The sequence below is a fragment of the Gymnoscopelus braueri genome (genome assembly GCF_963280865.1).
Source record: "Gymnoscopelus braueri genome assembly, chromosome: 19".
NCBI lineage: Eukaryota > Metazoa > Chordata > Actinopteri > Myctophiformes > Myctophidae > Gymnoscopelus > Gymnoscopelus braueri.
Genome location: NC_137621.1, coordinates 41,051,860 through 41,123,948, shown reverse-complemented (window position 1 = coordinate 41,123,948; position 72,089 = coordinate 41,051,860). Strand labels below are relative to the sequence as shown.

The 72,089-nt window shown below is 41.7% G+C and overlaps 4 protein-coding genes across 4 annotated transcripts; 3 read left to right on the top strand and 1 right to left on the bottom strand.

Moving 5' to 3' along the window:
- Positions 1–12,891: 12,891 nt before the first annotated feature.
- Positions 12,892–40,029, bottom strand: nol10 (nucleolar protein 10). The gene is made up of 21 exons (XM_080414930.1): positions 39,870–40,029; positions 39,221–39,266; positions 39,028–39,126; positions 36,375–36,452; positions 35,836–35,873; positions 35,318–35,454; positions 34,254–34,319; positions 32,835–32,895; positions 32,241–32,326; positions 31,435–31,513; positions 31,170–31,319; positions 30,536–30,602; positions 28,374–28,426; positions 22,667–22,793; positions 21,406–21,485; positions 21,094–21,192; positions 19,581–19,673; positions 17,752–17,928; positions 16,929–17,236; positions 15,841–15,943; positions 12,892–14,795 (listed from the first exon to the last, which is right to left on the bottom strand). Exons 1-21 carry the CDS (start codon positions 39,933–39,935, stop codon positions 14,538–14,540), a joined length of 2,271 nt encoding a protein of 756 aa, XP_080271056.1. The 5' UTR covers positions 39,936–40,029; the 3' UTR covers positions 12,892–14,537.
- Positions 40,030–42,598: 2,569 nt separating this feature from the next.
- atp6v1c2 (ATPase H+ transporting V1 subunit C2) lies at positions 42,599–57,601 on the top strand (the record flags this gene model as incomplete). Its single annotated transcript, XM_080414581.1, has 12 exons — positions 42,599–42,727; positions 43,441–43,508; positions 45,037–45,122; positions 47,382–47,476; positions 49,151–49,242; positions 49,385–49,480; positions 51,753–51,821; positions 52,944–53,036; positions 53,128–53,215; positions 54,899–54,996; positions 55,605–55,734; positions 57,506–57,601. 12 exons carry the CDS (start codon positions 42,599–42,601, stop codon positions 57,599–57,601), a joined length of 1,140 nt encoding a protein of 379 aa, XP_080270707.1.
- Positions 57,602–61,916: 4,315 nt separating this feature from the next.
- LOC308074804 (voltage-gated potassium channel regulatory subunit KCNF1-like) lies at positions 61,917–64,790 on the top strand (the record flags this gene model as incomplete). Its single annotated transcript, XM_080414303.1, has 2 exons — positions 61,917–62,546; positions 63,990–64,790. 2 exons carry the CDS (start codon positions 61,917–61,919, stop codon positions 64,788–64,790), a joined length of 1,431 nt encoding a protein of 476 aa, XP_080270429.1.
- Positions 64,791–68,011: 3,221 nt separating this feature from the next.
- Positions 68,012–69,764, top strand: LOC308074387 (asparagine synthetase [glutamine-hydrolyzing]-like; the record flags this gene model as incomplete). The annotated part of the gene is given in 2 exon segments (XM_080413825.1): positions 68,012–68,428; positions 68,431–69,764. Coding segments are annotated over 2 exon segments (1,662 nt in total). The 5' UTR covers positions 68,012–68,100.
- Between the last annotated feature and the right edge of the window lie 2,325 nt (positions 69,765–72,089).

Sequence of the window (72,089 nt, the reverse complement as noted above, 5' to 3'; positions counted from 1 at the left end):
ACAAGTTAGCAGGAAAGCAGGGCAACCATGCAAAAAGAAGTAAAATGTGAAATCAGGAGAGCTAAAGAGATTTACAACCTTTTATTCAAACACCTAAGAGGACAGTCAAACTCATGCCAAGCTGTGCCTTGTTGGGGTTTTTTTTTCCATCAGCTTTCAACACCATTCAAGCCCAGATTTTAGTGAATAAACTCTCTACTTTGATGTTTACTCTAGTCGGTGGTGGAAAAAGTACTGACATTTTTTACTTAAGTAAAAGTATAAATACCACAATGTAGAAGTACTCTGTTACAATTAAAGGTCTGTGTTAAAAATGTTACTTGAGTAAAAGTACACAAGTATTGGCTTCAAAATATACTTAAAGTACCAAAAGTAAAAGTACTAAAATGTTTGAAAATAGCAGATCTACAAGCTCACAACGCGTTGTGATGCGACGCGTTGTGAGCTTGTAGATCAGCTATTTTCAAATAGCCTATGTATAAAATAGGGCTAAAATGGTTAATGTATGTTTTATAATATAATAATGTATATGTATATGTATATGTAATATGTAGAGTAACTAGTAACTAAAGTTTTAAAATAATTGTAGTGGAGTAAAAGTACAATATTTGCCTCTGAGATGTAGTGGAGTAGAAGTAAAAGTATTGCAAATTGGAAATACTCGAGTAAAGTAAAAAGTAACTCAAAATTGTACTTAAGTACAGTACTTAAGTACATGTACTTAGTTACTTTCCACCACTGACTCTAGTATGGCTGGTTGGATCAACCACATCCTCTCCAACAGAAACCAGAGGGTGAGGGTGAATAAGTGCATGTCAGGGGAGCTCAGTTCAGCTACATGTTCACCTGAGGGCTTTGTTCCCCTCACCGCTGATTTATATTCCGTATACAAATTACTTTCGGAGCCAGTTTGAGAACTGACATTTCCTGAAATTTGCGGATGACCCAGTTATATTCCGTCTCCTCCACGATCATGGGGGTCTCCACTGTCAGTATGTGGGTCACATTATATAATGTTAACACTACAACAGCTAAGTAAGTAAGTAAGTAAGTATTTACAATGCAGACATTTAGCACATGCTCTTCTGTCATTTCTGTCAGTCCACTGCCATATTTCTATTTTTTTTTAGCTGTGTTCTCTTTTAACTGTGTTTTTTTTTACCTAGGATTTTAACTTTTTGTAACTGATAGTTTTTTATTCTTATTGCATTTTTTCCCATTGAAGTACTGTATTTTATATGTTTATCATGCTTCTTTTTTATTGACAATCTGTATCAATGTATTGCACTGGAGCGGTTGAACAAAACGAATTTCCTTCGGGATTACTAAAGTATCTATCTATCTATCTATCTATCTATCTATCTATCTATCTATCTATCTATCTGTCTATCTATCTACTCATGGCCCTGTGGTTGATTATTTCTTAAAATAGTGAACAAAATGATCATTCCTCCAGCTCAGTGTGTCAAAGACTAAATACACATGCATCCTCCTCCCACTCAGAGCACCATCATTGATTGAAAAGTAACTAGTAACTAAAGTTTTCAAATAATTGTAGTGGAGTAAAAGTACAAGATTTGCCTCTGAGATGTAGTGGAGTAGAAGTAAAAGTATTGGAAATTGGAAATACTGAAGTAAAGTACAAATACCTCAAAATTGTACTTAAGTAGCCTACAGTACTTGAGTAAATGTACTTACTTTACACCACTGCCGCAGAATAATAATTATTATATTCACTTTCAAAACTGCCCTAAAGAATCACCTTCAGGAGGCTGCAATTCCAAATTGGCCCCTGTCAAAGTCTTAACCTACCCCCCCCCCCCTCCTCCTGAAACTGTCTATTGTACATATTTCTTGTTTTTCATGCCACTAACCTGTAAACTGATTGTATGACGTTTTGCATAGTAGTGTATATTTGTATGTCTTCTTAAATGTCATCATGATTTGAGTGCACAGGGATCTCATTTTAAATAAGCCAAGTGCTTTTATGAGCGATCAAGTTTAGAGGACCATGTATTGTGAATTGTACTTCCATGTACTTTTACCATGTCTTTCTAAATAAAGTATTCAATCAATCAATCAATCAATCAATCAATAAAAGGAGGGAGCTTGCCCATCATGAGTAGATAGGCCGAGTTGTAGGATGATGTTCATGTTGTTGCGTCGACACGGAGGAGAAAGGTCAACGACAGATGAAATAGTGGAAGGAAAGTAGGAGGTTTCAGAATCAGTACGGGAAGGAATCAAGGGAGGGAGGGAAGAGAGGAAAGCACAGAAGATGAGAGAGGAGGGATTTATAGACCGTGGGTTCCGTCGATTAGTGTCAGTTTGAGATTGGGTAGGTTTAGATGGGAGAGTGGAGAGAGATGGTGAAGGTTACAAAGTGATGGTCAGAGAGATGAAGAGGATCAGCAGAGAGTTTAGAGGGAAAGCAGGCTCTAAATAGTCAGGGGATATTAAAAAAATCTTGGAATAAATTCCTTACCCAAAAAAATCTTCACCAATGTGTTTGTTAAGGTGTCTAGTAACACATCTCACAAAGACTGAAATTCAGTCCCCCTAGGAGAATTTTTGACAGCTCCTTAAAGTTGGGGTACCCACCATAACCTTGGTTTAAAAAAAATCAAAAAGAAAAATCAAAATTTAATTCTGTTTTAAGTAGCATGTGAGGTGTCAAACTAGGGTGTTTTTATGATTCTGAATCCATTGCAAGCATTTGTTTTGCACCAAAACCACTCCTTGGGCTAAAAACGGCCCAATCTCAATGGGCTTTTTACACAAAAAGTATACCTGGAAAAGGATGGCTATGGCCGTTTTTAGCCATCCGTTAGTTTTAGTTACTAGACACCTTTACAAACACATTGGCGAAGATTTTTTTTGGTAAGGAATTTATTCCAAGATTGGAAAATATTCTGCTAATATCCCCTGACTATAAAGCAGTGTTGGGGTATGTGTACCCCTTGGGGTACGTTTAGGAGGTAGTACAGGGGGTACTTGAGAGAAAGTGAAACATTTTAAATCTGTAAAGTTGTTAAACCGGCTGATCTGTAATGTGTTAAACCAAGTTAAATCAAAACCCTGACTAGCACAACTGTTATTGAATAGAAAGCATTTGCCATTATGCTGTTTTATTTATAGCCTATGTTCCGCTGATAAGAGCAATGGTCACCGAAATATGGCCATTTGAAGTGTTAAACACTGCTAACACTGCTGGCGAGCAGTGATGCAGTTGCAGCACCCAGGTCCACTGTCATACCTGTGCGACCTTGCGTTCGGGAGGGGGGCGGGGCTTCAGCAATTACAGCCCGTTCCGTAAGACCACCTACCAATATTGAAGCCTTTAGCATACTGGGAACTGTAGTTATGGGTGTTTAAACACCAGCCAATAGGAACACAGAGGGGCTGGGGCTTAAGCAATTACAGCCTGTCCCTATTGGCCGTCTAAGAGCACCTACTAAGTTTGGGGCGTTTAGCATGCTGGGAACTGGAGTTATGGCTGTTTAAACCCCAGCCAATAGGAACACAGAGGGGGCAGAGCAATGGTGTGACTATTCTGATGGCAGACCCCTGACCAGTGTTGGTGCCAAGTTTGGTGTGGACCGAAGCAACGGTGCGCCTCGCAGGTCCCATGTTACATTTGTGACGCCGTCCATCCCCCGTCGGTCGGTTGACCCTCTAGGCAATTTTAATATAGGATATTAACATCTGCAGTGGACTTAATGAACTGTTAAGAACTGTCAGGATGCACTTATTGCAACTCTTTCACTCCATTTCTTATTTTTAATGTTATATTCTTCAAATGGTGAGCTATCATTCATTCATACTAATGATACTATAGCATCATACTAGCGTTTTTCTTGCCGTTTTCTAAGGAAAATGCTAGAGTCGGGTCAAGGGGCTTACTTGGATTCACAGGTCAGGGAAAGGGGGTAGCATTGAAGAAGCCAAAAAGGTTTGAGAACCACTGCTCTCTAGAGAACACCAGGTCCAAATCCAACACATTATCTGCTCTATGAGTAGGAGGAGGAGATAAGGCGAGGTTCAATGAAGACAGAAATTAAGTAACATGAAGATACTTGTCTGCGGGTAGAAAAGCCACAAACGACCTGACCTTAATATTTCCAGACTACAGCTTCTTATGGGATCAGAAAAACTTAAAATGTATCTGCCTGGCTTTAAAGTTTAGAGCCACCGAGGCAGATGGTGGCTTTGCCTCGTGCTCGTGACTTCTCGCCTTTTTGTCACGTCATGCCAGAGTCAGACAGCGTAACACTGAATGGCTACGGCAGGCCGAGCCCCCGCACGAGCTTGTTGACACAGTGTGACAACTTAATCAACTTAGCACTCCTCAATGACGTCACGACTTCCACCTAGACAGCTGGGCAGACTTAAAGCCACGGCTCTATAGAATCACTGATCCTAGACCATCTTGTTAAAATACACAGCAAAATCCGGAGTGTTAATTCAACGGTGACCCAAATGGACTCCGTTCACTGTGATGCTCTTGCTTTCTTTTTTTTCCACACAAAGCAAGAGCATCAATCTTGTCTCTATAAGGAGTTATTTTTGATTCACATACACATTTGATGTACATATTGTTGTGCCCACAGGAGACGTGCACATGTGGGCCACATGTGGATAATAGCGTAGCCTTTCAGAGAATGCCTATGTGCTTCAGTAAACCAGAAGCCAGCAAGGAGCTAAATGACAAGAACAGGAGCTTCTGGAAACGACGCAGACACAAGGAAAAGTGAGTGGGTTTCTGGTGATTGTAGGTCATTCCCAGTGCTGTGGTGTCTGGTTCCCTACCACAAGAAAAAGGGAGGGAGTGAATTGAGGGTTTAGTCTTTTTGGGTCTGTGCTGACCTCACTCAACCACAAAAGGAGACAGTGAATGGCTTTTTAAAACAAAAGACCTTTGCAGCACATGGTTCCTTTTTTTTGTATACAACATTTACACAACTCTGTTATAAGTTGTAAGAAGAAATGCCATATGAGTCAACACATTTACAAGAAGTTACAAGTTGCTTTTTTCCCCATTTGAGGTAATCTAGAGTCTAGATTGTGACTTTTAAATGTGATCATTGTGCGTGGATGTCTAGATTCTAGAAATCCACACACAAGGATCACATTTAAAAGTCACATTTCGCTTTGGTAGAATATTTACATCTTTCAGTGCATGTACGTCTGAAGTACTTCCACAAAACCCAAACAGTAAAATTGTCAGCTCTTCAGACACATATTTAAAACCACATTCTCACTTTGATCTTAAGTCCCACACTTTTGATCTGGTCTATAAATCACACTTCTAACCCGATTAGTCACAGATAATATTTCATTCTATATCTTGGATGTCACTTTTCATGGCATTTGCATTGGTGGAAGCAGAACCCTGACTTACGTATTTCAAGTTGTATGCCTACAGTTGCTAATAAAGCAAATGTAATCAACATAATGCAATCGTATGGAGATTTATTTTACCTGCAAGTGTATGGCAATTATGCAACATTAAGACTAAAACTAATGTGATTCTTAGCAACTTACATTCTATGTCCATTCACTGCGGTAAATGAGGTGAAGATACAGCATTATTTCAGTGATTTAAGCTCACAAACCCTAGCATCCCTATTATGGGCATGTCATCATTCTGCAAAAAGAGGCGAACATTTGGCAAAAATGGCAGATACAGATATTTTCACAGAAGATATTTAGTATAGAGGGGTTACTGTCGGTATCGGCTGAGAATGAGGGTGTCTATCCCGTTTACAATGCACTACTAGACCCCTGGGAGATGGATTGCTGAGGTAGAGCCCAACACCTACCATCAGGTCCCAGTACTTAACACACACCTCAGTTACCCAAGCCGTGCTACTCATACGCTGGCGGTGCCCGGGATCAAACCCAGAACCGTGTGGTCCAAATCCCAGCATCCGTATTCTGGGGAAAACCTTCGCAGGAAAATAGCAGATCGACAAGCTCGCGACGTTGTGAGCTTGTCGATCGGCTATTTTCAGCAATCTAATGTAGAGTGAAAACAGAAAAGTCACTATAGTATAGAGCCCAGAGGGACTCCGCTCAACAAAGTATGGGGTTGAAGTGGTTAATAAATTGAAAGGCGGTTCGGTTGCATATTTGTGGGCCAGTCTGTGCCAAATAATGAGAGAGAGAGATAGAATGAAGTGTCAGTGTGAAGCGATCCCTGTAATCCACATAGTTTCCTGTGGGGTCACACCAGGACATGAGAATCAGTTTGCCTCTCTACGTTGCCCAGAGGTAAGAACAGAGCTGCAAAATCCCTATTCACAGTATTCCAATACCCCACATATCCACTATCACACTTTAAAGCTGTCTGTCTGGGGAAGCCAAAAAGAAAAGGCCACATTCACAACAACCACAATGGAAAAAGCTGTCATTTGCATGTTTCAAGGGGCAACAGACCAGTGTTGCTCCGCTAAACACCGGCTTAACTTATGAGTCTCCTGATCAGTCACATTGTCATCTACCTCTGGCTGAGCATAATCATGTACATCGGTGGTTCCCAAATGGTGTGCCGAGGCTCCCTTGGGATTTTATGAGAATCAAACATTATTATTGCATATACAACAATACAAAACGTTATGAATGATCTTTTAATTCACTATATCAGTACTTTGTGTAAACTAATCTCCCTATTACACAGGCAAATTCCATGGCATTAAAAAATTGTCATTCTACAAGCTTATACGTGTCATGATGCGATGCGTTGTGAGCTTGTAGATCGGCTATTGTTGTTATGAATACAAGGTGTGCCTAAAGTGCCGTGACATTTTTAGCTTGCCCTTTTGTAAGCCACAAACACAAACACAAATAGTTTGAAAACCACAGAAACAGCAACCACTTTGGAGTGGAGATTGCACAAACTGCATTTCCACAAACCCAAAGCCTGAGGGACAGCTGAGTGCACAATGACCTTCACGGCCTTTCTTTTCGAGACTATATTTGGAAAAAGAAATGTCATAAACCCAGGTCCAACTTTTGCATAAATCAAGTTGAAATGATGCAGCGTGCATCTGCCCATGAAAACCAGACACCACTGAGAATCCCATTTGGAGGTCAGCGTGCTCTTGACATCAGAGCGCTGGCCCTCGAGTGCATGAGAAGGGAGTCGTTTAATCCCACTCTCTGCTGACTCATCATTTCGTCTTATTTCAAGGTTGATTTGCCCAGAGTTAGTTAGCTCAACAGTGTGGCGAGCAAGACGGCAAAAAAATGCGAGGTATTTTCCAGTGGGACCATCTTTTGTGATTTTTCTGTGGTGGCCTGATGCTTGGTGGGAAAAAACATGCCTGCATCAGCACATTTCACGCCTTTCATCCTCGTGCAGAAAAACCGAAGAGGAGGATCACAGATTATTTTCTCTGCCGCGTTGCAATCCAACGCTGACAAAAGTGGGACAAGTGGAGGCACTGGACTGGAGGTTAATTTCACCTCGATGTGAACAGAGAGTGTCTACAGTGTGCCTCATTGCAGGTCACGTTTGAACACACAGAAACATCAGACATTTGCTCGTTCATATTGAATTCACACTTGAAGAGCAAAGTGAAGAAAATAGATCAACTGCATATCTCAATCCGACTGAACCTCCCAGACAAAACTACAAACTTTTTCAATAGGAAAGTGTGCAATTCCAAAAGCTACCATCCGTACAGTAACGGGTGGCAGCTTTGGGTTATGTCCTACATATGGGATTCAAACTTGGGTCTCTGGCATTAGACCAAATTTCCACCGCTCTCTCAAGAGGCAATGCCCGCTTGTCCAGGGAAAATATGTCACGTATGAGCTTCAGGCAGTACTACTTATTGTCAACCAGTTGGTGTCCCAACACAGGGTCTATATTGGTTAAAATAACGTTGTATTCAGTAAAATAAGTTACAGTTTGTGGCTTTAATAAAAAAGGACATCTGGCCAACTAACCACCTCCTTCCTAATGGGAGGAGGTTTCTTTTTTTTCTCCTCCTTAGCTTAGATTTCTTAGTTTAAAGTGTTGGCTCTGGATGTTACGGATGGGGAAATCATGGCCTCGGATATAGGATGCTGTGTGTACAACGGTCGCCAGTTGTTTCCTCTCATATGGAGTGGTTTTGTTATCACGAAGGTGACCACACGATCTACAGCCCTGTTAAGGAGTGAGTCATGGCTTCCCAAGTGACCGAGCTCTGAGCGTTTCAGCTGCTGTTAAGAAGTGGAATATCTGATTGCATGACTTGAACAGACAATCTGCACGTTACATCTGCAGACAAATACAAAAAGTGACAGACAGAGCAACACTGTCAACACACATCGGTTGGGCCGATATATATTTGCCATTATTTGACGTTTGACGACATTGCTATCGGCAAATATGCAAGCCGATGTGTCCCGTTTTCTTTCAACCTGGTGTCCCTAATTTGTGCGTGCTATTATATGCTAAATTATTTTGAAAACTTTACAATTATATTAAAAAAAATCTGAATAGGGTTTAATTGGTTAAATAAAACAAAGTTTTTTTTATTTGTTATCTATCAAAAAGTTTGGAATTGACTATAACATTGGTAAGTGGGACTCTCCAAAAATCGGGGTCAGGCTCGGAAAAAGCCCCAAGAAGAAACCCTTGATGGGCAAGAGGCAAAAAAGAAACCTCGGAAAGGAAGGGTCACAACAGAGGGGTCCCCCTTCTAGGGCAGAGAGCCTCAACTCTCTTGACTATATCGTTCTTTCACAATGCCAAGCTGGGTTGAGACTCTGTGAAGAAAAGAGGCCCTTAATGGGTGAATATGTGTGTTATCCCTTTCCAAGAAATCCCCCTTCTCTGTCTCCCCCTCCCTCCCTAGCCACCCCTAACCCCCTCTCCTCCCCTGTCTCTGTCCCCCCCCTCACGTCTACAAAACGGAGATTTTTCTCAACTCATCCTCGCGTCACCAGAGCAGCCGCTGACGTTTCGTGTGGCCGTTAGTGCAGCTACTCCATTCAACTGTGAGGCTAAATGGATTACTGTCTGTCATGACATTGTCTGACCCACTGCACTGATGCACAATGAATACTAAGCAGTGTACTGTACGTAGCTCTGTTTCCGAGTCAAGTTACTCCCACATGAGCAATATTTCCAGCAGGAGCTGCAGGGGAATTGTTTGAGAAGTGGCGGTAGCATGCCTGCCACTGACTGTGCGACTGTTGGTGAAGGTTATGTCATGATGCGTTAAAACCTGATGGCTCTCCATTATATCCTTCTTCCATGAACCTTGTAGTTTAGCTTGGGAATGAGGTCAGGGCTATACAGTTCAACTTTGTGTTCATCTGTATATTATCTATACATTCATGAAACATCTGTGTGTGTGTGTGTGTGTGTGCGTGTGCGTGTGTGTGTGTGTGCGTGTGCGTGTGTGTGTGTCGGCTTTAACTCAGGCACCCTCCGACCATTGACTGGCGTGTGTTGCAGATAACCGTGGGTGTGCAGTGCAAAGTGGAAATTCGGTCAGACCAACGATTGTCCAGAACCAGAAAACCACAAACGTCTGTATTTGTCTGTCCACAGGTCTGTGGAGGAGGAGGATGCATCGAATCTCTGTTTCTGTGGGTGGGGTCTCTATCTGTCTGTCCGTCTGTGGGTCCGTGTGTCTCCCATTTATGCCCATCTACGTCATCAATACAACATCAGCCGTTTCTGACAGGATCAGGGATCCCCACACGTCCACACTCCTTCTGACATCGGTCATGTGGTAGCGGGTACCGCACTGGGTACTCTGACAATGGGTACAACAGGTACTCTGGCAACAAGTACAACAAACACACACACAGCCTTGAGCGGAAACAATAAAAGAAAAACCTATTAGACAAAGTAACAGCTGAATGAACCAAATTCTCCAACCAATGAATGTGATGTTTCTTCCTGTTGCTGTGTGCTGCCTGTGTTACGGGCTTTGATTTCACAAGAAGTGGGCAAACCAATTATGTCATTCAGGTCACAGGATTTAACCACATGAACCCTAGAGCGTCCCTATTCTGGGCATGTCATGATAGGCGAACATTCACCGAAAATAGCCAATCTACAAAGGTCACAGCTTGTAGACTGGCGCCCGCCAAGCGAAGTAAATCGTCTTTAAGAGGTTAAAAGCATCACTTCTTACTTCTTATATAATAATAATAATAATTAGATTAGACTTATTTCATCCCGTGGGGGAAATAACGTTTTCAGATTCATCCAGCTGAGTGTGCTGCCCATGGCAGTTAGGGGTTAAGTGTCTTGCACAGGGACACCTCGACACATTGCCGGACACTACCTATTCAGCTATGGTCGTCCGTTACGTAAATCACATACTTTTATTCCCACTCCAGCCAAGAGAAAATGCTATGGAAATATCCAAGGAAAGGATTTGGGAGATTAGCTGACTCCGATAACCCTGCATTCGACACCAGCACCTATTCCCACACAGTACACCAACATGGAAATTTACCAAAATTACCTTGTGGGAATAGGGCTTTACTTAGAGAATACAGGCCAGATATAATTATTCTTATGTAATCTAGAACTAGAATCTTCAGCATTCAATGTGGTCGTCTGGCCTCCAAGGAATACTGAATAGCAATCACTTTCTTTTTGTACCATTCCCTTTTGTATCCTTGTTTTTGTTTGTATGTTCGGAAGTCACAAATTTAGCTGGCCTACTTCCTGGTTCTAAATGGTGAGTAACTGGAAATGGTGGCACAACAAGGAAGTAAAAAGAGTTTCAGTTTCAGTTTGGCTGTAGGCTAGCATATCATTACAAAGACATCCACAGTATCAGACGTTTAGGCAAAAGAATGGCCACTTGTGTGACACAATGTGTTAAACGAGGTGAATCTACCTGACACCTTTAACCTTTATACCTATTCACCCAAAACAAAAACAGCAGAATTTTTGTCCAACCCCAAGCAGGAGCTTAAGAAGAATACGGCTGAATTTCAACTCAATTAAATTAATTTAGTCAAAAAAGGATAAGAAAGGAAATAGCTGGAGCACAGAGTTCATCTTAAAAACGTATATGCATCGAGTCTGAAGAGGACACTGTGCTGTTGAAACGACAGTCTGTCTGAGAGCACCATCCCTCATCTTTACAATAAGTTTTAGTGCGTGAAGTAATAACGTACAATATGAGCTTTTATTACATTTGAGTTATTTTAATGAATCACTATTGCATTATGAGCCGTTATTACATTATGAATGGCTACATATACAAACAACCAAACACAAATTTGTGCTGGAGAATTATTGCATTCAAACAGTGTCTGCCGTGTCTGTGGTCCAATGGTTTTCAAACATTTTCATGTCGAAGGCCCCCAAAAATGTATATGTATTAGGCTGTGGATTTATGCCAGGCACCCCCATAAGAGAAGATTTTTACAATGTGGCGCCTAAGAGACGAGTCATACAGAACAGCGTTCTATACGTATTTCCCCCACAAATTTAGTACAGAATTCTACAACAAAAAATACAATAATAGTGATGTTCTTGTGTTTGACGTACATGGGCCAGACATGTCGATCAAACAGACCAGGCGGGTCTGGGACCGTGTAGTTTCTTGAGTTTCTCTACAAGCTCACGATGTATGGAATTCAAACGATTGAAATGCATACATTTCAGACACTGAACGCCCAACCTACTGTTCAGGAACCTGGCTGGCCCTGTATTCTGACTGCTCTGGTAGTGTGTGTAAGAAAGAGTGTGTGTGTTCCATAGAAAAAAACACTGTGAGCTAATGAGCAACATGGGGCTAATTAAAAGGAAAGAAAAACACCACGCAGAAACCCAAATTATGGCATACAAAAATATAAAGTATTCATAGCCAGTTTTAAAGATACCGAATATGTAACCACTTAAGCCCTATTTATTTATACTACATCATACGACCATGTGGCACAAAAATAGCTCATCATATAACATGCTCATAGTGTGTCACATTGAGCTTGTAGAGCTGCTATTTTTGAACGTTTTTTAAAGCCTTTGAAAATGTTTGACATTCTTGGAATATTTAGAAAATGTAATTACAACTTATCTCATAATTGGGTTTATTATTCTTATGTAAGCTGACCAGTCATCTTCAGTCAGTACCGCTATTCTTAGCTGGTTGATAAAACAAACGGTCTGTGGTGAGAGCGCATGGCGGTTTGAAAAGAGAGGCCGACGCCAGGGCCAGCATGCTGAGAGGGGTGAAATGGACCTCCCTCACATTTGAAAAGAACCAATGCTGGTTAAGGAGACGTTCACTGGGGGTGGGGGGGGGGTGGTAGGGAAACCCACCCAGGCACTGCAGTTCCAAGAACTGAGAGGGAAAAAAGCCCTCTCCCTCTGAAGAAAAGAGTAGTACACTGCAATTTAACCCCAGTGTGTAAAAATGGTACCAAATGCACCAAACATCATGGGGTGCCAATCTCAGGGTTAAATTGACACTCTGGAACTTTGTGTGTGAAACGATGCAAGTCAAGCACACCATGACCTGCCCGAGTATGTAAAGAATGCCATAAACATAATGAAAATAAAACACTTTACTTTGATATCCTTGGCAGTAAAGAAAAAAAAGATGCGTGACGCATTCAAGAGGCGTCACGTCTAATCTCATAACTTTAAGCCGATTGGTAGATATAGAAACGTTAACTAATATGCAGCTTTTTATATAAGCAGATTTTTTTTTATTAATACCTTAAAAGGACATGGTGTCAAATATGTCACCATGTTATAAGAAATGTGAGAAAACAAATTAGTGTTCACTCATATCACTTTCTTCTATAGTTTAATGTTACCGCCATCTGCTAAACATTCAATTAGGAAGTAACTGACTGCATTTCCTGTACCTAAAAGTAAACAATACCTTAAAGCATATGACAATAAAAACAAACAACAGAGTTGTACCAAATACAAATTTATAGTTATCCTGTTAAGACAGAACAATGTACAATACTAACAAAGACAAAAGTTGAACAATTAAAATAAAATGGAAAGAGTTAGGGAATTAGTCACATACGTGCAAATGTATTTGCATGTGTATGCACAGTGTGTACCATAATTCAACCTTTGCTTGTAATCTTCTAGCCTGGATTGAGCGAAAAGAAGTGATATCTAGAGGTATCAGGGTTCTTTCTCTTCTTTTACTCATTAAAGAACATCATCTTTATTGTGGGGCGAGTGTACAGTCAAGAGATTACAGATGGGATTGACCTTGTTCAACTTTCTCTCAGGGAAGATGTCATTGAGATTAGGGCTGCAACCATCTATACTTTCTTAGCGATTATTCCTTCGATCACCTTTTCAATTAATCGAAAACAGCAGATCTACAAGCTCGCAACATGTTGAAGCGTTTTGAGTTTCTTTTCACAATACTTTCACTATATATTAGATTTTTTTTTTTTACTTTTAGCCTATAATGACATGCCCAACATATTGATCGATTAGTTAAGTATCGATTTTTAATAAATTTGCGATTGATAATTTTTTATAATCGATTAGTTCGATTAAATGTTGCACCCTAATTGCGATATAATATGGTCGTTTGGTGGAAGGGGATCATGTCCTTAAATTTGTCCAGCTCCTCTCATACGGAGCAATATGGGCCATGGAGTCTTTAGCAATGCACTAGTATTAGCCTCTCAGTTCATCCATACACAGAATACAAATACAGGCGTGTGTGTGTGTGTGTTTTTTACCGAAATAGACTGCATGGAGTTGCAAGAAAATATACAGACTGATATGTTACTTCCTATCTTCTCAGTTCTTCATATCTCTGCTTACTTGGCAGCGACACAAAGTCATTTAAAAACAAGACTTGTCTAATAAAGGTGTGGCCTCCATGTGGATCTCAGTCTACTTGTGGACTGTCTGTGACGTCAGTCAACTGTACAGTATCTGTACATTATGTTTAAGTCCATATACTGTATGGGCAAAGTTTCAGCTCGTCTCGACCGCCATTGACTAGCATTATGAAAGCAAAATGAAAGCCAAAAATATGAAACGTGTTTTTCACAAAAGACATTTGGCACACAAATACAGACGGTTAGCTTCCTACAGAGCCAAGCCGTAAAAATATATTTTGTTTTACAACCGCGCATCATTGAGACACAAAACCCTTTTTTTCTTTACAGAGAGCAGTCGCGTACGCAGCCAAGCCCACCCAGGACGCGGTCCGTCGGGTCGTCTTGACCACTGCCGGTCCTGCGGGAGAGACGCCTTCGGCTGAACCATAAAGACGGGCTTTGCAGCTTGAGGCTTTAACCTCACGTGGCTCACACTTCTCATTACCCTGGTTTTGTTCAGACAGACAGTGGGTGGGTGGGTGGGTGTCGGGGGTGGTTTAGTTCAGTGAGTGTCAAAGTGGGGCCCAGGGACCCTCAGGGTTCCTTGAGGGGGGCGGGGGGGGGTCCATATTGACCCTTGCAGAGTGCAACGAATGGACCATTTCATTTGCACACTCTAAGAGTTATGGGGGGATCCTTGAAATTGAAGAGTTCGACAACCACTGGTTTAGTTCAGTTTCACAGTCGTCCGGTGCTCCTCAGTAGCGACCCCTCCCTCTGCCACCTCCTCCTCTTCCTCCTCCACCTCCTCTTCCTCCTCCTCCTCTTCCCCCTCCTCCTCCTCCTCCTCTTCCCCCTCCTCCTCCTCTTCCCCCTCCTCCTCTTCCCCCCCAGCCTCCCTGACCTCTCCCGCGACCTCCCCGGCTGCTGCTGAGGTGTCCGGCCGAGCGCCTCAGCTTTCTCCTCTCCTCGTGGTGCGCTTGCTCCGCCTGCTGCTGCCGCTGCTGCTGCTCCGACTGAGGAGGAGTAGCAAACGTCACGTTACTATACGTAGGCCTCTGGCACAATCATTTGCTAGGGATGAGGCAATTCATCGGAAATGTATATCGAAAACCGATATTTAGAACCAATAACCGACTTGACACATTCAATCTGCTATTTTTTGAAAAATTTTGATAATCTTTGCAAATCTTTAAATATATAATTTTTAAAGCGAACAGTTGTAAAATATTTTGTTCCAGGGACCCCCTCCCCCCAGAAGCAAAGATTTTAGTTACAAATGTTCGCTTTAAAGAATATATATTCAAAGACTTGCACACATTTTCAAGATTTTTCTAAAATAGCAGATCTACAAGCTCATAGCCAGGGAGCTTGTAGATCTGCACATTTTTGAATAGCAAAAGAAATCTAAAATGACACAGATGCGTCCCCGGACTGAATGGGTTAATCTTGCTCATGTAGCTTTAATCGATTAATCGAGAACCAGTTTTTTTTTAATATACATATTTTGTATTCCTCATATACAAAAAGGTAGAGAAGTTTGCGCTCCAAACTCGAGGCTTACTAGGGCTGAAGACAGGTGCGAGAGGCCAGCATGAAAGTCCATAAACAACAAAAAGGCTTGCACACAGACACATTAACATTGAGGCTCTTCGGATGCAAAAATATAGTCTTTATAAAAGTGCAGAAAGTGACAATAAAATGAAAGTGGACGTTTCGTTTCTCAGACCATCATCATCAACACATGATGAAATCTCTTGTGTGTACATTTATAGACAGATTGTGGTATGGACGCCATCGACTTAAGATAGAATGATCTTTAAAATAATATTGGTCTAGACAGTGTGTTAATTTTGACACTGATAAGAGTTGAACACTCAGTATTTTGGGGGTGTACCAGCTTCACGAAGCGGCTTCGCTAGACGGTATTCAGAGGAGTAATGCGGAACGTTTGACAGGAGAGAAAGGGGCGATGGAGCGAGGTGGACATTTTCCAGAGAATTTGGAAATCAAGACGACAAAATCAAAATGTAAAACAAAAAACACACGGGAAGAACTCACCTTTCTGAGGGTGAAAGTGAGCTGCTTGCTGCCTATAGCAGTGTCCGCCGTGTTGCTGGTTCCGGAGTGCTGCTCCATCTGCAGACGCTCCTCCAGAGAAGCCCTGACAAACACAACATACTCCTTAGACCCAATACAGCACGGTGCTCATGCACAAACCCCTTGAAAGAGAGAGTCATCATGACACTCTTTGAACTCTGTATCACGCAGCAACACCCATGATGAGGATTCAGTGACATCATTGTACAATTTGATTCAATGAGGAGACTATTTTGGACCATCAGTTCTTAATCATTGGAGCAACTACATTGAAGAAATGTCGCTCTATCATGACAAAGTAACAACAACGCAAACCTTGACCAAAGTGGCATTGTGCTTCACGTGCCGTGGGGTTTTTGGTTTATTTTAGGGCTGCAACCATTGGTTATTAATTCATTCCTTTATTAACCCATTTAGAACCGAGGCAGATTTTAACCACTTCATACGTTGTTGAGCGGAGTCTCTCAGGGCTCTATACAAGTGCCATTTTTGTTTTCGCTCTACATTAAATATCGTTTGCAGAAAATAGCCGATCGACAAGCTCACAACCCGTCCCAGAATATGGAATGCTGGGGTTTAAGTGGTTAAAAACGCCTTCTAAAACAGCTTTCTGAAAAACATAATAATAAAAGGGGGAACATTTTTATACTGCTACAATTAATGTAGCAACATCTATAATGACACAGATCAATGGCTACATTTCTATAATCTTTTTAAATAATCGATTACCCCATTGAACCGAGTGCCACGCTATGAGCTTGTAGATCTGCTATTTTTTGAAAAAAATCGTGAAAATGTGTGCAAACCTTTGAATATAGCCTATATTTTTTTAAGTATTTGTAAAATATTTTGTTCCAGGGATCCCCAGTAGCAAAGATTTGAGTTACAAATGTTCGCTTTAAAAATATATATACAAGCTCATAGCGTGGCACGCTATATCTGCTATTTTTGAATAGCCAAATAAATCTAAAAACGACAGAGATGTGTTCCCCGGATTGAACGGGGTTAAGTTCGATTTAAACCTTCAACGCCCTTCGTTTCTCTCTTACTTCTGTAGCTTCTGCTTGCGGGCCACGTCGGCAAAGCTGCGGAACTCCTCGCCGGCCTTGATCTGGTAGAAGCGCGGCTCGCTGGCCGCCTTGCCCTGAGGCGCCGCCGAGGAGGCGCCACCTCCTCCGGCGGGGCCCAGCAGGACGGTGTCGCGGTCCGCCTTCCTCTGCTGCTGCCGCCGGTCGTAGTCCTCCTGCCGCAGCTGCCGGCGCTGCTCGCGCACCTCGTCCACCCAGGCCTTGTCGTCGTCCGAGCTCTCCTCCTCGGAGCTGGCTCGCCCCTCCGGCTCCTCCTCCTCTTCAGCGGCCTGGACAATTTTTTTTTTGTTAATATGATTTGTTTTTCGATTTTTTTTAAACAAAGTGTTTTGTTAAAAAGTGTTAATATTATTAGTTTTTCTAATGTTTTAAACAAAGTGTTTTGTTAAAAAGTGTTAATATTATTAGTTTTTCTAATGTTTTAAACAAAGTGTTTTGTTAAAAAGTGTTAATATTATTAGTTTTTCTAATGTTTTAAACAAAGTGTTTTGTTAAAAAGTGTTAATAATTATTGCTATAGAGTAGTGCTTCTCAACAGGGGCGGTGCAGCCCTCCCCAAGGGCGTTCAGAGAACATTGAGGGGCGCTGGAAGCAATGTATTTGAAAGGGGGGCACTGAGGTGAGGTTGGGGGCTTAAGGGACCTGGATATTGGATGGGGCAAAATACATCAATTTGGGGGTCCTTGACACAAAAACGTTTGAGAACTACTGGTTTGTAGAACCGGCCTCAAGCCTTAATGAGTTAAGACAATAATTAAAAGATAAAAAAAGTGCTTTCGTTCACCTTCTGTGCGTCGTCAGCCTGCTGGGCGAGCAGTCGTAGCTTCTTCCTTCTCTTGTCGCCCACCTTGGACACGATGGGGTTGAGGAGGCGGAACTCCTCGCTCTGCTGGTCCACCTGGTAGTCGGGGTTCTCGAACATCATGTGGAAACGGTCGTCGCCCAGGATGCTGGGGACAGCCTGTGGGGTGAGAGTGTGGTTTTTTTCGTAAATGAACGCCCTACTTGATCCTACCACGGCGTCACACACAACCATCAAAAGTAGCGGATCTACAAACGCGGCACGAAGCAACGCGTTTTGAGCTACTTTTGCTATTTTTGAATTTGAATCCGGAAAAGTAACAGTTTTGGACATATGACGTTGCCACCCAACAGAGACGAAATCTACCATTTTAGCTTTGGCAGATAATGGTGTAGTGGTAAATCGATTTGTTGATATAGAAAACAAAAATATACATTTGGGAAAAAAAACTCAAGTATTCAATTAATCCAAAGAGTTATCGATAGAATTAATAGATAGTTGCAGCCCAAATTAGTTAACCCATTAAGACCGGGAACACATCTGTGTGTCATTCTAAACATTTCTTTGGCTATTCAAAAATAGCAGATCTACTACGAGCTTGTAAATCTGCTATTTTTGAAAAATCGTGAAAATGTGTGCAAATCTTGGGGGGTCCCTGGAACAAAATATTTTGAGATGGGGTCCGCGGCCAAATACATATCATTTTGGGTGGTCCTTGACGTGAAAAAGTTTGGGAAACACTGATATTATAGCAACATACATTTTTTTTTCTCGTTTAGAAGACATTTGTAGAATCCCCCAGAAGCAAAGATTTGAGTTTAAAATGTTTGCTTTAAAAAAATACATATTCAAAGATCTGCACACATTTTCACGATCTTTCAAAAATAGCAGATATACAAGCTCATAGCACGGGCTGTATAGCTTGTATATCTGCTATTTGTGAATAGCCAAAGACATCTAAAATGACACAGATGCGTTCCCGGTATTAATGGGTTAAGCTGTCAGGTATATACAGTAGATTGATAAGATCACGATAATGAAAATAAAGTTTTGTTTGCAATAAAAGCTCACACAGCATCACAACGAGACATGTTGTTGAGCTCGTAGATCGCCCTTTTATAAGCATATAAAAGTATAAATCAGCCTTAAGTGGTTACGTTGCATGCAAAGTTTGCAAACGGCTTCACAATCAATAACAGGGTAAACCTAAAAACACACTAAAGGATGCAGTAGTAAAATAACTGCACACTGGATCAACATTTTTCTAAAGAAGTCCTTTTTGAAGTCTCTACAGTCTACACGCAGCTGCTGACTTCTGACATGCATTATTATTATTTTTTATTCTTCCTTCCCAAAAAAGGGTCCCATTTTTGGGTCCCTTTCAATCTTCTAACCGCCTCAGTTAAAAAATAATCTTTTTATGGAGGGGTAGTACCCACTCTCTCTAAATAGAAGCCTCTTTGAACACACTGTTGGCCCGTACGGCCAATGCGCCGTCACGTCTTGGGCCGCGAAATGAAGCCACAGGCGCACATATATATTTTTTTATAACTGAATAAATCGATTAGTTCCATTTTACCTGTTGCAACTGTACGTCACTGGTTATCTGCTATTTTTCAAGTTTTTAAAAATTTTATCTTGAAAGTATGGATGTTCTTTGAATAATTCAGTTTTTTGTTTTACACTTCTGTTCTGGGGGTCCCTGGCAAAACTCTTTTCAGATGGGGGTCCACGGCACTGATACATATCGATTTGGGGGTACTCGACAAGAAAAGGTTGGAGAACCATTGCTCTACAATACGTGTTCGTACCTTGCCCTTCTTCTTCCTTTGGGCCAACTCGGCTTCGGCGTCTCCCTGCTCCATCAGCTTGAGGGCCAGTTCCTTGTTCACCTTAGGCAGCGCCTGTGTCAGTCAGGGGAAAAGATTGAGTTTGGACAATGCAGGGTTCATTTTGACAGCACATATTGATTTAGTTTCAGTCACAGTCTTTTGAATAAAATTCCATTTACTTTTAGTCATATATTGGTCATATATTGGTCAAATATTTCTAAAGTTGATTTAGTCGGCTAAAATGTAGTTTGGCAGGCCTTGATGGGGTCATAATACTTGATGTATACTTAGTTGTGTGCCGAAGCCGATCTACAACGTGTTTGTAGATCCGCTATTTTCGGAGCGTGACACGCACACAGCCAAACATAGAATGACTTGCCTTAGTTCTACTGGATCTTTTGTACACTAGTCCCGCCCTAACATTTTAGTCCAGTTTTTATTCGTTGACAAAATTGTCAGTATATTCAGTCACAGTTTTAATCATTATAGGTTTTTATTTCGTTTTCGTCAGTGAAAAGGGTAGTCGACGACCATCTCTCGTCATAGTTTTAGTCGACAGAATTAACACTGGGACAATGCACATGTTGGAAAGCTAGTCTCCACCACCATCAACATACATGGCTCGTCTTATTGAGAAGAAAATAAATCGCTAACCCAGCATGAAAACTGTTTTGACATCACACACACACACAACAAAAAGATTGTAACTTTTCCCCCTCAAAAATTGCAGACCTACAAGCTTGTAGATAGGCTATTTTCACTATGTATATATATATGACACAATCGAATGACAAAGTATAAATCAGACTTAAGTGCTTGAGAACTAATGCAAATTAATTATTGCATGAAGAACTAATAAATATTCATTAGTATGTGTCACCATCCCTCTTGAAAAAAGTCATGGGATCCTAGAGATAGGAACAACGGTTATCTCACTCAGTTTGATAGATTCTTGAACTCCTCATGAGCTAACATGATTCGACTAAACGCTAAACAATGAATCAATGAACATGCTATCTTCTTCTCATATTGTATTACTTGCTGGCATTCTTTTCCATTTCTCAACTACATTGTCAGTGTAACAGTAGGTTAACGGGAATGGAAAGGGTGGGGACACCCACCCTTTCCATTCATCATAGATTATGTCACAATCAAAAGAGCACAGTTACATAATGTTTGATAGAAGCAGATTTTCAAGTAGGGAGATAGGGTTTCAAAGAGCTTGGGTACATTCGTAGTGTACAATTTGGTGTTTTGGGGTATATTTAGATTTAGATGAAAGAAAACTTGATTTTCACTCAACTTTGACAGTAAATATAAATGGACTGAGATAGATATAACAGCTAGGGCAGGGCAATGTCACTTCAAGGATGATTATTTCAAACGTTTTCCTCGATTACAATGAATTAATTAAGAAAATTGTGAAAATAATTGAAAAAAAAAATGTGTTCTTATAATAACAGTACAAGACATTTTCCTCATTATCTCTCACCTTAATCTGAACTCTGTGGGCTCTGGACTCTTCGATCTTCTGACGGATCTTATCTTTGCGGTATTCCTCGTATGCAAAAGGATTTGCCATGGTTTTGACCTGCAGCCAAACAAAACAGCACCGTCAAAGACAGATGTTCTTTTCAAATGACTCCCCAGCAGTTAGTGCCAACAACACTGAACTCTTTTTAATTCATTGAGAAATGTATGATATAGTTAATACTATAATTCATTAAGAAATGTATGATACAGTTAATACTATAATTCATTGAAAAATGTATAATACTAGATGAAAGGGAGTGGAGTGTCACACCTTGTGGTATAATCTCATGTCCATGAAGAAGCCATGCATGTAGGCTCTCAGCAGAGATGAACCCACCAGGTGAGTCAAACCTGATGACAAACGATAAACCCAAAAGAAAGCAATCAAAAAGACAGGATAAAAAAAATATATATACACTGTACTGTATGATATTGTCTTCATTGATACTTGACCTCAGTGATTCTTACATCATTTAATAACTTTATACTTAACATGAATAGTCGAAATAGCCGATCTACAAGCTCAAAACGCATCTGCCATTTCCACTATTGTTGAACATTTTTTAAAATATATGAAACATTTTCAAAAATGGAAATGATTATGACAATAAATGCAAAAAAGAATTGCAATTATCTGAAATAATTGTGACTAGGCCATTATGTAATAATTGTGACAGGCCTAGTTGCATGCAGGGTTTGCGTGTATTTTGTGAGGACAAAAAAAGAAAAAAGAAAGGACCCAGAGAAAAGTAGCGTGAGGTGAGATAAAGAGGTCATGGGAGCGCGCTCTTCCATAAAAGCATGTCAGTGTGTGTGTGTGTTGTAACTGGAAGGAGAGCCCTCGTGTTACCCGGGGAATCTCGACTCTTATCCACACCCGTGCGTTACATAACAGGGGCCACAGCGCACACACACACACACACACAGCTGCTGTAAACCGACTCCCTCCCCCCCGTTCCCCTGCCGCGCACCTCCTCCGCTTTTATTCCCCGCCAGCCAACCGCCTCTCTCCTCGTCATTTGATCTCTTTACTGCTGAGACTGCATTCCCATGTTCATTCAACCCTTGTACTGTTCACACACCCCCCCCCCCCCCCCCCCCCCCACCATCTCCCTCCCCTTACCTAAAACCTCTCAAAACCTTCCCCGGGTCTCTACTTAGGGCCGTCTAGCCGCCTGCGCTAACCCCAGAGGCGGCAAAAAAAAACAAAAAACTTTAAGACCGACCCCTGTTCATTCATTCTTTCCCGGCCAAAAGGGGGAGAAAAAAAGAAAAAAAAACTTGAAAGGTCGAGCCGCGACCGCACGGCGTGGTCGGCCCGGAGAAGTCAAAGCCAAAATCAGGCTCCCACCGCGCGAGCCAGGTTTCAAGTCTCCCTTTCTGTACTATGATCCTCCTTCTATCCGTTACCGCTGTCTGCTTAAATAAAAGACGAGATGGATGGACCGCCAGGCCGGGGCACTGCCTCGGAAAGACAAGGCAGTTTGTTGGCTGCGGGGGACTGCGCGGCGCTTTGAGACGCGGTGCCTCACCCAGGTTTTCCAGGTCCCTGCGCGTGACAAACTTGTAGTCGTCGTAGACTGTGCTCTCCGGGTTCTCCTCCAACTCCTCCGTCAGGTTGTCTAGGAAGGAGCACCATCGAGGAGCAGGGCCAAGGGCCTAGAAACATAGAAACACACACACACACACACACACACACACAAAACAAACAACTCAGTGTGAGTCCTGGCTGGCTCAGATTTCCAGTGTAATTATGTAATCTGTCTGCCCCCGTCATGTTACAGAAAATGCTCCTTCCCCGCAGCCAACATGAGGGAAGTGAAACACGGTATTCCCAGACATCCATACAGCCGGTAACAATGGGATGGATAATCTAATGTAATGTTACGAGATAATGTTGATGTAAACTGTGCTAACAGCAACACGGATGAATTTCACTCCAGTGTCCTGATCCTATCTTCGGCGTTAAGGGCTTGCCGTTCTGTGAAAGCCAAGTTCCCACGGGCGTCGGGCGGCCTTTACAAAGCCTTAAAGGGGAGGGAGCGCCCGATCCAGGATCAGGATGGTGGTCTCATTTCTGATGATGTGGCAGGTGAAACTGGGTCAGAAGTCAGGCTCTTGAGTTGCTCCCCACATAACAGTGGGGGGCATTGTATCCAAAAAAAGATGGGGAATTCTTAGAATGTCTGGATTTTTCGTTTCTCGAAAAGTCCCGAAAAAGGCCCCGCCTCTGTACGTTATTGTCGACAGGCTCGGACACCGAGAGCTCTGTTGGCCGTTCCCGCCCCTGGAAAACCCACAGAGATCGCCTCTGAACACAGTTGGTATACAGTAAGAATGAGGCACTGAATGCTAGTCCGCCAGCACACAATCCTCATGTTAGTTTGAGAAGGAGAGGACTTCTGCTGGAAAACTACACGTCTACTGATAACCCCATTATCAACAGAATTTTTTTTGGGGGGGGATAGATTTCCTAGTTAATCATTGATGACACACATTACTGCACAGTGTACAAACATTGGTGTACTTCGGTTTAGTTGATTTCTCCCATCTTGCACTGTGCTCCCTATAATTTATTACCCAACACCTTTTAAAATCAACCGTTTTCACACCTGACTTTTTATTGTGTTGAAGTTATGTTTTAAACTGTAAAGGCCCTTACACACCGGGAGCACTTATGGGTCCATTTGGTTCCATTTGCACACTCTTAAGAGTTACACACCCAAAAGGGACCATTTGGGACCATTTGGGACCCCCCCCCCCCCAAGGAACCATGAGGGTACCTAGACCACACTTTGAGACCCACTGGTGTAGTGTTTCCAGTGAGCCAACGTGCACAATATCAGCAGCCTGACTCTGTTTGACCAGAATGGAACAGAGCCTTCGTTAGTATCATTGGTAGGACCTGTGCATAGAACCTATAATTTTTCACGAAACAAGCTCGAAATTTCACTGTGAATAAAAAACGTCAAGCTGTATGAATGAGGCATCACCAAGTTTATAATTTGATGTGAGATATTTTTGATTGTTTATTCACCACCCGGTGTGAATGGACCGCTACTTGTCTGGTGCACAACCACTGAATGTTTTGAACGTCAAATACTATTTCCTCTTGCTTTGCAAGCTACCAAGTACTTCACATTGGAAGATGTCTAAGTACAGCAACGCTGCCATAGAGCTGTCTAGTTCGGTTAACAAAAGCTACTTTGAAAAAGTAGCTAAAACTACTTTGAAAAAGAAAAAATATAATACAGACAAGTCACATGGCAGCACAAATGCCACCCTAGGCTGGGATTCAAGAGATTCCATGGTGATGTGTTTGCTGTGTGAGCGAGTACATGTACTACAAAGGTTAAGTGATTTAAGTGTGTTCTGTGGCTGCCTGACAAACACATTGCCCGGGCATGTCTTCTCAGTAAATGCATTGCCTGGGCGTGTTTTCACAGTAAATGCATTGCCTGGGCATGTCTTCACAGTAGGGCTACAATTGGATTATTTTCTTAGCAATTATTCTGTCGTTTAGTTTTTCGATTAATAGAATAAGCACTTTTTGTAATAATTTGTTTTATTTTGAATGAACTGGCGCGAAATAAATCTAACTAACCTAATCAATGAATATTATTGACCACTTAAGCCCTTTTTAACCCATTTAGACATGGAACACCTAAACGTTATTATACCTTTCAATCCGGGAACCCCTTTTTGTGTAGTTGTTGCTATGTACAGTATACAGCAACATACATTAAAAAAACTTTAGGATTCAGGATTTAGAAGTTGCTTTTACAATCGGCCTTAGGTCTAAATGGGTTAATACTTTGTCGTACAACCAGTGCAGGCTTAACGGAAGGGCTTTAGGTGCTGAACAGGTCATCGACCTTGGGGGGGGGGGGGGGGCACCAAACAGCGGGGAGAAAGGGAAAGAAGACTCGACTATCACCGAAAAGTGACGAAAATGCGGTCCAAGTACAGTTTAAATCTGTTTCACTAAGACAAGAGGGTTTAAGTGGTTAAAGGGCAAGACCACTTTGGTAGAGGTTTGGGTTGTGTAGTTACCTCGCCATGATGTAACTCCAAAGGTGGTCAAGAAATAAAAAATAATTGCTGCATTGATTAGAAATTGATAATTCAAAATATGCTCCCCATTGACTTACATTGTACAGTAAAACAGCTCTCAAAGTCACTCTTAAAGCACGTAAACGAATGTAAACAAAGTTGATTCAGACAATATAGAATATCACCAAACCCAGTACTGTTTTTTTTTTTAAATAAAAATGTTAACTTACTGTTGATTTAGCTATTTTTATTAGAAAGAAAACCTGGACTGGATCGGCGGATCCGGATCCGGATCTTCAAATAGTAAAATCATCAGGAAGTTAACATTTTTCTAAAAAAAACTAATAGTACTGGGTTTGGTGATGTTCTATATTGTCTGAATCAACTTTGTTTGCGTTTGTTTATGTGCTAAAATAGTGACTTTGAGAGCTGTTTTACTGTACAATGTAAGTCAATGAGGAGCATATTTTGAATTATCAATTTCTAATCAATGGAGCAATTATTTTTGATTTCTTGTCCACCTTTGGAGTTACATCATGGCAAGGTAACTACACAACCCAAACCTCTACCAAAGTGGTCTTACCCTTTAAATAAAATAAATACGAAAAAACCAATCATCCCTTTCATGGCCCAAAATGGTTTGTATGTTCAGTAGTTCAACTACAAACCAAATATCAAATGAAAAAATATAATTGTAGCTGAACTATCAGCAAGCTACTGCATTAATGTAGCTAAACTAGTAGTTTGTAATACATTACAGGTAATAACACTACTACGTGGTTTTCATCGTTTTTAGCGGTGCCAGCCGCTCTACATTTGACCGTGTCTGTGTGTCCGTCCGTCCGTATGTTTGCGGACGGCAAAGATGCAACACATGCGGCACTTCAAGAAATGCACACAAACACACACACACACACAGACTGGCGCGCACGTGTACACACACACACACACACACACAAACACACACACACTAAAACGACCGATCTACAATGTGAGTACAAATATTTAAAAGTAAATACCTTAAGTAAAAACACTTCAGAGTACTTAAATTGAGTAAAAATACTTAAAAGTACTCAAATTGAGTAAAAATACTTAAAAGATGATTAAAAAAAAGAGTAAAAATACTTAAAAGTTGATAAAAACAGTAAAAATACTTAAAAGTTGATAAAAACAGTAAAAATATTTAAAAGTTGTAAAAATGAGTAAAAAATACCTTAAAATTAATAAAGTGATTAGAAATACTTTCAAGTAAATAAATTGAGTAACAATACTTAAGAGTACTTAAATTGAGTACAAATACTCAGTAGTACTTCAAATTAGTAAAAATACCTAAACATGGTTAAAATGAGTAAAAATACGTAAAAAAGTACAAATACTCTTTTAATACCGCCTCAATACCAGTCTGAATGCCAGCGCCCACACATCAAATAGATTTATACGGCCTGAATGACAGCACACACTCATCAAACAGAGTAGGCACCGCTTACTCACACTGGGTGTGATTTTTATATTTCCTGATAAGATGTCAATGCGTTTTGTATTTGTGTATTTTACCCCCTAAACTCTACATGGATTAAATGTGTTGTGATGCCAATTGGGACCTCAGTGATCTATGGAAAATCATCCCTGCCAAGAAAGACATCTCTGCCAAGTGCCAACATTCTAAAATGGTTTTGACTCATCGTGAAATCATTGGTCTGACTCTGAACTATGCTTAAGCTTCCAGTGTCACAAGAATTGCTGATATAACAAGCTCACAACGTGTCGCAATGCTTTAGGAGCTTGTATATCTGTTATTTTCGGTTCCAATCAAATCTCGATTGGATTGTACCAGTCATCCCAATCCATGGTTCTCTCTCCCCCTCTCTCTCTCAGTCTGAGGCCAAAGTCTAGAACCCACTGGCCTTTAACATTGTTTGGCGTCATCACTGTTCAACAGATAGCGGACAAAATTCCAAAATAACATAACAGAGACAAGCAGCTGTGTTTCAGGAGTAAAGACGTAAAGTGTAAGATATGCCTAGTGCTTTGATGTTGTGTGCTGGAAAGACACATTAAAGATAATAGGTAAGTCGAGACGAGTTTGAACTCAGACCCAGAGCCACCCAAAGGGTATAGGTTTAGGAAAATTATATGGAAATTTGGGTCTGAATGCAGGCGACATGGTAGTTTAGCAATCAGCACGCACTATCCAGTGAATGCCAGGATTATTGTTAACTCCCTAAGCCAGACGAGGACATCCTAAATCCAGCCTAAGCGTGCCTTTCATATCTGAAATGAAGGCGTTTACCCCAAACAACGTCTAGTTGACTGTGTACACAGGTCTGTCTCTAGGAAGATGTACACAGCGCGAGAACATGTGAGACACCCACAAGGGCAGATCCCTGAAGACGACAGGGTCCCCAAACACCGTTCATTTGCAAGATGTGTGGCGCTATGATCACATTGCTTGTGCCACGTGTAGACAGATGGTGTCACGTGAAAGACTCAAATAGGGCTGCAACAACCAATTATTTTCTTAGCAATGATGCATTCTATCGATTACTTCGTTGATTAATACATATTTTAAAAAATAAATAAATAATCACTTACACAATTAACACTGCACAGGCCCTAAAAATACACACATACTAGGCCTACACATGCCCTTTACCCGGTTTAATGGCTGCACGTTTGGCGTTGATGCTCGTTATGAAAGGTTACCGATTTGATTTTGGTAAAAGAAATCTGTCTTAACACGATATAACTTAAACCCAGGATATACACACAAAAGTAATAAAACACTTGTTTCCAACTTTCCAATGTGGTCCTGCAACACAATAAAAATAAATAGTCCAATAAAATGACATAGCACAAATAAATGACGTTTTCTGTCTGGGTTTTCTAACTAAAAAATCTGTATTTCAGACATGGTCAGCGGTCCTCTGTAAACGTACTTTATTTCACGTCAGTAATTTTTTGAATTCTCAATATGAAAAGTCACTCTCATTTTCTGTCCTCGTGTCTGGAATGGATCAGTATCGTATCCATAAACATTTCCCATCAGTGCTGTTTGGTTGTGACTTTTGATACACTTGTTGTAGCCTATTAACCACTTGAGCGCTATTTTATACTTCATACAATGCCTGCGCAACGTGTTGCGAGCTTGTAGATCGGCTATTTTCTCCCTTTAGAATCAGAACTCACCGGGATGTAAAACGTGTTCATTTTGGGGTCTTCCATGGCAGTGAAAAGCATACCTGTGAATGAGACAGGAAGCAAAACAAAGTCAGGAAGGATATTAATAAGTCTAGTCTAAAATGGAACCCAGTTCCGTTCCATCTGTTCCATTTCCAGTCGTATAAAGTTAGTAGGCGAAGCGGGAAATCTGACACGAGCCACCTGTTGAAAAGTCGGCTGATGTTTTGTAGTGTCTGATAAGACGGTCGACTCAGCCAGCCGCTTTCACAGGAAGCAGGCCATTATGTGGATGTCCTATTTTGTTGTGTGTGCGTGTGTGTGTGTGTGTGTGTGCACACACACACACACACACACTCACACACACACACACACACACATTCACTGTGGTGCTTTGTGAATTTGTGAACCCTTTAGAGTTGTCTATATTTCTGCAAAAATAAACAAAAGCAGTGGTTCTCAAACCTTTTCATTTCAAGGACCCCCATAATTCTGAGAATGTACATATGGAACCAAATGAACCAGCCAAGTGTCCAAACTCCAAACAAAATAAGGATCAAAATTGCAGCAGGTGAACCAACAAAGAGAGAACAGGAACTGCCAGGGCTCGCCATGATTCTGCATACCAAAATTATACATTTTGTTGTTTTGACCCAGTTCACCACCTCTGGTATGAATCATTCACACACACAGGATGAGTCACAAAGGTGGGCAGAACAACAATGGGGTTCCAACCATAGACATAAATACGTGGACGCCTCATTAGCCACTGGGCCACATGTCAGCGCCGCCCCCATATTATGCAGGGCAGCATGCCATACCACCGTTACACTGCAAGAAATATATATAGTTGTATATAAGTACTTGAGAAAAAATAATAAAAAATGTTTTATAGCCATTACTGTTACTGTCTATGTAATCTGGGAACCCATTCGGTAAAAAAAAAGGTTTGGCTCGTCCCCTTTCTTAGTCCACTTCCTCCCGGGTGTTTCTGTGTTTATTCCTACTAACAACAATACTACAGGTTTAGGGCAGTGGTGCTAACAGAATCTAGCAGAATCTGGCTTGAGAGATTAGTAAAAACCAAAAGTGTGTGAAAATCGGTTGAGAATTCAGCGAGTTATGATGATTTTAATTGTGGAGAGACTTGCTGCTTCTACAGATAACGCCACGGTTGTCCTGCCCACCTGCCCAAGTTTTCCATGTGTCCTACCGTATGTGGTGAGTACAGTCACAACATACAAAATGTATTATTTTAGTATGCAGTAGTAGGTAATAGTATGCATTAGTAGGTAATTCCCGTCATTTCCTTTTGTAAGTTCACCTGCTGCAGTTTTGCTCCTTCTTGTTTGGTTGGTCATGTTTTTGCCTGTAGACTATTTGTCAAACCAGCTGCGTTGCTTGACTCCACCTTCAAATTAACTTCTAATCGTAGAGCTTCACATACTTTTGCCATTTACAGATTAGATCATTTCAAGAAATAAATGACCATTTATAGGCTAATGTTTTTGTCCTGTTTGTTTAACGGGGACCTGAACAAAGGTAATTTACCTGCAACCTGAATGGAAGTAATCTACCAGCAACCTGAACAAAAGAGGATACATAAACTGCAACATGGGATTAATTCCATGTGCCACGTTCCATGTATTTATTTAGCAAGGGAATTAAGAATGCAACATAAGGACGCTGAATCAATGCGTCAAAAGGTGACTTGAAATAATTATTGTAAAGAAACTTCACGGCTTCAAGCATGTTAATAAACCAATGAACATCAACAAAAGTTTTTTGATGACAGATAATTATTTAAAGAATATTTCATATGTTGATCTCTTAAATCTTTCGTTACACCCTTTTCCTCCCACAAAAAGATGTCCATTATAGGCCAACAACATAAATGTCTAAAAACTCTACTAAATCAAATGGCTATTACAGTTTAGGATTGCACACAAAACTAGATTAGCTGCATTACTTCAGAAGCATGTGAAGGTTTCCACTACACTGTAACAGCCACTTCAATATTTTAAAACAAGCTACATGAACCAAGTCAAATGTAGACCAAGAAACACCGCAGAGGCAGATGAAGTCTGCTGTAGGTTGGCGCCACCCAGAGGTAGAAGTGAGTATTTTAACACTCCACCCAATCACAAACAAGCAGTGGTGTTTGAACTCACCTGACTGAGGGTATATGCACACGTCATTGATATTGGTCTGAGGCTCGATGGAGGAGAACGCTTTGCCCTGAAATAGAAATAAAGTATTATTGACATGTAAATTCATCAACCCCATATAGATACTTTTTAACATACGAGACCTTATGGTAACACTTGTTATCGTCACTTGTTATTATGACTCATTATGTCTCGGATGTTGCACAATCTTTAGCGGAACAAGTCGCGACAAGATTTCGCTGCTTGTGACTTGTATAGGTTAGTGACAAATAATTAAATTGATTGTTACTTACAAAAATCATCATCATCATAATGCCACCACATGCCTTTCTACAAGCAATGATGTGCGTGTTGGACGTCCTCATTCCATGTGAGATTATGTGCTTAATAGCTCATGGCTTGACAGCTATTATTTCTGATTTGTTTACATGGATGTCATTTTCGAATACACCTATACGTTGTTATACCTTTCAATCATTTATTTCAATAAATGCAGCAATAATATTTTTCATGTGTGTACATAGGTGACAATATCAGTGCGGGTATGTTCCTCCACCACTGTCACCAAGGCAAAATCCTGTAGGTCTATAATGGTGAATAACAAAATTATGATGTTGATCTAGTCACTGAGTCTTACAGTGTCTTTGTGCCACATCTTGAGGATCTTGGCGTCAGCGGAGAGGACGAGGTCCATCTGCTCGTTGAAGTTGATCGACTTGATTGGGAGGTTGTAGTAGTGGTCTTTGACCAGTATAGGGCGATTTGAGCGCAGGTCGTAGAGCAGAATCTGTGAGCCGGTGCGACAGACAACATTAACTCCAGAAGGAATTCACAGATCAATTCAGGGCTATATTGGTTACCCAGTTTTAGACAATTAAGATGGCGAAAGCTCCTTGGCTTACCTGTCCCGTGCTGGTGCCCACTGCCATGCTGAGCGAGCTGTTAAACTTGAGAGCGGTGACTGAAGGCAGACCTTGCACTCTATGGACGTACACACAATTAGAATAGAAACAACCGGACCACTAACAGTAACTCGTATCAATAAGAATGGGAAGAAATAAGGAAAACGTGACAGCATCATCACATGCCATCATAAATACAGGTGACATTTGGATCCCTATAAAGTGTACAACGTGCCACATTTTAGGTATCAGAATCATATTTCTGGGAATACTGACCCTTCTTATTATTTCCTTTTGAAAGATCATTGTTAATTCATTTAATATGATTTTGACGCAGACATTTTTACACCAAAACAAACCAGCAAGTCTAGTAGGGTTTCTGCACTGACTTTCTATTGTAGGTAGGGATGTCCGATATGGTCTTTTTGATGATATCAGATTATCCGATATTGTCCAACTCTTCATTTCCAATTCCGATATCAACCGACACTGGCTTTTTTTTTTCCACCAAAACTATTGTCAGGTAACAACCACATATCTCCTGTCGTGAATTAACACATTATGTCTAATTGTATTGTGATGCCCCACTGTCTGGATGCATTCATAAATGCAACAAGGCTAAATAAATACAGATACAGATATTTAACAATATTACATTTTTACGTTGATATCGGCCGACAATGTCGGGGGACCATCTCTAATTGTAAGTAAGGACAATACAAATAAAGGAGGGGGGAAAACTACCTCTCTGGGTCCATAAACAAATGGTATCACATTACATCTCTGTGAGACTGGCGGGCACTTACTCTGTTCCCTCCGTCACGCTGTTCAGGGCACAGTCCAGCATGCCCACTCGATTCCGGACGCGAGGGTCCCAGCACTCTACCCTTCCCTGAACAGCAGATAGAACACAGAGGGGAAAAGGATCATCAGGCATGTGTGCACACGCAGGCACACGGACGTGCGTGCCAGAGGGGCCTGGCATGGAAACGGACACTGCAGACGGAAAAGTATTATCACCGTGTCTGTCTGTCGCTGGTGTTTTGCTTGTGCCTTGATCATTTAACCCATTAAGGCCCGAGGCCGATTCTACAAATGCGATCTAAATCAGTAGTTCTCAAACCTTTTCGTGCCATGGACCCCCAAAAATTGTATTTAGCCGTGCCAACCCCCCATATGAAAATGTTTTGTGCCAGGGACCCCCCAGAAGAGAAGATTTTGTATTAAATTCAAAATGACACTTTCAAGATTTTTCAAAAATAGCAGATGTACAGGCTCGCAGCGTGGCACGAAGTGACGCGCTGTGAGCTTGTAGATCTGCTATTTTTTAACAGCCAACGCTAAATCTAAAATGACGCTTTCCCGGTTTTAATGGGTTAACAGCTAGTTCTATCTCTCACCTCTATGGTTCCTGTAGCAAACAGGTGATGCACAGGGTTGATGTCACAGCAGTTGTGCTCTCTGGCAGACAAGAGAAAGAAGGGAAACACATTAACTTTAGTAGAGAAGCATTTCAAACTAGCCTGAAATTATTTATTTCACCAAGGGCATCATCAAGTTTCTTAACAACGTAAACCCTATATACACTTAGTTGAGCGGGGTCCCCCAGGACTCCATACTTTGTCCACTCCTTTTTTTCCCTCCAAACTGAATGTCTTCACCACCAAATGTTCGCCGCCAGAATAGGGACACTAGGGTTCATGTGGTTAAGAGGATGCGAGCATAACGCACGCAAGTTTCTTTTAGAGTGATGTCTTAGCGGATACACCGTCTATAAAAAGTTCTCCATTTCACAGTCAAGAGGGATTACCGGCACTCTCAGAAATGTCCTTCAGGTACTTTTTCCTTTAGCACGGGTAGCAAGCATAACAACCATATAATATATTGCTGAAGGCGGCTTGGTGAGAGATTGAGGTTTACATACATGCCTTCCGTATTTTTTCTACTCTGTATCTGAAGGGAGCTACATGGTCCTGATATGTCAGGACTCAGGAGTGCAGATTCCAATTGGGAAACTAAAATATGCAGGCAAGACATTCTCGCACAATTTAACCACATTGGAAAAAAAGTCCTCTGTCGGGTCCACTTAGATAAATGAAATACAAACTAGAAAAAGTGCTCCTCAGAGCACAGGTCTCCGCCAGGTCAGGTACGTTATTGTGGCCTCCTGGTGGCGCTATAATAGGCCAATGTGAAAAGGGTGCCAATTTTTCTTAGGCCTTTCACGGCAATGGGACACTGCATTCATTTGAGGCATTTCGTTGCAAAAATGTGTTTTGCTAAATTACACCTGCTGGTGGCGCTATAACAGGCCAATGTGAAATGGGTGGCATTTCTTCCTCGGCCTAGTGGGAATGTGCATGTGAAATTTCACGGAAATTGCAAGCTGTGTTCATGATTTGAGGCATTTTGTTCAAAACAGACCAATCCTGCAAACTTTCGAAGCCAACCTTAGTCAATCAGGATGGAATATGGGAAATCGGACAGATCCGGGTTGATCACATGACTATAGAGATAAGTAATGTCAAACAATGGGTTTTGCACAACTCGGCCTCCTGGTGGCGCTATAACAGGCCCATGTGAAAAATTTGGGGCAGAGGTTCTGAATTGGCATCCAGGGAATGTGTGTGCACAATTTCGCAGCGAGCGGGCTAACGGTGCCAACAACACACGGACAGGACACACACACGGACGGACGGACAGGGGGTAAAACATACTCTCTCGCCATGCCTTTCGGCCTGGCGGAGACAAAAAAGTACAAAAATCATGGCACTGCCTTAGGTCTTCACCATGGAGAAAACACATAATGCATGACTTACGCAGCATCAGTCTGAAGGGAGTTAAGGAAGCGTCCTTGTTCCAGGTTCAGTCTGTAGATCTCAGAGCTGAGAATGACATGAAAGGCATTCATGTTATGAACACAACAAGACAAATGCAGTGCTTTAAGCTCAATGACATTTATTTCAAATCCACATGAGAGGGCAAATGCTGTAAGCTGATTTAAGGTAAGGTATACATTATTCATCGTCATCAATTCATCATGAATACATTAAATTTGACCTCAGAATTGAACCCTCCCAACTATTAGGAGCAGTGGGCAGCCACTGAGCAGCACCTGGTGGCTAGAGCTCGACCGATGCCAGGTTGTGGGTCAGAATGTTGTCAAAACAGTGAAATAATGTCCGGTTTATCGGTCCAAGCCGATACATCAGTCAGGCTCTACTGGGGACCGGCCAATAAGACCAGTGCCTTGCACAAGGGCACGAGCAGGAGCATGTCCCTAACGTGCGTGGCTTTTGGCATCAAAAAGGACACCGGATCATCTGCCGGAGAAAGTCACGTGATGATGGGGAGAACGTGACGCAAACTCCACATAGAAAGGCCCTAGGTGGGTTTGAATACAGGACCTTCTTGCTGTGCGGTACACTGTCAAATGTGTTGTCATTTAACTCTTAACTCATTCACTGCCTGAATTATTTCTGGCCGTGTTTGCCCACTGCCAGAGATTTTTTCATTGAAAAAAAAAGTACTCAGGAGCCGAGATACAACATTTTTAAGTTTGAAGTTAACAAGGAAGTGGATTGGAGTCTAGATCTTCGAAAAATCATATCTCCTTGGTCTTTGGGTCAAATTATTATTATTATTATTATTATTTATCTTTTTGAAAAAATTAAAAGTTGTTTTAGTCGATCTAGGCAGACAGGGCTTATGGGACAGAAGTCGTTTTAGTCGTTCTAAGCAACCCTTACCAGTCCATTTGCACACTCAGTCAAGAGTTTAATGAACACTCAGGATTTTAGTGTAACAGTGTAAATGACCATGCTACTCTCACCAAATCTCTTATCTTAAAACTAAAGATTACATGTAGTAAACACATTCTCACCTGCAGCCTACAAAGTAGAGGTCACAGGAAGCATAGTGATAGGAAAAGTCCCGTCCAAACTTGGGAATGCGGGTCTTGTAGTATTTTCCGTGCTGGGAGTGGAACTCTACATGTCGGTCACAGTGGAGGAACACCAGCTACACACAGAAAAACACCACCACTCAAATACAATCGAACAGAAGTTGACATTTCAGCTATTAATTTAGTTATAGCAAAAGTAGCAGATCTACACTTTCTGCTACTTTTGAGTGACGCTGTAGTATGATTAAGTAGGGCGTTAATTTACAAAAAACACAAAAAGGTAGAATATGGAGAAAAGAGGTTTCTGCCCGACAACAGCAGCAATATATATACACATACATACATACATACATACATATATATATATATACACACACACACACACATATATACACATATACATACACATATACATATATATATATATATAAATCCCTTGCACACAAGGAGCAAGTCCATTATAAATGCTGACATCACACACTGCCCTGTTGACTAACCTTGGAGTAGTCATCAGACAGTATGTCAAAGGCCACAACTGCAAAGAAGCAAAAGCAGACATTATGTAATAGTGTTCATGATTAGCTGAAGGTGTGTCAGTAGGTCCGTCACGATTATTACATAATCGTCTAATCTCTATTGTTTGAGATTAGAAGTCATAATTGTTTCCATGTTGAAAATGTTCATACATTTTCAAATATAAAGTGGAAAAAGCTGAAAAACTATATAAGCATAGTTAGATTTTTTTCTAAGGATTCCCTGGACTGTGGTTGTAAGCTTTTAGATCAGCTATTTCCGATTTTTTTTTTAACATTTTGAAAGTGGAAAATGATTAAATGTCAGTAATGTCTTTGTATATTTAAGTTATTTGTCATATCTGCCCTGTGCCATTTTTTATTACAAAGCCTAAAAAGGCATTTTTTTCCGATGTTCAGTGCCAAAAACACAATTAAAATCGTTAGTCTGAATTATTTGTCTGACAATTAATCGTCAACTTAAATGATGTAATCATGCTCTCCGTTTGCTCTCTAAAACTTACCGTCAGCATCCAGGCAGCGCTCAAACTTCTGAGACAACTGGTAGGTGTCATAGCAGCGAACCCTTGGTTTGTATGTGCCTGGAATTGAAAGTAAGTAAAAAAGTAAAAAGAAAGATACAGATAAGCCAGTGAAGGGCTCTAGACGTGGGTCTTTTCTGTTTTCTCACAGCGCAACACGTTGTGAGCTTGTCGGTCGGCTATTTCTGCTAGGGTTTAAGTGGTTAAACGTTAAAATCTGGTTAAAAACACAGTAAAATCCAGTATTAATTTATAATGAATTTATTCCAACTTCAAGCGTGTATACTCTCAAGAGTCAAATTAAAGCTGCAATCTGGAACTTATTATAATGAATACATTTGTATTTTAAATATAACTGGATAATTGATTGAGGTCATGTGATCAGTGACATACGCAGGGTGTACTTTTGGCTCTGCCCCCTCAGCCAAAAGTACACCCTGCGTATGTCACTGATCACATGACCTCAATCAATTATCCAGTTCTAGGCAACATAGAGGGGGAGGGGACTTTTTTCTTATTTCCACACAACAGCTCTAAGGTATATTAAAGACAGTTCAATGTTGAAAATTAGTGGTCTTCCCCTTTAACCAATCTGTGTGGTAGAGTATGTTAACTAAGCAGTTAAAACCTACACTTAGTTGACTGGGGTCCCCCAGGGCTCAATACATGGTCCTCTCCTTCTTTCTTTTTTTATACAACACCAAATCTCTTTGCTGGAAATAACTGATATACAAGCTCATTATGCGTCACGACTTGTTGTGAGCTCGTAGATCAGCTATTTTCACCTAAAGTTCACATCAGAAGAGGGACGCTAGGGTTCAAGTCGTTAATTCAATATAATAACACATGTGCATTGGTTGGAGATGGTCACCCTACTCTTCCATTGAGACATTTAGACCCTGGTGTTGAGTAGGACACCTACTGGTTGACAGGTAGTACTGCCTAAAGCTTAAGTCAGTGGTTCTCAAACTTTTTAAATATTTTTTTAAAGAAATGTCACAAATAGCAGATGTACCAGCTTCGCAGTGCGGCATGAAGTGACGCACTGTGAGCTTGTAGATCTGCTATTTTTGAATAGCCAACGTAAAGACGTTTGGTCGTCTTCCACGTGGGAGTAAAGTAAGTAAGTAGCCTTGGAAAACAATGGTTCCTGAGCCATGTGGCCTATAAGGCAGAAGCCTATCTCCTGTTTCTTTAGTGTGAGGCGGCTAGATGTACAAGCACTGTACATGCCCCAACCATGATGTACAAGTACACCCCGTGGACAAGGCGCTAGTATGTCACAGGGACAATCCAAACACTGACGCTAAGTGCCAAGCAGGGAGTCAGTGGGGCCCATTTTTATAGTCTTTGGTATGAACCGGCCGCAGAATCGAACCCAGACCTCCCAATCTCAGGGCGGACAGTAGTGATGCGCGGGCAACGACCTGTTGCCCGCAGGTCTCGTGGGTTGAACAGCGGGGCGGGCGGACGGGTCAAGATTTCAGACGATATTATAGCGGGGCAGGTCAACAGTGACACGGAGAAAAAAAAGAAGAAAATGCATTCTGGTACCTTCTCTCTCTACTATTTTGTCTCGCTCTCTCCCTGATAATAATAAATTGCATTTTTATAGCGCTTTTCTACCCAAGTACTCAAAGCGGTCCGGTTCATTCATTCATACATTGGGTAGTGAAGCGGCGAACAGTCGACGCCAGCGTCCTCACTTCCCACACCAATGGTGGGAAGCTAGCGCCGACCAACTGATTGGAGGCAATGTAGGGTTCGGTGTCTTGCCCAAGGACACTTCGAATTATGGACAGGAGGAGGGGACGGGATTCGAACCGCCGACCCACGGATCATTGATGCCTCTCTCTTTCCTCCTGAATCACGAGCTTGTGTTCGATGTGTTGCTTATTTGATCAATTATGCGTTTTTGCTTGGTTGGGGGACGGACCGGGTCGTTGATTTATATATTGTTTTGCAGGACGGGTTGATGTGGGTTGGGCTCCATGGCAGGGCGGGTTATGAAAAAACCTGACCCGCGCATCACTAGCGGACAGTCTACCCTCGAGGCCACTGAGCTGGTTTTGTGAAAAATCCCACATAGGACACGAAAACCTACGGATTGCAGCTTTAACACTCGGGATTCTACAGCGAAGATAACTGTGATGGTTCACATCGTCTGTGCTGTCACAGAATGTGTCTCAGCTTGCAGGAAGGCTCGTTGAGAAAAGTCTAGGTCAGGGGTCTTAAACGTTTTTTTCAGGCCAAGGACCCCCTAGCTGAGAGAGAGATGAAGCAGGGACCACCCTCTATATTGCATAAAATTGTGTTTCAGATTAATTAAAACAATTTTTTTTACTTGGTCTGCAATTGTTTTCCCCCTCTAGTCTACACCGATACCTCTTTACCAAAAATAGCAGATCTACAAGCTCACAACGCCTCGCAGCGCGAGGCGTTGTGAGCTTGTAGATCTGCTATTTTTGGCTTAACTCCTCCTTAGAAAAGGTTAATGTAATGTCAAGTGGCTAATGTAAAAAAATACATCCGATCACACCAAGACTTGGCGGACCTGCTATAAAAGCTCTGAGGACCCCCTAGGGATCCCGGATCCCCTGTTGAAGACCCCCTGGTCTAGGTCGTATATGGGTACCTGCACAGAGGATGTACTGTCCGTCCCTGGACACTTTGATAGAAGTGCACACAGTGGGCATCTCAAAGTCCTGGATGAGCTCGATCCTGCGCTGGATGTCTGAAGAAAACCAAAAAAGACGTATCAAATGAATCAATCCAAGTTTTACAAGCTCTCATGGTGATTGATGGCAATTTAGCTTAAAGTCACTCACCAATATCGCTCTTTTGCAACTGTCTCCTCTTCCGATCCGAGATCCACTGCGGGATCAAATGACAGTTGGTCAGTGGTGGAAGTAGTACTCAGATATTTTAAGTAAGTATAAGTAAAAGTAGCAATACCACAATATAAAAATACTCTGTTACAAGTAAAAGGCCTGTGTTCAAAATGTTACTTGAGTGAAAGTACATAAGTATTGGCATCAAAATATACTTAAAGCACCAAAAGTAAAAGTACCATTTATTTTTTTAAATATTTTCAAATAGCCCATGTATAAAATAGGGCTAAAGTGGTTAATGTATGTCTTATAATATAATAATGTATATCTGCATGTAGTAACTAGTAACTAAAGTTTTTCATATAATTGTAGTGGAGTACAATATTTGCCTCTGAGATGTAGTGGAGTAGAAGTAAAAGTACTGACAACTCTGGAAATACTCCAGCAAAGTAAAATAAATACCTCAAAATTGTACTTAAGTACAGTACTTGAGTAAATGTACTAGAGTTACTTTCCACCACAGCAGTTGCTTAAAGCAAAGCCATATATCTATGTTTGTACTGCTTTCAGAATGTGATGTTGTTCTCCAGCTATAGCTAGCTGGCTAACATTAAGTTCTACATCTGAGCAGATCTCTGCCTCTTACCTCTGGGAGAGACTTTCCATAGCTTAGATTATAGATCTTCACATCATTCACACTAGAGATCTGCATTTTAAACGCTGTTGTGGAGTCTTGTTGTCACACACAACACACTGAGGCACCTCCACCTCGGCTAGCTTCAGACCCACGTTGTTACACACAGGGGCACAACAGGAAACCCACAGTGTTGCCAGGTTTTGCGAGAGAACTAAGCAGCCAGAGGTCTAGGAAAACAAGCCCCAAAAGAAGTGACTACCGACCCAGCGGACCCACATTGTAGATCTGCTATTCCCCCCCAAAAAAATAATCTTCAAGTAAAAAAAGAAGGTAATTTTGGAACATTTTAACAACCCGAATCTTGTATGGGGGTCCCTGTCATAAAATATTTTCAGATGGGGGTCAGACAAATACATATTAATTTGGGGGTCCTTGAAACACTGGTTTAAATAACATTAGGAAACAAGCCCAAATAAGAAACTATTATTATTATTACTATTATTATTATTATGCATTATTTACTAACTACACCTTAGAAACAAGCCCAACAAAACGCTACCCGCAACAAACAACCAATATAATATTTACAAACAACTTTGCAGAAAAATAAGCCCAAAGTCGCTTATAATAAGCGGACATGGCAACACTGGAAACTAATTGAGCTTTCCCAAATAGGTCCGTGTGGAACATACTCTGCACATTGGTTCCTGGAGCCATGCTGTTTAGATCATTGGTTCTCAAAGTGGGGTCCGGGGACCCCCAGGGGTCCTTGGAGGGGTTTCAGGGGGTCCCCAGCTAAAGTAGTATAATAGTGTTATATAGCATCGCAATCATTTTAACGACTTTATCCATTTAAATGTTGGTATTCAAAAATAGCAGATCTACAAGCTCACAGCGGCAGCGCGTCACTTCGTGCCGCACTGTGAGCTTGTACATCTTCTATTTTTGAATTTATTTCAAAAATGTTTGAAACATTTTGAATGGAATTTTCGAACAATTCTTCTCTTCAGGGGTCCCTGGCACAAAATATTTTCAGATGGGGGTCCGCGGCCAAATATATATCAATTTGGGGGTCCTTACATGAAAAAGTTTGAGAACTACTGGTTCAGATACCTGATACAGTATATTGTTTTAATTGTATAGCTTTAATGCAGTCATTTAAACTTTACATTTAATATAAGCCGCTTAAGTAGGAAAACGTTTTTGAATGCGGTTTTACATTTCTATTTTGACAGCGGTGATAAGTAGGAGATTTCTATTCTTATTGATTTTTTTCAAAAGAAACTAGACACATCCACTCCCCATACGCAAAAACTAAGCTGTGTGCTAGGGAACATTTAATGAAAATTGATTTTGGAAATTGGAATCAGCTATATACTGTATAGCCTATAGGCTATGACATTCTATGAATTGAATGTTTTCCACACTCAGGTAGTTTATCTAAACAACTTAAGTTGTTTAATTATAAATTATCCGTAAATGACCTTGCTAAACCAATGACCATATACCTTGGCTAAGTTGGCTTAAATAAAGTGGTCCATATAAGTGATCATAGCCAGGCCTAACATACAGGCCTATATGTAGAATATAAAAATGAAAATCCACATGCTAAAACTTTATTGCAACAAGTACTGACAATCAAATGCATCAATGTTATGCAACTTGTGTTTTAAACAAGATGCACTGGAAAGCAGTGGTGGAAAAAGTACTCACATTCTTTACTTAAGTAAAAGTATCAATACTGCATGTAGAAATACTCAAAGTAAAAGTCCGGAATTCAAAATGTACTTGAGTAAAAGTTCAAAATGATTGGTATAAAAATGTACTTAAAATACCAAAAGTAGAAAGTACTCATTATGCAGAATGTCCCATTTCACAAGTTTTCAAACGTATAAGATGTATGAAAATCTTTTCAAAACAGCAGATCTACAAGCTCAAAATGCGTCGCATCGCGACGCATTGTGAGCTTGAAGATCGGCTATTTTCAAATGGTCGAAATGTATATAGGGCTGAAGTGGTTAATGTATGTTTTGTACTAATAATCAAAATCTACAAAGTAATTAGTAACTAAGTTTTCAAATAATTACAGTGGAGTAAAAGTACAATATTTGCCTTTGAGATATAGTGGAGTAAAGTAAAAGTACTGAAATATTTTCTTAAGTACAGTACTTGAGTAAATGTATTCAGTTACTTTCCACCACTGCTGGAAAGTACCTGCTGTTCAATCAATGATGTAATAATATGGGAGGACAGACGATCCTCATGGTGCTCAGTGCGCTCTGCTCACCTTCCAAACAATCCACCTGACTGACACGGGCCGGTTCATCTCTGGACATGATGGTCATGAAGATTCATTAGAGGTAGGAATTATTCTTACCGTTGATTATAACCTGTTCTTATGTGTTTACTTTTATTTTCTTTCTTTATTTTCTTTTCTTTGTTTTTCTTTTTTCATCTTTTCATAGACCAAGACCTAAAACTCATAGTTTTTCCTGTAGGCTAATATATAGAAAAATAGACGACTTTACAAATAAAGCGGAATGACAGGTTATGCTGGTGTTTAAATAAGAAATGCATGTTAAGCTGTTTGTAATTATGCTACATAAGTTGTGTTTGCTCTGGGTCAGGTCTGCCATTTGTGAACTGAATTTCACAAGGTGCAATTCGTGCCAAAGCGTTTTATTTGGAGGAATTCGACTGGAGCTGTCATTGGAAAAAGAGGCGAACCGGTGGGGACCATGACGGACTTCTGGCTGATTTCTGTTCCACTGGACAAGACCAGCGCAGCCAGTTTAGAGAAGCTGAAGCGCACCATGGCCAAAACCAACCTGGCTTCAACCAGCAAGTTCGCCATCCCAGAGCTAAAGGTACTGCTACCTGGGTTATACTGTACATGTATGTATATGGATCTCTACAGTCTCTCAAAGGAATATGATGTTGTGTCTCTCAGAGAAGGGACTCGAGTCAGTTTGAGGGAAGTGTAATTCCCTTTGGGTACACAATAAAATCCTCACTGTTATTTTAACCGTGTCCAAATGTGACCATCGACCCTTGGTTGCATTTGTACACTCAGATTAACAAATGGAAAACACAAGTATAGCCCCCTCCAAATCAAGTGATACGAGTATACTGACATACTAGTGTAAATTAAAATGACAAGAGTATTTGTTAGTGAACTGTTATCATGCACTGGAAGGAACTATGTGTATGGTACAGTGTAGTTAGTGGAGGTTGCAGGTGTTTGGTGTCCTTCTCCAGTGAAGGGCTATAGGCTCAGGTTGCTCCCTACAGTTTGCGGTGAAATTTCCATCCGACCCATTTCTCTCAACATGTTCAGTGTAACAGACCCTATACCTATGCACAAAATAACATTCTCATGTCACCTTTTTGTGGAAGTCAAATGAAGGCCATCACGCATTCTGCGGAATTCAAATTGTGAGCATTTTTTACTTGATTCAAAATTGGTTTACGAGATTAGAAATTGAATTCTATTGCTCATTAATCTCAGCCCTCTAGAACAGAGACAGCCTATAGCCTATACCACTACTATGTTAACACTGACTCATTACTATGCCCCCAGGTGGGAACATTGGACAATCTGATTGTTGTTTCAGATGAAATCTCAGGGTTGGACACGTACACTGAAAGGTAAACATATGTGTGCTTGCTTGTAGAACGCTACTTTGTTTATGCCCGTTGGATTGGTGGCCTTTGTGCATGAATTACATGCATGCAGAGTGCTTAATGTGTAGCTTTGTCCTCAATTAAGGCTAGTGGTTCTGGGAACCTGTGAAGTCTCTCCGCCATTATTAATTTATGCTCAGGCCCAGCTGGCGGTTAGATTTCCGTCTGCTTTTAAATTCATTGGTCTTGTACCTGAGCTGAGGAGGCATAAATACAGAGTGAGAGCCTACAGTATTTTCAATGCCAACAATGCATCTTTTCCCCTGAAAACCTGATTTCGAATTGAGCCCCAGCTTAGAGAGTGCTAACTAGGCCTGTCCCCGACTAAGGATTTCTATAGTCGAATCTGATTGGCCAATAGTTGCCTATAGTCGACTAATAGTCGACTAAATAATGCAACACACACAAAAAATAAGAGTTGATCAGTCTGATTCGACTGCCAATCTCTCAGTCGAATCATGCAAAAAAATATGTTATGCAACAGAGGAACGTTCCATTTGGGCTGTAGGGGTGCTTAATGTCTGATTTAACATATACTTGCTTGGTTTCTCCCAATAAATCATGATGTATATCCTATTTTTGGCAAACTATTAGTTAATTAATATAACAACCAATCTCTCAGTCAAATAATTAAAAACTTTTTTTTTTCATTCGACTAAGAGATTGGCAGTCGACTCAGACACCCCTCGACTGATTAGTCGACTATTCGAATAATCGAGGTCAGGCCTAGTGCTAACATAGTCGAAGTCAACTGAATCTGTTTTTTAATTTAGTTTTGGGCCCCTACAGAGTTTGCACAATTAACCACTTTAATCCCCGGCCAGCATCCATATAGTGGGGAAAGCTTTCGCAGAAAATTGCAGGCTTCTTTCATCGAAAGCTTTCCCCACAGTAACAAAAAAACTGAAAAGACACTATATAGAGCCCTGAGGGACTCCGGTCAATGATATAGGGTTTTAAGTGGTTAAGCAAAACTCAAATGCAATCCTGTCCACTGCACACAAGACATCTATGTCTAGTGGCCTCGTCTTATGTGAAGAAACACATACTGAAAGACTGGTCATATTAACCACTTAAACCCTATATAATTTATTGACCGGGGTCCCCCAGAGGTCTGTAATGATGATGATGACATGCCCAGAATATGGTTCACTAGGGTTCATGTGATTAATAGTACACCGTGCTCCTTCACAGCTCTGCATGGAGGCTTGGGGGATGTTGCGTCAGTCAAATGAAATCTATGTCTTAGCACTACCAGTCCTTACATTGCGTTCAACACATAGATTCATCTTTAGACGTTCCAGCAAAACTAGCTTTTCTTTCTCCTTCATTTAAAAGGAGCCTGACTGAGATTGGCCATCACATCCAGAAAGGGAGATCATTTTGTCCCAAGATAACCTTTGAAAAGCATGTATTTTCATGTCACAAAAAATTGTAAAAAAAAGATGTTCCTTTACGGTAAGTCATTTTTTCTTGCTTGTCCCCCATCCAGTGTTATAAAACGGACATGTCAGTGTATGGGGGAGGTGATAGAACTCTCCAGTGACAAAGTGCTGGAAAACGCCTTAGCCAACGGAGGTGAGTCACACACGCACACACACACGCACGCACGCAAGCACACGTGCACGCACGCACTCACGCACGCACACACGCGCACACACACACACACACACACACACACACACACACACACACACACACACACACACACACACACACACACACACACACACACACACACACACACACACACACACACACACACACACACACACACACACACACACACACACACTTACACTTAATTGCATAGTAAAGGAACTCATTAGCTAAGAGTGCAGTGGCCTCAGGCAACACACGCGCACACACAGGCACATACACACACACACACACACACGCACACGCACACGCACACACACACACACACACACACACGTGCACACATGCACACGTGCACACGTGCACACACACACACACACACACAAACCGCATCATAGGTAGTATTACATTTTCATTACTTTTGCAATACGGTGCCATTTGCAAATGAGAGGCATGTACTTAATCTAAACTCACATACGTACATGTACACCCCGCGCCCCCCTCACTCGCTCTCTCATACACAGGCACATGCACACACACACACACACACACACACACACACACACACACACACACACACACACACACACACACACACACACACACACACACACACACACACACACACACACACACACACACACACACACACACACACACACACACACACACACACACACACAGGTTTTCAGCTATAAAATGTTATAGGCTATGTTGTACTATAATCACTGTAACATCAAGCTTGATTAACTTTGTATTAACACCATGTAAAGTAGCTTTTAAAAAAAAATAAACATATACTGTTTATACACAGTATATATATATATATATGTGTATAGATATAGATATAGATTTAGATATAGATACATAATATGACTGTTGGCATAACTTATCTGGAGGGCTATTGCACCAGATGAGTTCAATACAGAGTCCTGGTAAGTCCATCACTAATACATCATTTTGGCCGCTCTCCCTCTCCAGACCACAACAAGCATCACAAAGTGCACCTGTCTCCCATGAAAGCCTACCTCACAGCCCTGAGGGGTATCTGAATAGAATGTGCTCTTTGAGCTGCAGTGCTGTGCATCACTCACCATTCATTCACTGTTCTTGAATGGCCCTTATCTAACTGTCCTGTCTCCTCCAGTGATGTAAAGTAACTAAGTACTCAAGTACTGTACTTAAGTACAGTTTTGAGGTATTTTTTACTTTCTTCAGTATCTCCAATTTTCAATACTTTTACTTCTCCACTACATCTCAGAGGCAAATATTGTACTTTTTAATCAAATACAATTATTTGACAGCTTTAGTAACTAGTTACTTTGTAGATTTAGATTATTATCACAAAACATACATTAACCACTTGTTCAACCAAACATATACATTTATTTCGGCCATTTGAAAATAGCCGATCTACAAGCTCCCAATGCGGAAATAATATTTTTTTAGACATCTTGAACTTGGGAAATGGGACATTCTGCTTTAACTTTTGGTACTTTAAGTATATTTTGATGCCAATACTTGTACTTTTACTCAAGTACGTTTTGGATACTGGAGTATTTCTACATTGCAGTATTGATACTTTTACTTAGGTACAACATGTGAGTACTTCTTCCATCACTTGTCTCCTTTCCTCTCCTCTCGTGTGTGTTTTTATGCCGTGGCTCCTATGAGGTTTAGTTTTGAGGTTGTGTGTGTGTGTGTGTGTGTGTGTGTGTGTGTGTGTGTGTGTGTGTGTGTGTGTGTGTGTGTGTGTGTGTGTGTGTGTGTGTGTGTGTGTGTCCGGGTCTAATCTCGTAAACCACTGGACCAATAAGTGCCAAATTGATTGTGCATGCTGCCAGTAACTGTCTAGAAAGAATTTCACATATTGTGAATAATTATGTTAACTTTTTAGTACTTCAATTGTATACTGGAAGTCAAAGGAGGCTGGATCGGGCTGAAAGCTTGCCCAAATATAGAGATGACTGACTTCCCAGTACTGACATCACAATACTGACATTATGTGTGTGTGTGTGTGTGTGTGTGTGTGTGTGTGTGTGTGTGTGTGTGTGTGTGTGTGTGTGTGTGTGTGTGTGTGTGTGTGTGTGTGTGTGTGTGTGTGTGTGTGTGTGTGTGTGTGTGTGTGTGTGGGTGCGTGTGTGCACGTGTGTGCGTGCGTGTGCGTGTGTGTGCGTGTGTGTGTGTGTGTGTGTGTGTGTGCGTGTGCGTGGGCGTGCGTGCGCGTGCGTGCGTCAGTGGATCTGGTGAACTATGTGACAAAGTTCCAGTGGGACAGAGCCAAGTATCCCACGGTTATGCCTCTGCGTAACCTGACAGACATCATCAGAAAGGTACTGAATGTTTCCAAACACACAAGTTACCTGTAACCCTTATGGAAAGGGTGCTCCTATGCCCTGAATTAACATAGTGATTTAAGAAATAGGAACATGAACATGGTAGTGTGTTATAGTAAATAACCTCGGTAGATCATCAAAGCTGTGATCTATAACACACAACCTCAAGTGTTTGCTTTTATACAGCATTTTCTTTAAATACATATCCAATATTATGAATTACACTGAGATATAAAGTTTTGATGACGACCTAATACGGATAATTAATACTATATGTATAGATATTACTATGTACACAGTATGCATTGCTAAGCAATTCCTGTGATGTTATAGGAAATGACACACGTCTCTTGGCAAGTCATATTCCTGGATGAGAACCAACTTATCCCTGGAGGAGGCCCAGGTTCAAATCCAGGGGAAGTTTGGGGTTAAACTTGTCGGTAACGCTTGCTCATAAGGTACCCGTAATTAATGCTTAATTTATGATTACTTAATACATTATTTAAGTGTTAATTAAGCACCAATTAAGCATGATTAATTCATCATGAATTCATCATGAATTCCTTGTAATTCATGTATTAAGTAACTTTGCTTAACTAATGACTAACTAATGCTTTTAATTAATGATGAATTACAATGAATGAATGCTTAATTCTAAATGAATGCTAAATCAACGCTTAATTAATGCTTAAATAATGTATTAAGTCATCATAAATTAAGCGTTAATTACGGGTACCTTATGAGCAAGCGGTATAGATGTTTGGTTTGACCATGTGGGGATTAGAATCCAGGTTACATAATGCTGCATGTTACATGACCCCCCGGCCCTGACCCTCACATGGGGTGCAAACAGTGGACAGTGGAAGGCATGGAGGATAGCAGACAGACTCTGTATCTCTGTGAAGTGACATACAGTGGTGTAAAGTAACTAAGTACATTTACTTAAGTACTGTAATTAAGTACGATTTTGAGGTATTTCTACTTGCCAATACTTTTACTTTTACTCCACTACATCTCAGAGGCAAATATTGCACTTTTACTTTTACTCAATTATTATATTATAAAACATACATTATCCACTTTCGTTTCGCCCTATTTTATACATAGGCTATTTGAAAATAGCAGATCTACAAGCATCGCGACGCGTTGTGAATTTTCAAACATTTTAGTACTTTTACTTTTGGTACTTTAAGTAAGTTTTTATGCCAATACTTTTGTACTTTTACTCAAGTAAATTAGAATTCTGGGCTTTTACTTGTAAGGGCACGGTCCCACCACACTTTTATTTACCTCTGGGGTGGAATCTGCCAATGCTTTGTCAATGCAAATGCGTGGATTCAAGGTCTTGCGCATTTTTCCCAAGAATCCACGCATTTGCATTGACAAAGCATTGGCAGATTCCGCCCCAGAGGTAAAATAACAGATAAAATACAGAGTATTTCCATATTGCAGTGTTGGTACTTTTACTTAAGTAAAGAATTTGAGTACTTTTTCCACCATAGTAGTAGATACATGTCAGCCCAGCCCACATATGTATTTAGTATTCTGCTGCTTATTTGCCTTTTTTAGTTGAACTAACACATTTCTGTGTTAGTTTATGTTAAGGAAAAAAATAAACGTTTTGCACAGTTTTGATGCATGCTTATGCACATGTACTTGCATGTCTGACAGCAAGTGTCCCAGGTGGAGACAGAACTCAAATCTCGAGCGCTGGCGTACAACACCATCAAAGCCAGCTTGCAAGGCCTTGAGCGCAAAACTGAGTGAGTAAACCCCTCGACCATGAGATGAATTATTTACGAAAAGGATAAAGAATGCAGGAGCTGTATATCTATATAACCGCATTGATGTGATTTAAAAATGCACGAGTTGCGTCTTTCATATTGAATGTGTGTATCTTTCCAGAGGGAGCTTGGTAACTTGCAGCCTGACTGAAATAGTAAGAAGAGAAGATTTGTTGGACTCTGAATACCTCACCACACTATTGGTAGTGGTGCCCAGGTTCGTGAATACCTCGCCACACTACTAGTAGTGGTGGCCAGGTTAGTATATACATGAAAAAAGGGAAAGTGTGAAAAAGGAAAATGACATGCACATGCCCAACCCGAGCTTGGGCAGGTGCTGAGCGACGAACAGTAAGCAAGGACAAATAAATAAACGTTCGCACACGGAGGGCTCCAATGCGACAGATGCTGTATTGGGCCACAAAAAGAAGCTGTGACGTTTCGAGCTCAAAGCTCTTCCTCAGACTAAAAGGTCTAGTTAGTATGAGGAACCGCTTTGAGCTCGAAACGATCACAGCTTTTTTTGTGGTGCAAAAAAAGCATCCGTTGCATTGGAGCCCTCAGGTTACTATATACCTCACCACACTACTGGTAGTGGTGTCCAGGTTTGTGAATACCTCGTCACACTGGTATTGATGCCCAGGTCAGTGAATATAAGAGCCTGACTGATGCCCGATTTTTGGGTCCAATGCTGATCCAGATTTTTGAGAGTCCTAGAACATTGATTATTACGCATTATTTTGTAAAGTGAAACATTTTCGAATCAATTCCAAAAACATTTGACTTTGACCACTTAAGCCCTGTTAAACATTTGACAAAATAGTCGATCTACAAGCTCAAAAGGGCTGCTATTAAGTCCAAATTAGGGACACCAGGTTGAAAGTGGTTAGAAATCAGGACACACCAATGTCATAAAAAAAACGTAATATAATGGCCTATATATCTGCCCAACTGATATATATCGGTCTGATAGTGAATACCTCACCACTCTAGGGGTAGTGATGCCCAGGTCAGTGAGACACATTCGGGAAAATGCAAACCTAATTACAGTCATTAAAAAAACCTAGCCTGGTTCCAGACTAATCTGCCTTTGCAAAATTGTATGCACTTTAGCCCTCGGCAGATTAGGTCTGGCCCCCCTCCATAGAGAATTTATTTCTCTCCCGCAGAGGTTGTGCGGGACCAATCAGGGCCCAGTATCCAAATGTAGGCGGGCTAATCACCTTATTTGGAGCAATGACGTACAAGGAAGCACTGCTCTGATTCGTTCGTACAAGGAAGCACTGCTCTGATTGGTTTAGGTCTAACCAATAGAGTCCGTTTGGATCTTTTTGTAACCGCCCCTTGGAAAAAAATCTATCGTTGATAGGGACCAGACTAATATCCACGCAGTGTGTCGTGTGATATTGTCTGGCCACGCGAGGCAAAAAAAAACCCACTGAGATGTAAATAGCAGCACTCCAAAGAATAAAGATGCAAGACTATTGGCTCAGATGCACATTTCTTTATTGCTACCCCAGGCTAACTCGTTTCGGCAGAGGCCTTCATCAGAGCATAGTGAAGGTGTGCATAGTCAAGGCTCCTGAGTCCTGACCAAACGCGTTTGCCTGGGGTAGCAATAATGATGTGCATCTGAGCCAACAGTTTAGGATCTTTATTCTTTGGAGTGCCACTATCTCTGCCTCAGTGGTTTTATTCATTTATTTGTTACGTTTATTATTGACTATAGCTGAGCACCCACGGCCAAGGAGGCGATCAGAGGAAGCACACCTGCTCCACGTCCAGACCTACAGTAATAACATCATTTAGAGGTGCTTTCAGGCTTAGCATAAGATTTTCATTTCAAAGTTCATTTAGTTCAGATTTCAACCTGGCGTCCCTATTTTGGGCATGTCATTATATATCTCATATATATATATATATATATATATATATATATATATATATATATATATATATATATATATATATAATTTGTCTCAGATCCACATCACTTAGAAGCCACATTGTAATTAGACCCTGTCTTTTTCTTTTTATTATTAGCTGTGGTCTTAAGTGATGCTTTGTGTGCGTGTGTGTGTGTGCGTGTGCGTGTGCGCGTGCGCGTGCGTGCGTGCGTGCGTGCGTGCGTGCGTGCGTGCGTGCGTGCGTGCGTGCGCTTGCAAACAACTACAAGCTCACAAAGCGTCACGATGCAATTCATCATATGACAAATTATATAGGGCTTAAGTGACAGACAGTTAACAGACAGTTTTTGTATTTTGTTTTTACCCCTCTTCCTTCCTGTGGATGTGTGCGCGTGCTTGTGTGTGTGTGTGTGTGTGTGTGTGTGTGTGTGTGTGTGTGTGTGTGTGTGTGTGTGTGTGTGTGTGTGTGTGTGTGTGTGTGTGTGTGTGTGTGTGTGTGTGTGTGTGTGTGTGTGTGTGTGCGCGTGCGTGTGTGCGCACACGCTTGTTTTCGCCATATGTGGATGTTGTCTGTTGTCACAGACGGAGCTACAGGCAGTGGGAGCAGTCTTATGAGTCCTTGTCCCAGTTTGTGGTGCCTCGCTCCAGCAGGTAAGGAGGCGTTCTTTTGGATTCCCTGGCGGTCGGTGGCACTGAGACAAGCCATTCCATTTGATCCATGTCTAAGTGTGCCAGTGAAGCGTCCTGTTCTCAGTGTCCACAAGGTCAGGCTAAACCGCGCGTATCGAGTTACCGTTAGAAAGTAAGAGTCCAGTCCACCACACGCTGGCGGAGGAAGAGAATGTCTCTGTTTACAGTATTTCATTGAATATGGCTTCAATTAGCCGAACCAATTGACGTATACCCTTGTTCATCCGAGCAGACATTCAAACAGCATCAGAGGTGCCTTCTATGTGCAACATGAGATAAAGCACAGATAAAGCACCACTACAATGTGGCCTCGGTCTATACCACCTCCTGTAATCTCTGAAATCAGTGAGATTAAAAAGGAATGGCACTGAATTTGAGGTTTTAAAGGCCTTGCGTCGTTTAGTCTGCAGTGAGTTGCAATGAAACAAGAGAGACTGTTCCATTCCAGCTGAAATATGCTGTATGAATAGCTCCATCAATAACGATTTGTGAGAGTGGCAGATGAGAGAATTGACTGTGACAGTATCCATGCATCAATCTAGTCTTGTATAGCCAGACGATCAGAGATCTCTGCCTACTGATACGTCTGGTGATATCTGAATCCAATGAATGGGCTAAAACTGGGTGGAGCCATTTGAAGGCCTTGGGCTGGTATCAGGATACGTTTTCAAAGCAGTGACCATAGGTATGATTTCTCTGCCGTCCAAGACCATTCAATGAATTTAGATTTACCCCATCAGTAGTTGGAGATCTCTCATCAACCAGGGTAGATTGTCTACATTACAGAAAGGCTCACTTGAACGTATATTTGAAAGCATTGTATCTGCCCATGCAAAGTTTCACAAACTCTTTCCCTCGGACAGAAGAAAACCAGAGCAAACCATTCACTGTATTCTTTCTAGAAGAATTACATAATTTCAGAGCCTTTTTTTAAATATAATAAACGAAAAAGTGAAGCTCTCTGGAGGACGATAGTTCCTTGGGCACTTTCATATTACTTGTCACAACAACGGTGCACGCTAACATTTCCTTTAGCCATGTCCCAACTCTAATTGTATTATTGTTGCTCTGTGTGACCAACAGAAAGCTTTACGAGGACGGAGAGGAGGGGATTTTCACTGTTACACTTTTCAAAAGAGCTGTCCGTGAATTCAAAACCAATGCCAAACAGAGCAAGTAAGCAGGTTTGATTGCCAGAAAATAGGATGTCGGCTCAGAGCCGTGTTGTCTGTGTCGATTACCATAGTGTAGCCCGTTGCCCACACAGGTTCACCGTGCGCGAGTACAATTTCGACATGGATGAGCGACAAAGGCTTGAGATGAGGCAACTTGGCGTGGACAAGAGGGAGCAGTATGTGAGTGAATACAAAGTGTACTGTGCCACCACCGTTGTGTGGATGGGTTGTGTCACTGTGTATGTCTAGCAGTGGTGTGAAGTAACTAAGTAATTTACTCAAGTACTGTAGCCTACTTAAGTATTTTTTTTTTATATTTGTACTTTACTTGAGTATTTCCAACTTCCCATACTTTTACTTCTACTCCACTACATCTCAGAGTCAAACATTGTACTTTTACTCAGCTACAATTATTTCAAAACTTTAGTTACTAGTTACTTTGTAGATTTTGATTATTATTACAAAACATACACTTCAGCCCTCTATATATTTTGGCCATTGGAAATCTACAAGCTCACAATGCGTCTCGATGCGACGCATTGTGAACTTGTAGATCTGCTATTTTCAAAATACTTTTTAGATATTTTATGTTTGAAAACGTGTGAAATGGGACATCCTGCATAATGAGTACTTTCTACTTTTGGTACTTTAAGTACATTTTGATACCAATACTTTTGTACTTTTTAAGTACATTTTGAATTCCTATCTTTTACTTGTAACAGAGTACTTTTACATTGCAGTATTGATACTTTTACCAAAAAAAAGTTGAGTACTTTTTCCACCACTGATGTAGTGCATTGATAAGTAAATAAGTAGCCTTAGGAACCAACTGTTCCCCGAGCCATGTGTCCCAATTAAAGGCCAGGAGCCCATCTCCTGTTTCCTTAGTGTGTGAGGCAGCTTGATGTACAATTACATCCCCTGTACATGACGCATGATGTCACAGGGACTTATCCCCAATTCAACCCTGTGTGCCAAGCAGCAACTTGAGTATTTCCATGTTTTGCTTACTCAAATACGTCGTGGTAAACCATCCCGGTCCCGTGAATTCAGTCAGACCTGGTCTGCAGAAGACACATGATCAATTCATGCGACCGGGATGGTTTACCAGGCTACTACACTGCAGGGGGAACTATTGTACTTTTTACTCCACTACAAATATTTGCCCACTTCAGTTACTAGTTACATTGCAGGTTTAGATTATTATTACAAAACATACATTAACTGATACATTATTTTTGCATTATTATAGTTGAATCTACCCAACTGAACATAAAAGTAATTAAAATCGGCCCCAGCTTTTACCAGCTGCAACATGATGAACACATTCATGCATTACTAGTTAAAATGCAATACTATGATTGGTGCTGTAAGTATATTTTGATGCCAATACTTTTGTAGGCTACTTACTTAGAGCATTGGTTCTCAAAGTGGGGTCCACTTTATCCATATTTTATATGTTGGCTATAAAAAAGTAGCAGATATACAAGCTCACAGTCCGTCACTTTGTGCTGCGCTGCAAGCTTGTACATCTGCTATTTTTTTCATAGCCAACACAAAAAAACACAAAACTTCTCTTCTAGGATTCCCTTGCACAGAATATTTTCAGATGGGGGTCCACAGCCACATACATATTAATTTAGGGGTCCTTGACATGAAAAAGTTAGAGTACTCAGAGTACCATACTGTACTGTACATGTGTGACCATAAACACCCACACACAGGTTGATAGACAGACAGAGAGGCACTGAAGGGATTCAGGAAGATGTACAGGCCAAGGTCAATAAGTTAGAGAGAAATGTGAGCACTCTTTTTTCCACCACTGCATGCATTTATGTGTGCATATTTCATGCCTCCCCGTAGGGAATCTTTGTGCGTTGGCTGAAGGTGAACTTCAGTGAGGTGTTTGTCGCCTGGATTCACCTGAAGGCCTTGAGGGTGTTCGTGGAATCAGTCCTCAGGTCAGCGTTGCTCACAAGAGTGGTTTACTGTACACCAGGGGTTCTCAAAGTGGGGTCCGGGGACCGGCAGGGGTGCTTGAAGGGGTCCCAGGGGGTCCCCGGCTAAATTAGTGAAACATCACAGCACCACAATCAGTTCAACCACTTTAAGCCTATACTTTATACTTCGGCTATTGTGCAGATTGTGAGCTTGTAGATCGGCTATTTTTTTAAAGTTGTATAATCTTGAATTTGACCTGCGCACCCCGTTCAATCAAATATTTTATCATTTCAGACTATATGTACAGATAGATTCAGATTAGTGCTGCAACTATCGATTATTTTCTTAATAATTATTCTATTATATATTACTTTTTTGATTATCATTGTTTAATTTTTTATATATCAACAAAATCCACGCCAAACAATTAAGAAAGAAAAAAAAAGCAATTAGTCTGATTAACCCCTTAATCGCCTTTATTTTTATATATGTTTTATATATTTTTATTAGCTTTTTTCAATTAATCGCTATTTTAAACTTTGCAAAAATAACCGATCTACAACTCGTCCAATGCATCACGACGTGGCATTTTATTTTTGATCTGACTAACATTGAAATGATCTGCCAGGTATGGTTTACCGGTGAGCTATCATGCTTTTCTGCTGCTGCCGGACAGGAAGCGCACGAAGAAGCTGAGACAAGAGCTTGCTACACTGTTCATGCACCTGGACCCCACCGCCACCACCAGCAAGACAGACGTGAGAAGAACCACTCCACTCCTGGGTTCATGTGTTGTGTGAATCAGTGTTCATTTTCACTAAAGTTCTAGTAGATCGGCTATTTTTGGTCTACAAATCAGGCATTAAAGCCTGCCAAAATATTTTTGGTCGACTAAATCAACTGTAGATTTAGTTCACAAAGATCTTATGATATTTAGAAACTAAAACATTTCAGATGACTAAAATATGACTCAAACAAAATTGTGCGGACATCAACATTTTAGGCCGTACATTTTTTTTAAACTCTAAAGTTGAAAATAGCTGATCTACAAGCTCACAACACGTCGCAGCACGATATGTTGTTCGCTTTTAGATCTGCTATGTATTTTTGTTGCACCACACTGTCGTGCGACTAAGTATAAATCAGACATAACTCTAACCCCTAACCTAAGTGCCTAATCCTAACCCCAAACAGATTTTTCCTAATTATAAGCCTGACTCTAAAAATATATATATATATTTCTTATCATAAAACAAGGACAATTGTCACAATGTCTGTTTCTCAAATGCTGCTCTACTTGTGGGGACATTTGGTCTTCATTATTTAAGTACACACACACGCGCACACACACACACACACACACACACACACACACACACACACACACACACACACACACACACACACACACACACACACACACACACACACACACACACACACACACACACACACACACACACACACACACACACACACACACACACACACACACACACACACACACACAGAAGTGGCTCAGGAGGTAGAGCGGCTGCTTGTTAATCTGAAGGTTCTCGGCTCCTCCTGGCATAGTGTTGAAGTGTCAAGACACTTAACTGCTCCGGATGAGGCAGGTTGTTTCCTTGCATGGTTGCCTCCACTGTGTATGAATGTGTGTGTCTGTGTGTGTGTGTGTGTGTGTGTGTGTGTGTGTGTGTGTGTGTGTGTGTGTGTGTGTGTGTGTGTGTGTGTGTGTGTGTGTGTGTGTGTGTGTGTGTGTGTGTGTGTGCGCGTGCGCGCGTGTGCGTGAATGTACTGTACATTGTAAAGCGCTTTGGAGAAAGGAGCTATATAAATACACATACAGTGTAGCCTCTACACACACACACACACACACACACACACACACACACACACACACACACACACACACACACACACACACACACACACACACACACACACACACACACTGTGTAATGATGAGGATGAAGTGTTGTCTGATTCAGTGATGTGATGTAATTAAGTCAAGATTGCCGTTGCTTTCATCATAAATTACATGCTTCATTGCATTGCGGCTGTCCCTCCTACAGCCCCTGAAAAGCTGAGCAGAGCAGGGTTGACTCCGTGTTCATTTAACTCTGAGAGTACTGGCTAAATTAACACTCGGGTACTGCTGTGCAGTGCTACTTTGTGCTTTTGTAACCGCCCGGCTTAGAACCATGTAGCCAAAGGGGAATCCGCCCCCTTGGTCAAAGGGTCATGGCTTCTGGTCTTCAGGCAGGGCTACACTACATGCACCCCCTTCACACACTTTTTTGTGCTATGGCGAATTTATTGTACATTTGGGCATTTTTGGCATTGATTGATCGTACAACGTACAGAGGGTAAAATTATAGTACAAATACGATAATTATCGTACATCTAGCAAAACACTGGTTGACGTGCATGTGGAACACAGCTTATTTCTGACTTGCACAAATAAAGTTCATTTTTTCTGCACTCCACATAGTGACGGTGCTCTCTCTGTCCACCTCTGTCCCACAGCTGAGCTATGACATCCCAGAAATGAGTCCCTGTCCACTCGAATACTTCTCCTACATCTGCTTCCCGATAAGCATCAACGTGTTGGAGACCAGCTAGTAGTCGGCAGTGTGAGGAGACTCCAGAACAACCCTATAGAACAATACATCCAGGCATGGATGACGGACCTGACGTTGAATACCAATTCACCATACCAGTTCACTAAGCTCTCGCTCTAGGCCAGGCATGAGAAATGGAGAATGGCAAGATCCTCAACGCTCGTTGGACGTATGTGGTAATATCGAATTTAACGCGTCCACATGGCCGAGCCACGGCCACAGATGCAATAGGCTCTTTGCGCAGCAGCCATATTGGAAAGAAATAGGGCCTCTACCTTTTAAGGCTATGTTCCAGGCATTCTGGTCAAACAGAGTCAGGGTGCTGATATTGTGCATGTCGACTCACTGGAAACACTCTGTTACACCAGCGGGTCTCAAAGTGTGGTCCAGGGACCCTCATGGTTCCTTGAGGGGTTTCCAAATGGCCCCTTACGGGTGTGCAACTCGGTTCCATTTGTACACTCTCAGAGTTATGGAGGTCCTTGAAATTAAGAAGTTTGAGAACCACTGTGCTACACTAAATGGAACAGAGCATTCATTAGTATCATTGGTAAGTAAGGAAGAGGCCCAGTTTCTTTCATATGGCTGCTGTGCATAGAGCCAATTGTTGATTATCTTGCTTTTCAACGCTTCCCTTGGACAGGAAGCACTGTCTAGCCCACCTGGGAGAGTGGTGTGAGCATGTGCTCAACGTGTGAATGGTATCCGTACATACGAACATCCTCAGTGTTCACTTAACTCTGTTAGGTTGCAAATACGAATGTAAATGTACATTTGCACACTCTTGGAGTTACAAATGGATAAATGAACACTGAGGATTCTTACTGTGGGACTGTTGGATGAGTATTGGGTTGCATGTGGGTCTTCTCCGCCACCCTGCACACACACCCTGGACTATATTGAAGCATGTACATATAAAAGGGAATTTGTAGTGATCTCTGCATTGTCCCAGTAGTGTACATACACATACAGTAGGCTACACATGTTGTGAGCTGGGACTGCATGCAGAATCACAGAACCACTCAAAGACATTTAAGACATTTGAAGGCATAGTAGGCAATGTAACTTTGCCCTGTGTTTACATAACAAAACAATAAATACTTTTTTTTTTTTTTTTTTTTTTACCAATCATTCATTTCCCTCGATACCAGCAGTTATCAGCCACTGGAGTGGTGAGGTGGTGTTTACCTGCGGAAACACCATGTCCTGTCGCTGGTGTTTTCCAGTGGTGGAAAAGGTACTCAAATGTTTTACTTAAGTAAAAGTATCAATACTGCAATGTAGAAGTACTCCATTACAAGTAAAAGTCCAGAATTCAAAATGTAGTTGAGTAAAAGTACAAAAGTATTGGCATCAAAATGTACTTAGAGTACCAAAAGTAAAAGTACTAAAATGTTTGAAAATAGCAGATCTACAAGCTTACAACGCGTCGCGAAGCGACGCGTTGTAAGCTTGTAGATCGGCTATTTTTAAATAGCCTATGTATAAAATAGGGCTGAAGTGGTTAATGTATGTTTCATAATATCATCATGTATATCTTAAAAGTAACTAGTAACTAAAGTTTTCAAATAGTAAAAGTGCAATATCTGCCTCTGAGATGTAGTGGAGTAGAAGTAAAAGTATAGACAATTGGAAATACTCCAGTAAAGTTAAAGTACCTCAAAACTGCACTTAAGTACAGTACTTGAGTAAATGTACATAGTAACTTTACACCACTGGTGTTTTCACAGTTTGTTCGGGTAGACAGGGACGTGTTCGGGCAACCAAAACAAACAGTGAAAACACTAGTGCTGGTATGGAGGGAATTATATATCGTTTTGTTATGTAAAGATGTAGAAAATATGTGGATACATTTTTTTTTCTAATGAAAGAATTGATTAATGTTTAGTTGTTGCTAATGTACAGTTTTAAACAAGCCTTTGAATGAATACACTTAAAGCTGCAATCAGTAACTTTTGTGTACGACCCCGGATTCGAACCCAGATAAAAGACTGCCCATTCAACAGGGGATCGAGACATTGCGCCTATGAGCTTCAGGCAGTATTACTTGTCAACCAATAGATGTCCTAACTAACCGATACCAGGGTCTAAATTTCGCAAACAAAAGAGTAGGGAGACCACTCTACAGATTTGTTAAAATAACAGTTCCGGATTGCAGCTTTAACCTGGCAATAAAATGTTGTAAATATAATTGCACAATGTATGAAATACAGCCCAGCACCAAAAAGGGGACACATTAAAACAGATATAGTACACAGTAGAATCCTCAGTGTTAATTTCACACTTTGGCAAGATGGACCCGTACGGGGTAAATTTTACAGTCAAAGTTGAATTAATATACAGCATATTGTCGCTGTCGGGTGGAAACCTCATACTGTATGTCCAAAACTGTTACTTTTCAGGAACCAAAAGTAGCAGATCTACAAGCTCAAAACGCGTCAGTTCGCGCAGTGTTTCGAGCTTGTGGATCTGCTACTTTTGATGCTTTTGTGTGACACTGTAGAATGATTAAGTAGGACATTAATTTACTAAGAAATAACACAAAACAGAATATGGAGATAAGCACGATGTTAAGCACTCATGTTCCCCAGGTTCTATGTTCCCCGCTCACCTAAACCTAACCCTAAACCTACACCTAAACCTACCTAACCCTAACCCTAACCCTAACCCTAACCTAAGGTAAGTGGGGAACATAGAACCTGGGGAACATAGAGAGGACCCCCTATACTGGGACTAAAAATGAGAATTCCATTAGAAAACCTCTAAATGTAGTGCTATGTATGGCCACCAGAGAGTGCACTATCACTGTTTTGTACAGCCCAATAATTGATGTATACAGCATCAACCAGGTTGTCAGAATATTTGCAGTAGCCATTTTAAACAATGCTAAACATCCCTAGATTTCTTTTTTTTTCTTTCCTTTTTTTGTGCGAGTATTCCTTCTTTCAAATATTGATTTAAAAATGTATGGACAATATACATTACTGACATGATTGATGCTACAGAAACATTTTGTCATTTTCTTCACTGCTTCACAAAAAAGCGAAACACCCTTGTAAATAAACTGTAACTGCCGTTTACATGTGGAGTTGCTGTTACAGTACCTGGCCAGTGGCCACAGTCTTATTTTAATCTGAATGTCATGGGGGTAAAATTGTTATGCAAAATCACAAAGCTGCAATCTGTTGTATTAAATTAATAATTTGCTTAATATCATGGAGTAATTAATTATTTTTGTCCCTCCATATTATATGCTAATTGCACTTTTCAAGAACAAGCAGTTGGGCATAATAGTGTGTGTGTGTGTGTGTGTGTGTGTGTGTGTGTGTGTGTGTGTGTGTGTGTGTGTGTGTGTGTGTGTGTGTGTGTGTGTGTGTGTGTGTGTGTGTGTGTGTGTGTGTGTGTGTGTGTGTGTGTGTTCTGTATAGGCTATGCTTGTACTTCAATCCTCATCAAGTGTCCTGGCTGTCCTCATATGAAAATGATAGGGACATGATAGGAACATTGTGGGAACAACCCTCCTTTTTCAAAGTGTGGGATTAATTTGGAGCTTAGACAATTATGAAGTTCAAAAGGTTATACTGTTATGTGTATATGATATGGATACATAGTCTGCTCTACACTGTAGACCAGAGGTGGAAAGTAACTAATACATTTACTCAAGTACTGCACTTTTTTTTAGGTATTGTTTTACTTTACTTGAGTAATTCCAATTTTCAGTACTTTTACTCAAGTACATTTTTAATTCCGGACTTTTACTTGTAACAGAGTAGCCTATTTCTACATTGCAGTATTGATACTTTTACTTAAGTAAAACATGTGACGTACTTTTTCCACCACTGACAGCAGAAGACTCTGCAATGCTGTCGCATACAGGATTGATGAAGATCCTCACATGCAGAAACCAGTACGCGTGCGTGCCTGCGCACGCGCGTGTGTGTCAGAGAGAGAGAGAGAGAGAGAGAGAGAGAGAGAGAGAGAGGGGGGGAGAGGGAGAGAGAGAGAAGAGAGAGAGAGAGAGAGAGAGAGAGAGAGAGAGAGAGAGAGAGAGAGAGAGAGAGAGAGAGAGACTGGGTGTGGGCGGGAGGTCAGAAGAGCTTGGCCGCTTGACGCTCAAGCTGTGCCTTTCATTCCGTTTGGAGAGGGCGAGGTATGGGGTGACATTTTACGCACCACCACAGGCAGTTATGGACATTGATTTAATTGACTATGACATTGAGCTTTGTTTAACACCATAGCAAATAGACCTACATATATATATATAAAAAGTTCTCTTCAACTTTTCTTATTGTTACAATAGGGATCCGTTGATTAAAATGTGGACAATACCCAAGCCGAGATATAATAGACGTGGTTTGGGCACCGATCATCAGGCTGAGGATGAGATCGCTGTGAACATCGGCGGGGTGAGAGTGGTGCTTTTCGGGGACGTTCTGAGCCGCTACCCGGAGAGCAGACTGGCGGAGCTGGCGAGCATCAGCTCGACTCAAAACTACGACGTTATCAACATCTCCTCCCTCTGTGACGACTTTGACCCGGGCCGGCGAGAGTTCTACTTTGACCGAGACCCCGACGCTTTTAAATGCATCATTGACGTTTACTACTTTGGTGAGATCCACATCAGAAACGGCATTTGTCCCATTTGTTTCATGAAGGAGATGGAGTTTTGGAAAATAGACCAGAGCGTTCTGGACGAATGCTGCAAAAGTTATTTGAGCGAGAAGGAAGAGGAGCTGCAGGAGATCGCCTGCAAGGTGAAGCAGATCCTGGAGGATCTGGAGGTTCCCCTGTGCGTCACGCGCTGGCAACGGTGTCGGAGGTTCCTCCACCAGGTGATGGAGAAGCCCGAGTCCTCGGTGCTGGCGCGCGTCGTCGCCATCCTGTCGTTCGCCTTCGTTCTCGTCTCCTCGTTGGCGATGTGCATCGGCACGATCCCCGAACTCCAGGTGATTTTCGTTTCATTTTATTTTCCATGTAGGCTATTTATTATTTATTTCGAACATATTTCAAATATAAATGAGAAAAAGACAAAGGAAATCAAATGAAAAAAATTAAAATAATCATCCTTAAATTATATTCCATGTTCGAAAAAGGAGTAGGAAGAAGTTTTGTGAAAACGTATCAGGTCCTACTCCTACCCCTTTTTTGTGTATCTCAAATACCTCAAACGTGTAAGCAGATAAATATTTTGTCTTTCGGCCCCAGAGTGTTTACTCATATTGAGAAAATACTCCTCGGAGCACAGATAGCACCTAGCCAGGTCAGGTAGGTTATTGTGGCCTCCTGGTGGCGCTATAATAGGCCAATGTGAAAAGGGTGGCATTTCTTCCTCGGCCTTTCACGGCAGTCGAGTCGGATGCTGCGTTCATGATTTGAGGCATTTTGAGGCACACAACAAAACAGTTTTGCAAAAATTGGCCTGCTGGTGGCGCTATACAAGGCCAATGTGAAAAGGGTGGCATTTCTTCCTTGGCCTAGTGGCAATGTATGTGCAAAAGTTCTCGGCAATCGCACGTATTCATGATTTGAGGCATTTTGTTCAAAACAAGCCACTCATGCAAACTTTACATGGCAATCTAGCCAATCAGGATGGAATATGACAAATCGGACAGCTCTGTCTTGATCACATGACTATAGAGTCCTGTGTACCGATGTGCGTGAAATTTGGATAAAATCTGAAGGAGTAATATATATATATTTTTTAACATAAGTTGGCCTCCTGGTGGCGCTATAAAAGGCAGATAGGTGCAATTATAGGTAAAAACGTGAATCGGCCTGTTATAGTGCCACCATGAAGCTGATTTGAAAAAATTAAGTGGCATTTCTTCCTCAGCCTAGTAGGAATGCGCGTGCAAAGTTTCACGGAAATCCCACGCTGCGTTCATTATTTGAGGCATTTTCTTTCAAAACAGAGCACTTCTGCAAACTTTGGAAGCCTATCTTAGCCAATCAGGATGGAATATGAGAAATCTGAAATACCCGTTTAGTTTAATGACTATAGAGATGTAGAAATGTACCGATTTGCCTGATGTTTGGACAAAATCTGTAGGAGTTATATTATAAAATGTGTTTTGCAAAATTCGACCTCATGGTGGCACTATAACAGGCCGATCTGAAAAATTCGGGGCAGAGGTTCTGCTGTGGCATCCAGGGAGTGTGCGTGCACAGTTTCGCTGCGATCGGCTCAACGGTGCCGGTAGATTAGCTGCTCACGGAAACACAGACACACAGACACACTCACGGACGGACAGACAGGGTGCAAAACATAGTCTCTGCCACGCCTTCGGCCTGGCGGAGACAACAATCAAGCATACAATACAGTCGAAATGATGCTCCACATCTAAACCTACATCTGTTGTACCTAACTAGCTATTCTATCCTATATCTAGGTGATGGACTCAGAGGGGAAACTCGTGGAGCACCCGATGATGGAGGCCATCGAGACCACCTGCATGCTGTGGTTCACCATGGAGTACCTGCTGCGTCTCGCGTCCTCTCCGCACAAGCTGCGCTTCGTGCTCTCGTTCATGAACATCATAGACTTCATGGCCATCATGCCGTTCTACGTGGTCCTGAGCCTCACCTACCTCGGCAATGATGGAATGATGGAGCTGACCAATGTCCAGCAGGCAGTCCAAGCCCTCCGCATCTTGCGAATTGCGCGCATCTTCAAGCTGGCGCGCCACTCCTCCGGGCTGCAGACTCTGACATACGCGCTCAAGCAGAGCCTGAACGAGCTGGGGCTGCTGCTCTGCTACATGGGCGTCGGGATCTTCGTGTTCTCGGCGCTCGGCTACACCTTGGAGCAAGGCCACCCGGAGACCCTTTTCAAGAGCATCCCGCACTCTTTCTGGTGGGCCATCATCACCATGACCACGGTGGGCTACGGGGACATATATCCCAAGACCACGCTCGGCAAGTGCAACGCCGCCGTCAGCTTCCTGTGCGGCGTGATAGCCATCGCCTTGCCCATTCACCCCATCATCAACAATTTCGTGGTGGTCTACAACAAACAGAGGGCGCTCGATACGGCGGCGAAACACGAGGTGGAGCTGATGGAGCTGAAGTCCAGTGAGCCAAAGAAGGACTCAACCGAAGCGGACACTACTGTGGACACACCGGTGGATACTACGTCCACGTGTTTACCCCGCAGTGATACTTCTGCACCGCTTCTTACGCAGGCCAACTGAACATGCAGATGTTAAAATAACTACATGTGACTTGACAATGTCTCTTAACGACAGACTTTACGACACATGGATTACTCATTTCACATCCGATCATCAATATGTGTCATTGTATAGGCAGCTGTCACCCAATTAAAACCTTTGCATGCGCATGGAGATGTCTGCCTCATGTCTATGGCCTATATGGTTTCTTTTCAAAATATTGAGGTTTTCTAGTGACAAATATTCCCAAAGGGGGCAGACACAGTCACATCTCACATGACATCATTCAAAACAGAGATAAAAGGGTCATATTAATATACATATGCCTCATGTCTAATATTACATCTAAGCCTTCTACAATCAATAATTAAATGGGAAAACAAGAAAATAAATGCACTCCTTAACAATTAACTTGTTTTCTAATTTACGATTAAAGTGGAGAACTGTCGAGTGAACTGCATCTCCATCCAATATGTGATAAAACTTAAAGATGATGTGTGTTATATATGGTCAATATTTAATGGCCTGTACTGTCTGACTTCCTCATTGGTTCCCGCAATGATTATGTGTCAAGTAGACAAACTGATGGCCACGGGGCTAAAAATATACATTATGAAAGATGCTGTGAGGATAAACAAGAGGAAAAACAAACTTGCTATAATTGTGCTTTCTCAGAGAATAATAGGCTTCCTAAAATGTTTGTGTCAAATTGTCCACACAACCTCAAATTTAGCATACTGATAGGCCCACATGTAAATGAAGCTAAATGTGTGTGTGTGTGTGTGTGTGTGTGTGTGTGTGTGTGTGTGTGTGTGTGTGTGTGTGTGTGTGTGTGTGTGTGTGTGTGTGTGTCAGATCACTTCCATATTTTCAAGGCACCAGCCTGTATTCACAATCAAGACAGCACAAGGCATTCTACATGCCGTCCCATGCATCATTTTCTTTTAAAGTAGACTAGTTTAAACTAATTATTTTAACCTATAGAACTGGAAGTATAAGTCAGTGGTTCCCAAAGTGTGGTCTGGGGCCCCCAGGGGTCCTTAGCAAAATGTGTTAATATAGCATCAAAATAAGTTAAAGCACTTTAACCCCATTCAGTTATTTGAAAATAGCCGATCTACAAGCTCACAATCAATTGCGATACGACATGTTGTGAGCTTGTAGATCTGCTGTTTTTGAAAATCTTTGAAAGATTGCAGAATGATTTCGATTTCTTTAAACACAAATCTTCTCTTCTGGGGTTCCCTGGCAGACCCCCATCTTTTCAGATGGGGGTCCACGGCCAAATACAAAACGTAGTGGTCTTTGACACGAAGATGTTTGAGCTCACATGCCATAAGAAATACTTTAAATATTTCTCTTTAAAAGACCCCCAAATTGGTATTTAGCCACAACCCCCCATCTGAAAATGTTTTGTGCCAGAAGAGAAGATGTGTGTAAAAAGAAAAAAAGGAAAATTATTTAAAAAAATTAAAATACAGATATTTAAAAAATAGCAGATGTACAAGCTCGCAGCGCGGCACAAAGTGACGCGCTGTGAGCTTGTATATCTGCTACTTTTTAATAGCCAACGTATAAAATATGGATAAAGGGGTTAAAACGATTGTGATGCTGTATTAACACATTTTGCCGGGGCACCCCCTGGAACCATCTCAAGGACCCCTGGGGGTCCCCGGACCCCACTTTGAGAACCACTGCCATAAGTAGCCTAATGCTTTAAATATTTAGAAGTCCCCTCAGGGCCCCTTGGGAAAACAGGTGAACCAGCGCAAAGTGCAGCGCGTGTCGGATGAGCCGTGACAACAGACTTTCTCTGCATTTCCCAGGGGAGAGGGGGTGGGGCGGTCGGCAGAAGGGTTGGATTAGGCTGAATATATGACCAATCAATGATCCCTTTCATTACCTTTAAGAGCACTGTGCTGTGTTCAGCAAAGCTCTGGTAACTTTCAGTGTCATCATGGGGGAAAAAGAAAGCCACTGAAACAAAACTTCTCCCAAGAGCAGTGGTGGACATGCATTGCAAAGTACATTTACTCGAGTAATGCACTTAAGTAAAACATTTTGAGTATCTGTACTTGAGTATTTGTATTTTTGGATAGTTGTGACTTTCACTCCACTACGTCAAAAGACAAATGGGCTACTTTTTACTATTCATACTATTTCAAATGTCTAGAGTTCAGGCCGCTACGTGGCTGGCCAGTGCAATATTCTAGAGATCCATATATAAGCTCACAGTGCGACGTGTTGTGAGCTTGTAGATCTGCTATTTTCACTGCTATTGACATTTCAGTCAAGACAACTCATGAATGGAAAATATTTTTAATGAATTTATGAGCAATACATTTATTATGGCTTGGTGATGAATTGGATCTGTTTATAGGTTTTTGATTGATTGATTGATTGAATACTTTATTAACAGTTGCAAAAAAGGTACAGTGGTACCCAGGTGTAAGGATAGTTTGTTATCAGCGAGCCAGGTGCAGAATTTACCGAGCTCAGAGCTAATGGCTATTTCAACCTGCAATTTGTCCTTGCCCGAGACCAGGAGGGCAGAGTCATCCGCAAACAAGAACAAATTGCAGTCACTGCTGATGTCATGTTGTTCGCATATGTATATTAGGAACAGTAAAGGCCCTAGTATGCTTCCTTTGTTGAAGGGCACTCAGTTTTTCAAACACATCATCAGTTGTCACCATGGTGAGTTTAAAATCATCTGTGCGAGTTTGCAGACACCTAGTTTTTTGTAGAATGCTTGGATGTGCTTTACACCATAAAGCCCAGAATGAGAGGGCAGTATGCTAACCAGTGTTGTGGCTGTATATGGTTGAAAGTGGTTTTGATCGAGTGATGTACCTTATTCCTTAGCTTATTGCTCAGTTTTTTGAGTTCCTCAGAATAGGTTTTGAGATCCTCAGTGTAGCATTTGTCAAGCTCAGATTTACTTTTGCGAAGCTCAGATAAACTTTTGTCTCCGACTTTCCTAGCAATATGGATGTCCGTGTTCATCCATGGCTCTGAGCGGGCTTTAACCCTGATAGTTTTCATGGGTGCCAAACTATTTAATGCTATTAGGAATTTAGTGATGTCAGACTTAGAGTTAATTAGTTAGATCAGTCGGATAGTTCCATATATGGAGTACCAATATTCAGTGGGTAACTATGGCGACCTATCAAATACCCTATATAATGTGAAAGTGAGCGAAAGTCTTCGTTACAAGCATCAGAGCCATACTGGGGCATCATCATCAGTGTGTGTGTGCTGCTGGTTAGAAGTCTAACAAACCTTCATTAAACTCCTCTTCTCTGCTGGGAAACCCTCCAATCAACAAGAGATGTGTGGAATCTGGGCGTTGTTCGGCAGTGATGAGTGCCTGGCGGCGCAGTGCACCAGCGCCATGAAGATCGCCCACCGCGGCCCGGACGCCTTCCGCTTTGAGAACGTCAATGGCTTCACCAACTGCTGCTTCGGATTCCACCGGCTGGCCATCGTGGACCAGCTGTACGGCATGCAGCCCATGCGCATCAAGGAGTTCCCCTACCTCTGGCTCGTCTACAACGGGGAGATCTACAACCACCTGACGCTAAAGAAACAGTTTGAGTTTGACCACCAGACCAAGGTGGACGGGGAGGTGCTGCTCCACCTGTACGACCGCTTTGGCGTGCAGACGGCGTGTTCGCCTTCGTGCTGCTGGACACGGCCAACAGGAAGGTGTTCCTGGGACGAGACACGTACGGCGTGCGGCCGCTCTTCAAGCTGCTCACCGACGACGGCTTCCTGGCCGTCTCCTCTGAAGCCAAAGGTCTGACTGAGATCACCCACTCCATGTCCAGCCCCGCCCCCATCCTGCCCTTCATGCCCGGACACGTCGAGACTTTTAATCTGAAATCCACCGGGAAGGTGGAGCCTCTTCAGATGGACGAGTTCCACTGCTGCACCCAGGAGCCCAGCCACGCCCTCTACGACACCGTGGACAACCTGTCCTCAGGTTTTGATGAAGAAAAGGTGAAAAGGAACATCAGGTTGCTGTTTGAAAACGCCGTACGGAAACGCCTCATGGCCCACAGGAGAATCGGCTGTCTTCTCTCAGGTGGTCTGGACTCCAGTCTGGTTGCCGCTACGCTGGTCAAACTGGCCAAGGAGGACAAGCTGCCGTACCCCGTCCAGACCTTCGCCATCGGCTCAGAGGACAGCCCTGACATCCTGTCCGCTCGCAAGGTGGCGGCTCACATCGGCAGTGAACACCACAAGGTGAACTTCACAGCGGAGGAGGGGATCCGCGCCGTTGATGAGGTCATCTTCCACCTGGAGAGCTATGACATCACCACCATCCGAGCCTCTGTGGGAATGTACCTGGTGGCTAAATACATCCAGGAGAAGACAGACAGTGTGGTGATCTTCTCTGGAGAGGGCTCAGATGAGCTGACCCAGGGATACTTTCACAAGGCTCCCAGTCCTAAGACGGCAGCGGAGGACAGCGTTCGTCTCCTGAAGGAACTCTACCTGTTTGACAACCTGCGGGCAGACCGCACCACTGCAGCACACGGGTTGGAGTTGAGGGTTCCCTTCCTGGACCACAGGTTCACAGCGTACTACCTGTCCCTGCCAGAGGAGATGAGGATACCCAGGCATGGAGTGGAGAAGCACCTCCTGAGGGACTCCTTCAAAGGCCTGAACCTGATCCCTGAGGACATCCTGTGGAGGAGGAAGGAGGCCTTCAGTGACGGCATGATGTCTGTCAGGAAGTCCTGGTACACCGTGCTACAGGAGCACCTAGAGGCTGAGGTGAATGACTCCCAGCTGGAGAAGGCTCACAAGACGTTCCCTCACCTCCCCCCAACCACCAAGGAGGCTTACTACTTCAGGCAGGTGTTTGAGAAGTGCTTCCCCGGCCGCGCCAAGTGGATCTCACACTACTGGATGCCCCGCTGGATCGATGGAGCCACCGACCCCTCAGCCAGAACCCTGTCTATCTACACGCCCGACAAGGACCCGTAGATGATTCCACGGTTTGTCAGATGTAGTATAAACAGTTTTGGGCAATATTACTCAGGGGAGTAATATGTTACTTATTACATATTACTCCTTAAAAAAGTATTAATATTATATTACTTATTATCTGGAATCAAGAGTAATATATTATTGCCAGACCCAAGGGGTCGGGCTTACATGAGGCTTTGTACCTGTTTCGTCCATACATGGGCATGGTCACTTTGTCCGCCGGCCCCAGCCAAAAAAAGTCTATCCCCCTTTCGTCCATACATGGGCATAGACACAGGCTGACACGTCATGTGAAGTCCGGTGACGTAGTGCTCTGATCTTATAAAGTACTTATTCTGGGTCTGGTATTACATTATATTATATATTACTCCCCCCCTCACCTCCCACCCGCAAAAAAAATGAAAAAAAGAAGAGAAACAACAACACAATCTGTTCAGCCAGCTCCTTTTAGAACTTTTTAAATAATAATAATAATGAGTCACCAATCAGCCAAAAAAGTTATAAAATAAAGCAGTAATCTCTCTTGACCTTTTAAACTAAATGTTTTTCAAAAGGCAGCCAACTAAACCTGAGTAATATGTAACAAAAATATAGTAATATGGTATAATGTTACTGTTTTGGCAGAGTAATGCTTACACTACTCGTTACTGGGTAAAATAATGATATTACAGTAATATATTAAAAGTAGCTCATTACCGCCCAACACTGTGTATAAACCATGTTCATGTTCTTCAGGGACCTTTGCCTTTTAGCATCATTCACAGAAGATTGTATGAAAATAAGGAGTGAAAATGTCCTTGAACCCATAATTAAATTTTACTCTGATCTATCGCATTTCAATATTCCACACTGGGTACTTGGATACTTTTAGTGACATACTGATGGGTGAGACTTTTTATTTCCTGAATCTCTTCTTCTTGCTTTTAGACCGGTTGTTCTCAAACATCATCATGTCAAGGATCCCCATATTGATCCGTATTTGGCCACAGACCCCCATCTGAACATATTCCATGCAAAGGACTCCCATAAGAGAAGATTGGTTAACATTTGTCAGGATTTGTCAAAACATTTTATGCAAAAAAGCCGATCTACAAGCTCTGTGAGTGTTGTGAGATTAAATACACGTTGTGAGCTTGTAAAATAAGGCTTTAAATGTTTAAACTGTTCCTCATTTTGCTGCGGACCCCCTGGAACCCCCCTCAAGGACCCCCGGGAGTCCCCGGACCCCACTTTGAGAACCCGTGTTTTACAGAGTAACTACTCTAGTAAGCTAACTATTAAGCTATCTATGCAAGACATATTTCAGCTGGTTCCCTGCTATGTTTACACGTCAGCTATACAATATATTTACCTTATCATCTACTAATATAAGTTTATCATTTCCTTTCTGTTTGGACTGGACTCTGGTCAGTTGTCATTATGAAGTTAAAACTATAGCCTTACGCCTTATGGCTAGCAATCATTAATCATCATTTATTGATGTATTGCAAATGAACTGTATGTAATTGTATAAACATGAAAAATGTTTAGCAGTGTCAGAAAAAAAAAAAATTTGTTCTTGATAAAAAAATAATAATAATAAAAAATAAAAACATACTTTGTAAGTAAGCATTTTTAAGTGTTTTTGACTCAATTAGAAATTTGACAGAGCAACATTCACTTAAGTACAGTACTCAAGTACTGGGGTTGAGTACTTTGTCCACCACTTCCCAAGAGCAAACTGACGCGAATGGTTGTCCTTGTGCCGGAAGGAGATGCAGAGTCGTAAACAACAAATCTAAGGCACATCAAACAGACCGCCAAGAGCAGATGATGTCCAATTATCTTGGGAAGAAATAACGAATCGTCTCTGTCGGATGGAAACCTCATACACTGTATGTCCAAAACTGTTCGTTTTCAGGATTCAAGCTACAAAAAAATGCAGCGCTTCACGCTGTGTTTCGAGCTTGTAGATCTGCTACTTTTGATGCTTTTGTGTGACGCTGTAGTATGATCAATTGGGCGTTGATTTACGAAAAAACACAAGTCAAAATATGGAGATAGGCGGTTTCTGCCCGACAGCAACGAAATGCTGTTAATACTACTGGTACTGATCCTATGAGAAGCATTTCTCAGTGTAAAGCCATTTCATAAGCCCAACTCATAGTCACCAAACAAACTATGCTGACACACGTTCACAGGATCCCCATGGACATATCACAAACAAGCATTTAACCATTGTCACGAGTTAAGAACTTTTTCCAAACCAGTGGGCTGGGGCCCACTAGGTGGGCCTAAGGCCATGAGGTTATTGTAAGAGGGCCCCAAAATAGTTGGAAAACA

Excerpts from the sequence above, each read along its gene's own strand:
- nol10 (XM_080414930.1), bottom strand. The coding sequence starts at position 39,935 with ATGCAGATCTCTAGTGTGAATGATGTGAAGATCTATAATCTAAGCTAT. Across the intron at positions 28,427-30,535 it reads GTGCATATACCCTCAGTCAG|GTATGCTTTTCACTGCCATG; the intron begins GTGAGTTCAAAC and ends TCTCATTCACAG. Across the intron at positions 17,237-17,751 it reads AGGCTGACGACGCACAGAAG|GCCGCTGAAGAGGAGGAGGA; the intron begins GTGAACGAAAGC and ends AAAATTGTCCAG.